Source organism: Oncorhynchus tshawytscha, linkage group LG01, assembly GCF_018296145.1.
Source record: "Oncorhynchus tshawytscha isolate Ot180627B linkage group LG01, Otsh_v2.0, whole genome shotgun sequence".
In the NCBI taxonomy this organism is placed as follows: Eukaryota; Metazoa; Chordata; class Actinopteri; order Salmoniformes; family Salmonidae; genus Oncorhynchus; species Oncorhynchus tshawytscha.
The window spans coordinates 54,724,469-54,796,557 of NC_056429.1; the positions used below are offsets into that span (position 1 = coordinate 54,724,469).

A 72,089-nucleotide genomic window follows, 5' to 3' on the forward strand; every position below is an offset into this window, starting at 1 on the left:
TATCTTAAACCATCCCTTTATATACAGTGTACCTTAAATTAGAATTTTGTCTACATTAAAAAATATATATTAAAACATTTGAATTTAAGCATTTCGCTACAAGATACACTTGCCTTAACATTTGCTAACCATGTGTATGTGACAAATAACATTGGATTATTTAACTAAGCAAGTCAGTGAATAACAAATTCTTATTTACAATGATAGCCTACCCCGGCCAAACCCAGACGATGCTGGACCAGTTGTGCGCTGCCGTATGGGACTCCCAATCACGGCCGGATGTGATACAGCCTAGTTTCAAACCAGGGAATGTAGTGACACCTCTTGCACTGAAATGCAGTACATTAGACCGCTGCGCCACTCGGGAGCCCGACAGACTAGAATACATTGAGCGAACAAATTCAGAAAATAGTAATACCGTCTACTGCATCTTCGTCTCCATTTCAGCACCAATTGGTACATTTAAAAATTCTCTGATCTTGTAGATTATTTAGGCAATTTTTGGTGTAAGGAAAATTTTATGAATCAAAGTGGTAGATTGGTGTGTAGGTCTGTGAGTGTGCAGATCTACTCATGTTAACAAGAATCACTTTATTGTGTTGACCTTCCAGAATGTCTGAGGGTCTGTGTGTGTGTAGTGTGAGTTGTGTGTAGACCACATGCCCTTTTGCCCTTCCAGTCTCCAAAGTGCCCTTTTGGGTGGTGGTATAACTTCCCGGTTTTGCCATTGTTGTTCAGAACCCACTGCCAGTGAGTCGTTGTGATGTCCTCAAGTTCACCTGTTGATCTTCCATGTATGGATCTCCCGCGCCCGGTTGTGCTTGTTTCCCAGTCCTCCCTGTACAGAGATCGTGGGCTCCCGATATCCAAACATGCATGGTTTGAGAGATGAGTGTGTGTAGCTAGTTAGTTACCTAGTTTAAATATAAAAATTGCTTAACATTTTTTTTAACCCTTTTTCGTGGTATCCAATTGGTAGTTGCAGTCTTGTCTCATCGCTGTAACTCCCGTGCGGACTCGGGAGAAGCAAAGCTCGAGAGCAGTGAGTCTTCTGAAACACAACCCAACCAAGCCGCACTGCTTCTTGACACAATGCCCACTTAACCCAGAAACACCAATGTGTCAGGGGAAACACCGTACACCTCGTGACCATGTCAGCATGCACTGCACCTGGCCCACCACAGGGGTCACTAGTTCGCGATGGGATAAGGACATCCCTGCCGGCCAAACCCTCCCTCATCGAAGCTGGGCCAATTGTGCGCCACATGCTGATCTGCAACAACGTCATTTCCCAATGTCCAACTGCCCTCTATCTCCAACCTGCCTTTAGCTACCATGTTTCTGTTTGTTATTTTGAGCACCTACCTCCTGAAAGGTCTTTGCACGGCCCTGTGTTTGTGTGTGCGAGTGTGTATTGCGCATGTGCATGTGTGCACTTGGATGTGTATGCACTTGGATGCACGAGAATGTCCATATTATGTTTGTCACTTCCGGTATTTCTACCCAAGTTTCCTTGTGACCAAAATCCCCACTGATTAAGTTGTAGAGAGTATGTGTGTGTTGACAGAAGCACCCTGCTTTGAACACCCAATGGGAAAAAAGGATTCCCCTCTAAAGAATGCTCACTGAGTCACATGGCCTCTCTCTCCCACTGTTTAACAGCTTTTCCCTTTGTTCTGCCCAGTCTGGGGTCAAAAGGTTAGGGTCCAAAGGTCACACAGACCCATTTCTGCTGGAGCAGTCAGACAAAGAGCCTCACTCACACACCAACACCCAAACACACAAAGTTGCGTGTGTACATACAGGCCCTCCTGACCTCCACACTTCATTAAGAGTTGGGGGAGTAAACCAAAGAGACTGTGTTCTCTTCATTAATACGTTGTTTTCTTTCCTGGGTGCTTGAGGGGCCCCTTGAGGGTTTCCATTGGGGCCCCTAGCCCCCCGGCCGGGCCCCCTGGCTGACTTGGCCCTCCACTCCCCCAGCCCCCCTGGCTCTGTGCATCTGTTTGAGCCAGTGACCCAGGACCGGTCCAGATGGGCTGCAGGCCCATGCCAGCTCTAAGGGCCTCTTTGACTCACACTCCGTCCAAATAGTTCCATGATTGTAAAATTGCGTTTGTTCTCAAAACACTCGCTCTCTCCTTTTTTTTGCTCCTTTTTCCTTTGGCTTGCATTTTCCCCTCTGGAAGTGAAGAATCAGAAACACAGCTCCATGTGTTTTTGTGTGTTTTTGCATGTTTTGGTATTCTGATACATGGGCCAGCACTCTGGGCTGATCCCTGAGAAATGTGCCCTCAATCTTTTCATTAGATAACAGATACAGTGGATTTATAGTCAGATGAGATGGGCTTCGACTAGGCCAATCATCACCATCACAGGCTGTACAGTATGTACCCTTACTGGACAAACCTGTCATGTTTACGAAACTATTCTCTACATTGTGCATTTCAGACACGAAACGCCACATATTCATTTAACCACTTATTAGAAAAGATTACAGTACATTCACAACATTATCGTGGCGTTAGGCTCTGTTCCTTCTTGGTAGCTCACCACCAGAGTGTGCATCGATTTTATACACCTGTCAGGAATGGGTGTGGCTGAAATAGCCGAATCCAGTCATTTGAAGGGGTGTCCACATACTTTTGTAGGTACAGTGCATTCGGAAAGTATTCAGACTATTTTCCTTTCTCCAAATGTTGTTACGTTACAGCCTCATTCTAAAATGAATGAAATAAAATAAAAAAATCAATCTACGCACAATACCCCATATTTCTGAAAGTTTTGATAATGTATAAAAAAAAAATTAACAGAAATACCTGATTTACCTAAGTATTCAGACCCTTTGTTATGAGATCGTTGAGCTCAGGTGCATCCTGTTTCCATTGATCATCTTTGAGATGTTTCTTCAACTTGATTGGAGTCCACCTGTGGTAAATTAATTTGATTAGACATGATTTGGAAAGGCACGCACCTGTGTATAGAAGGTGACAAACAGTTGACAATGCATGACAATGCATGTCAGAGCAAAAACCAAGCAATGAGGTTGAAGGAATTGTCCGTAGAGCTCAGAGACAGGATTGTGTCGAGGCAGGATTGTGTCAAGGCACAGATCTGGGGAAGGGTACCAAAAAATGTCTGCAGCATTGAAGGTCCCCAAGAACACAGTGGCCTCCATCATTCTTAAATGGAAGTAGTTTGGAACCACGAAGACTCCTCCTAGAGCTGGCTGCCCGGTCAAACTGAGTAATCGGAAAGAAGGGCCTTGGTCAGGGAAGTGACCAAGAACCCGTTCATCTGTGGAGATGGGAAAACCTTCCCGAAGGCCAATCATCTCTGCAGCATTCCACCAAACAGGCCTTTATGGTAGAGTGCTCAGACAGAAACCTCAGTAAAAGGCACATGACAGCTCGCTTAGAGTTTGCCAAAAGGCACCTAAAGGACTCTCAGACCATGTTAAACAAGATTCTCTGGTCTGAGGAAACCAAGATTGAACTCTTTGACCTGAATGCCAAGTGTCACGTCTAGAGGAAACCTGGCACCATCCCTACGGTGAAGCATGGTGGTGGCAGCATCATGCTGTGAGAGGGTTTGTCAGCGGCAGGGACTGGGAGACTAGTCAGTAACGAGGGAAAGATGAATGGAGCAAAGTACAGAACCCTGAAGAAAACCTGTTCCAGAGCGCTTAGGACCACCTACTGGGGGCGAACGTTCACCTTCCAACAGGACAATGACCCTAAGCACACAGCCAAGGCAACGCAGCACTGGCTTCTGGACAAGTATCTAAATACCCGTGAGTGGCTCAGCCAGAGCCCGGACTAGCACACGATTGAACATCTCTGGAGAGACCTGAAAATAGCTGTGCAGCGACACTCCCCATCCAACCTAACAGAGCTTGAGAGGATCTGCAGAGAAGATTGGGAGAAACTCCCAAAATACAGGTGTACCTAGCTTGTAGCGTCATACCCAAGAAGACTCAAGGCTGTAATCACTTTCAAAGGTGCTTCAGCAAAGTACTGAATAAACGGTCTGAATACTTATGTAAATGTGATATTTATTTTTTTATTATATAGTTATTGCAACAAAAAAACATGTTTAATCAATTTTAGAATAAGGCTGTAAAGTAACAAAATGTGGAAAAAGTCAAGAGGTCTGAATACTTTCCGAATGCACTGTAGCTACTGAACCATGGGGCTGACAGTCATGACAAAATTAGCAAATACTGCAGGAACTCATCTAGGCTTCCACAACTCAGAACATTTAATCAAATGTAACGCTGAGACCAATTGAGAAGCAGTAGCACTGCCCGTGCTGGAGTGAGATGTACAAAGCTCAGTGCTGGCAAAGGAACCGGAGCCATGATAAGTTCAGGTATTTCTATATGTTGCCAGCATCAATGTTGAACAGAAGTTCGCCTGTGGTCGGCATGCAGATAGCATAACATGAAAGGGAAGATGAAAAGCAGTGTTAGTTGTAGTGATTAAAACCAATATTCCATTGCAAGTCTTAAATTCTTGGAGTGTATGAGAATCCGATTAACATGTGAGTGTCCATTAAACAAAGAGAACTGAGAGAAGAAAGGGATGGGACCCCTAAAAGCCATCATGTAGACCGCCTCTGGAGTAGCATCTGTGTAAACCCAACAACATTGCAATAATGTGAAACTCAAACCTGTGCTACTGAAAGAGGAGAAACATTTTTTGATATGTTAGTTGCTGCTATGTAAGCCATGAAGTGTAGTGGTGAGGTGGATTCCTGAAATCCTGCTATCGGACCATTAATAGAGGGAGGCTGCATTTGTTTGACTGACATTGAGAATAGAAAGCATAGAAAGCATACAGTACCAGTCAAAAGTTTGGACACACCTACTCATTCAAGGGATTTTATTTTATTTTACTATTTTCTATATTGTAGAATATTAGTAAAAACAAAACATCAAAACGATTAAATAATACATATGGAATCACACAGTAACTTCAAATGTGTTAAACAAATTTAAAAAATATATTTTAGATTTTAGATTCTTCTTAGATTCTTCAAAAAAGTAGCCACCATTTGCCTTGATAACAGCTTTGCACACTCTTGGCATTCTCTTGGCACTCTCTCAACCAGCGTCACCTGGAATGCGTTTCCAACAGTCAAATCAAATCAACGTTTATTTGTCACGTGCGCCATATACAACAGGTGTAGACCTTGCAGTGAAATGCTTACTTCCAGTCTTGAAGGAGTTCCCACATATGCTGAGCACTTGTTGGCTGATTTTCCTTCACTCTGCAGCCCAACTCATCCCAAACCATCTCAATTGGGTTGAGGTCGGGTGATTGTAGAGGCCAGGCCATCTGATGCAGCACTCCATCAGTTCTGCCCACAAATTTTCTATGGGATTGAGTTCAGGGCTTTGTGATGGCCACTCCAACACCTTGACTTTGCTGTCCTTAAGCCATTTTGCCACAACTTTGGAAGTATGCTTGGGGTCATTGTCCATTTGGAAGACCCATTTGCGACCAAGCTTTAACTTCCTGACTGATGTCTTGAGAAATTGTTTCAATATATCCACATAATTTTCCTTCCTCATGAAGCCATCTATTTTGTGAAGTGCATGGTGGGGCTGGTGTTCTTTGGTTTGCAAGCCTTCCCCTTTTTCCTCCAAACATAACGATGGTCATTATGGCCAAACAGTTATATCTTTGTTTCATCAGACCAGAGGACATTTCTCCAAAAGTACTATCTTTGCCCCCATGTGCAGTTGCAAACCGTAGTCTGGCTTTTTTATGGTGGTTTTGGAGCAGTGACTTCTTCCTTGCTGAGCGGCCTTTCAGGTTGTGTCGATATAGGACTCGTTTTACTGTGGATATAAATACTTTTGTACCTGTTTCCTCCAGCATCTTCACAAGGTCCTTTGCTGTTGTTCTGGGATTGATTTGCACTTTTCACACCAAAGACAATTCATCTCTTGGAGACAGAACGACAGAGCGTCTCCTTCCTGAGCGGTATGACAGCTGCGTGGTCCTGTTGTGTTTAGACTTGCGTACTATTGTTTGTACAAATGAATGTGGTACCTTCAGGTGTTTTTGAAATTTCTCCCAAGGATGAGCCAGACTTGTGGAGGTCAACAATGTAAACTTCTAACCCACTGGAATTGTGATACAGTGAATTATAAGTGAATAAATAATCTGAACTAATCTGTCTGTGAACAATTGTTGGAAAGATTACTTGTGTCATGCACAAGTAGATGTCCTAATCAATTTACCAAAACTATAGTTTGTTTACAAGAAATGTGTGGAGTGGTTGAAAAACAAGTTTTAATGACTCCAACCTAAGTGTATGTAAAGTTCTGATTTCAACTGTAATTGGGCTGCAATCTGAGGTGCAGTTACAATACAATACAATTCTGTACAAACTGTCCCTAACTACCCCACTGTGTCTTTCACAGCCTGTTTGAGTTCAGTGTGTACTGGCGGCTATCTATTGTTCCACAGGAAGGTTCTTCACAAACAACAGATGACTTAATAAACATGAGAGCAGTGAACCAAGCCTTGAAGAGTGAGCGGCCTCTAATTTATGTCGCAATGCTCAATCCCTCTGTCTTCTTCAAATGATTAAACACATCGCATTATTACATTGCTATCTGAAAGCCAATTACTATTCCCTTTGTTACTTTCACTAGTCTCCATAATCTGTTTCCTTCAACTAGGACTCCCTTCTTCCCAATACTCAAACAACATTCTGCTTTTCCCCCTATTGCAAGGTTTAAAACAAAAAAACAAACATGATAACTTTCTCCATATTGGAAGGCAATGTTTTGACTTTAGTATACCTTCAAAAAGTTAATCGATATTATTATTACCAATCTCTATTGGATATTCACTTTCTGATTCAATATTTATTAAATGTCAATTATTTTCAGATTCATATGTAATGCTTTGGAGAGATCAACATGTATTAACTGGGTTGGAACAGTCCAAAAATGTCACCATTTATGTACGTCTACGTGCGGGTGTACAGGTTGTATATTATTTTTATATTCTTACTTCATCAGATCATCATAATAACCCAATTAACAAATATGATGTTACTTTATCTCTAGTAACCCATGATGCATTTGTGCAACATCACAAATTCTTCTTCTACACCAGTGTTCTATTCACACATGGGTTTAAATATTCACTACTGTTCTATTTAACAGCCTATTGGGAAATAGTTCTCTCTTCTTTCATATCTCCGTACATTACGTTATACATCAAACTCCACTGCTGAGTTGTTTATCCTCATGTAATCTAAAGTCATGTTAACCTCAGATACATGTTATCCTCCTTACTAATGAGACATGTTATCTTCTGAGACATGTTACGTATGAGATGTTATCCTCTACTTGTAGATCCAACGGCGGTGTTGGACAGACCCCTAGATAACGTTATAGATTGAAAAACTCAGCTCACAGTACTGGTTGGGGCATTCATTCACCTCTTTCACACGTGAGCTAGTCCCCTGACAGTTCTCATTCACTCAATGTTTAATAGCTTAATTTCAATCCTTTTATTATCCAAATTTCAATCAGCTTATTATCCTAATATCAATCTTTCAGCTTATTATCTAGTACCCTGACAGTTCTCATTCACTCAATGTTTAATAGCTTAATTTCAATCCTCTTGTTATCCAAATTTCAATCATCTTATTATCCCAATATCAATCTTTCAGCTTATTATCCCATATCTCACAATCACACAACTTTCACATCCACATTCACTTAGTACTATTCCTCATTACCACGTGCATCGTCAACGGTTTTCTCTTGTCATTACTTGCTATGCACCATATGTATCATCAACGGATCTCTTGCTGCTACTTGCTATACATATAAATGACACCCCATATTAAAATATACTTTGTGTTATTTTTTAGAGGCTGCAGACCACATAGACATTTCTTCTAAATGCCTACAGACAGCTATCAGTGGGACTTTCCATGGTACCGTTACGCCCTCGCTCTAGTTCTCATAAAACTAGTGAATAGCCTTCTCTCTATAAGATGATGGGTACATTTTAATGCATTAGTCGCCTTGATTATCTTTTTTAATACAGATTCATTTAAATTGACTTACTGAAATCAGGTACCGTCCCTCAATTGTTTGTGGATTACGTGTCTCCTCCTGGGCAGCTCACAGTAAGGGTCTGTTCTGGGTGGGTCTTGTTGTCTTTTGGTCAGACAGGAATTTCCCTCACGCTTCATAAAATGCGCCATTGGTTTTCCTCGCAGACCCCCACCGTAAAGGCAAAACCGCAGGCAGAATCAATCATTGACACCAAATTGTCGTGGAAATTCTTACAAAGGGACACTCGAAATCAATCTTAAATGAATCATTGTTTATTTGTCTTGGTGTTTGACAGACCCCTAGATAATGGTTGGAACCTCTGGAGACGTTCCAATCAACTCAATGCACCATAGAACACATGTCAATCAGGAGTTCTGCCTGGGCAGTCCCAGCAGTTGTCTTATATCTGGTTATACACAGACAAGTCATATTTGCATTATTTAGCATAATTATTCATTACCGTTTTGTTTCATTCATGTGACCGACCAATACTGGTTCATCACATGTGACAGACCAATACCTCACAAGGCTTTTTCTCTCTAAGCTGAGACCTTGAAACTGAGATATATTTTGTTCGTTCTCAAAACAAGGTCTGGGCATATTGGCAAATTGCAGCTAATGATAGTGAGGATTTGTTCAGTCAGCCACTTGCATGAATACAGCAATTGGTTTATAGAACAGAACATAAAAAGATCACAGAGATTAGTTATAAGAAAAGCACAAACATTAAATTTCCACTATAATGTCTTCACAATTATTCTACAATGTAGAAAATAGTACCAATTAAGAAAACCTCTTGAATGAGTAGGCATGTCCAAGCTTTTTACTGGTACAGTATTTGGTTATTCAAACAATAAAACATCATACAGAGAGAAGATGATACATTAAACTGATGCAGAGTAGCACATCCCAGCCATGACATACCATGACGGAACATAAAACTAAATACAATATAGTACCGAACCCAAAAAACAGCAACCAACGGTGGGTACACATAACCACCAGTACTGTGTAAATAGCAAAAACGTCACTACCGATACTGTTAAGAAGTACAGTTGAAGTCGGACGTTTACACTTAGGTTGGAGTCATTAAATCTCATTTATCAACCACTCCACAAAATTCTTGTAAACAAACTATAGTTTTTGTAAGTCGGTTAGGACATCTACTTTGTGCATGACACAAGTAATTTTTCCAACAATTGTTTACAGACTTACAGACACTTATAATTCACTGTATCATAATTCCAGTGGGTCAGAAGTTTACATACACTAAGTTGACTGTGTCTTTAAACAGCTCGGAAAATTCCATAAAATGATGTCATGGCCTTAGAAGCTCCTGATAGGCTAATTGACATCATTTGAGTCAATTGGAGGTGTACCTATGGATGTATTTCAAGGCCTAACTTCAAACTCAGTGCCTCTTTGCTTGACATCATGTGGAAATCAAAAGAAATCAGCCAAGAAATCAGAAAAAACATTGTAGACCTCCACAAGTCTGGTTCACCCTTGGGAGCAATGTCAAAACGCCTGAAGGTACCACGTTCATATGTACAAATAATAGTACGCAAATATAAACACCAGGGGACCACACAGCTGTCATACCGCTCAGGAAGCAGACACGCTCTGTCTCCTAGAGATGAACGTACTTTGGTGTGAAAAGTGCCAATCAATCCCAGAACAACAGCAAATGACCTTGTGGAGATTCTGGAGGAAACAGGTACAAAAGTATCTATATCCACAGTAAAACAAGTCCTATATCGACATAACCTGAAAGGCCGCTCAGCAAAACCGCCATAAAAAAGCCAGACTACGGTTTGCAACTGCACATGGGGACAAAGATCGTACTTAAATGTCCTCTGGTCTGATGAAACAAAAATAGAACTGTTTGGCCATAATGACCATCATTATGTTTGGAGGAAAATGGGGGAGGCTTGCAAACCGAAGAACAACATCCCAACCGTGAAGCAGCATCACGGCAGCATCATGTTGCGGGGGTGCTTTGCTGCAGGAGGGACTGGTGTACTTCACAAAATAGATGGCATCATGAAGAGGGAAAATTATGTGGATATATTGAAGCAACATCTCAAGAGATCAGTCAGGAAGTTAAAGCTTGGTTGTAAATGGGTCTTCCAAATAGACAATGAACCCAAGCATACTTCCAAAGTTGTGTCAAGGACACCAAAGTCAAGGTATTGGAGTTGCCATTGCAAAGCTGTCACACCCTGGCCATAGAGAGGGTTTTATTCTCTATTTTGGTTAGGCCAGGGTGTGACTAGGGTGGGCATTCTAGTTTCTTTATTTCTATGTTTTCTATTTCTTTGTGTTTGGCCGAGTGTGGTTCTCAATCAGAGGCAGCTGTCTATCGTTGTCTCTGATTGAGAATCATACTTAGGCAGATTTTCCCACCTGTGTTTTGTGGGTAGTTGTTTTCTGTTTGCACCAGACAGAACTGTTTCGTTTTGTTCCACTTTGTTATTCTGACCCACTGGGAATGTGATGAAAGAAATAAAAGCTGAAATAAATCATTCTCTCTACTATTATTCTGACATTTCACATTCTTAAAATGAAGTGGTGATCCTAACTGACCTAAGACAGACATTTTTGCTAGGATTAAATGTCAGGAATGTGGAAAAACAGAGTTTAAAAGTATTTGGCTAAGGTGTACGTAAACTTCCGACTTCAACTGTAGCTGATGCATCTGCGGCATGCACAATAAGAGAGACAATGATCATCTACAACCTAGGCCAACAATAGAGTGTACCTCAACTGTGGGCTTATGGCAAATTTTAAATGCCAGTAAGCCATCAGAGAAGAATAGTTGACCTGATAACTAGAGAAATATTCTCCGTAGATTACTAGATTAGGTTTGCAGACTACAGTTGTCTGGAATAGCTCTCTCGAAAAGAATGTGTCATTAAAGTGATACAGCTCTTGGTCCGTGGGGAGATGTAGAAAACTAATGTCATATTGCTTTTCATTTTGTGATGTTATTAAAAACTGTATTTACCAAATACTGTAACTTGGAATGGGTACCCCCTTTATATGTCAAGTTTGCATCCAATACATGGTGCATAGGATATGAAAAATGATGAAGATATTTGTGTTAAGATAGGAATGTGATTTTAGAAGTCATACGAGATAATTATATCCTTTGCACAGTAACTAGCCACACCCCGAGTGAGGTCAGAAAAGCGGGTCAGTGTGATGGAACCACTCTTTTCGACCAGAGTGCTTAAAAGGACTGGCTAAGAATTAACATATCAGACCAGAATGACATGAGACCGTGGTCCACACGTTTGAAATGGTTGAAACTCTCAACCTCAACACAAAGTGAAGAAAATTACCTTACCAGAGCAGGATATCGCCAGTCTGCAGCTAAATTGGTTTGGAACTTTGACTATCTACCCGAGGAAGAGAAGAAAACTCTCCTCTCATACAATCACTGGTACGGCTAAGTAGCTGTTCTTAGGAAACAGCCCATTGGAGACTGGACAACTAAGAAGAAGGACATTGTGATCTCTGGTGGACATTCAAAGCATGTACAAGTAGCCCACAGGAAAGGCTCACCAAACCAACATCCTTCTGAAGGAGGGCTCGTTCCGATAGAGAAAAGGTGAACGGCATTCAACACGTAAATACATTCTTTACTTCTCATTCCAAATGGGCGGCGGTTCGTGTGCAATGTGATTAATTTGAGGACAGTCCAAAAATGTATCCACTATAAATGTCCCTTTCTTTTCTCCACCCCTTCTCTATATGTGTAACAAGCCATCCTATCTTGTCAGTCTATTAGGGACCTTTGTCTCATGTAAGTTTGTATGTGTATTCTGAGTTATTATTTAGTTAGCTAGTAAATAAATAATTCAACCAACTTGTGTAGTACTGAATAGTGCTTAAGGCTGGGGTTTTTGCGGATCGAAGAAGGTTGCGACCATTCAGATTATGAGACTGGTAGGAGGTAATGATTAATAAGGGACTGTTGTCGATATATAGATATATAAGATATAAGTTATATATCTAGTTTAATTTGGGAGATGGCAACTCGTTAAACAACTTCTTCCGTGGTGCCCCAAATCCTAATGAGTTAATTGTTACATGATTCATTGAATTGAGTAACAATTAAACATTATGTATTTAATCCACTAACTGTCACCAGATTAATGAAAGTAAAGTCACAACAAAAGTGTTTGTAGATTATGATTGGTGCGATGTCACTGAAGCCAATACTCAAGTTCCCTCTCTCAACCTGCTGCACTTAATATAGTAATAGTAGTTTATTTAATTTTTACATTTAGGCCATACTTGGCAGCTAAAAGCTGAATAGCAGTACAGAAGTACACCAAAACAAAAATAATATTATATTATATTGCTTTAAACGTAAAACAAACAAGCATCAAGTCTATATCTTCAGAGGGAGCCTGCGTTTGGTGAAGGCATCTACCAGTATTCTGCTAGCAGTCTAATTCAATGGTAGCCAAGTTGTATGGTAGGGACAAGGTTGGTGACGACAATGGTGGTGCTGATGGAGTTGGCTCACTGGAGTTGTCCTCAGACGTTGTTTTCATCATTCCTCAGCTCTCTGTAGCTACTGGACGATTCCTCCACCAGCGACGTGTAGTACCCACTTGGGTGACGCTTCTTCTGCTGCCTATTCTGGAGCTTAAAGCTCACCACACAGTTATACGTCCAATGTATAAAGTAATCCAATAAGGGAGCCCTCTTCTGTCTCCACACTGCAGGCCTCACACTTTAGATGGTGAAACAAGAAGCTGTGTCAAGAATGTGTCTTTTGAAAGCAAACAGGCAGCTTGCTAGCTAACACGCTAACTAACTAACTAAGCAAACCAAACAAATCAACCTCCAATCATTTCTACAACTCCCATTTTGGATCAAAATGTTGAATTAACATTGAAAACAACAGATTCCAAATAACAAAACAAATAAACTAAAATCAACTAAATATGTACAATATTTACAGGACCTCTCAACATATGCTGTATTTGCAGCGTCATGGCAACCAAAATAAAAATAATTTACTGTAACTCAAATAAACACACACAGATGTCTCACTTGCCACAAGGTTTTTATTTTTTTTCATATAAAAATAGCCATCTCATCATTATCATCAAAAAAGTAACAATGACCAATGTACACAAAGTGTTAATGCTTTTGTAGAATTCACTTTTGAGTCATTCTTTTCACAAGGAGTGCTTTCACTGAAAGCAATGTCTCTTTGATACTGTCTGTTGAATTATCTAAAGGTTAATGTCACATTTCCTTAGGAAATTAGAATAGAGCGAGATTACGTCCTGCTTTGTTCACTCTAAACCCAGGGTCATATTCATTAGGGCAAATCGTAGCAAAGTTTCTGCAATGTAAAACAAAGATGAGTTTTTATTGGACAAGTTTGGGTATGTCCTCCCTGTTTTAGTCCATTTTCTTCTGTTTGGTACCTAATGAATACGACCCAGGAGTGGCACACACTCAATAAATACACCATAAAATACACCATAAAAATGTACCCTCTCAAGGAGGTCTCTACACTACATTAAATTTGGTCAACATGCAAAATCAACAATGACACAATATTCCAAATGAGTCCTTGATTTGTCGATATCAAAACAGTTTCTTCATTTCCATCAACATTGGATTGAAAAATAATATTTTATCTGATAACTCAGATGTAACAATCATCTGTGTTATAAGTGCAGATTCTTCATTCACTAAGATTTGGAATCAATCACACTTTCTGAGATGCTTATTGAAAGCATAGAGAAACCCTGTTTGAAAAGAGAAAGTGCTGTGGGTCTAATACAAGACTGGGGGAGGGAAAGGAAACAGAGAAAGAGAGACAGGTGAGGGGATAAGGGAGGAGGGAGAAAGTCTGAGTAACACTCAGCATTAGAGAATCTGAAAATAAGGGCTGAGGCTGAAACAACAGTCCTTTGCCAATACCTTTGTTTCAATCTGGACAAAAGCCTGAACATTGTATGAAGACGTACTATTTAAACATTTTTCTTGGGGTAAACCCCTTATTTTTGGAATATGTTTGTCTCGGTGAGTACCTTTCCTGTGTTCAATGGTTGGCTGAAGGTTTGTATAGACGTAGGCTTGAAACCGTCACAGACAATGATAAAACATGCTACAGTACCATAAGCAGATCATTTTGAGCAGACTCCATGGGAAGGTACAAAAGTATGTGGACAGCCTTCAAATGAGTGTAGTCGGCTATTTCAGCCACACCCATTGCCGACAGGTGTATAAAATCGAGCACACAGCCATGCAATCTCCATAGACAAACATTCACAGTAGAATGGCCCGTACTGAAGAGTTCAGTGACTTTCAACGTGGCACCGTCATAGGATGCCATCTTTTCATCAAGTAAGTTTATCAAATTTCTGTCCTGCTAGAGCTGCCCTGGTCAACTGTAAGTGCTGTTATTGTGAATTAGAAACGTCTAGGAGCACCAACAGCTCAGCCACGAAGTGGTAGGCCACACAAGCTCACAGAATGGGAACGCCGAGTGCTGAAGACTGTACGCATAGAGCATAAAAATGTTGTCCTCGGTTGCAACACTCACTACCGAGTTCCAAACTGCCTCTGGAAGCAACATCAGCACAAGAACTGCTCATTGGGAGCTTCATGAAATAGGTTTCCATGGCAGAGGAGCAGCACGCATGCCTAAGATCACCATGCCCAATGTCAAGCGTCAGCTGGAGTGGTGTAAATCTCGCCGCCATTGGACTCTGGAGCAGTGGAAACACATTCTGGAGTGATGAATCACGCTACACCATCTGGCAGTCCGATGGACGAATCTGAGTTAGGTATATGCCAGGAGAACGCTACCTGCCCGAATGCATAGTGCCAACTGTAAAGTTTGGTGGATAAGGAATAATGGTCTGGGGTTGTTTTTCATGGTTCGGGCTTGGCCCCATAAGCCAGATGTACACCGATTTAGCTGTCCCAGACAAGTTGTTGAGATCGGAGACAAAATCCTCATCCCTACAAAGGGGTGACGCTCGTTTAATATGAATGGGTCAGAGATGCAATTTGAGGGCTACTGATCTCGTCTTTGAGCAGTCCCAGACGTCCCCATATTTTCAAACATGTTTGATTTTATCAGCACAAAATCTGAAATGCTCTTGTTGTGTGAGATGTGCAATGAAATGTTTTGAGAACGGTGATGAGCAATAACCAACGAGAGCTCGCCAAAGAAGAAGCCAGTGAGATGATGCCGTTGTTTCGTATCACTCAGTATGTGTAGACTCTCGAGAAGGTGTGATGAATACTACTAGTATGCATTTGTACTTGCCTTTAATCAAAAGACTCAAATGGTTACTGCTGTGAAGTTCTAGAGCAATGTTATTACATTCAAAATGTTGGCTAGATATTTAAACTCTGTATGGCAAGCGTGAAAAGACTTGATGCTGCTTTGAGCCACAGCTCGTTGTAGCCACATTAAATCTAATCACATCCTCACATCATTGTTTTCGCGAGACAATGTGGCATTGATAATCCTCAAGACCAAGTGAAGAATCTTATAGTGTGTGACCCACATCTGTGCCACATCATTTTGTGTGCACACCACTACGTTGGCAAGACAAAAAGAAAACTACAGGAAAGATGGTTGTTTAATGTGAGAGGTTTAGCGATGTTAGGACTTTGAAAGACGTGTAGTGTACACCCGGCTTTAGTTCCAGTGATTGGAAATCGTAACGCTGCAGCATACAATGAATGACATTGTAGACGATTCTGTGCTTCCAACTTTGTGGCAAAAGTTTGGGGAAGGCCCTTTCCTGTTTCAGCATGACAATGCCTCTGTGCACAAAGCGTGGTCCATACAGAAATGGTTTGTCGAGATTGGTGTGGAAGAACTTGATTGGCCTGCACAGAGCCCTGACCTCAACCCCATCGAACATCTTTGGGATGCTTCTAGCCAGGACTAATAGCCCAACATCTGTGCCCGACCTCACTAATACTCTTGTGGCCGAATGGAAGCAAGTCTACGCAGCAATGTTCCAACATCTAGTGGAAAGCCTTCCCAGAAGAGTGGAGGCTGCTATAGCAGCAAAGGGGGGACCAACTCCATATTAATACCAATGATTTTGATGAGCAGTTGTCCACATACTTTTGACAATGTAGTGTAGTTTAGGGGGCACAGGAGGGAAATCTCAGGCGTTCACTGTCACCCTTCTTAGCTAGGAGGGTAACCGCACTATACCCTGAGCTATAGCCTTGCACAACCCAGCATTTTCCTTCGGAGAATCATATGAAGAGCAATATTGTAAAATTGTTCTCCAAGTTATATTATTGCACTTCAGTGTGAGCTGGTTTGGGCTTCTCTATGCCCATGGAGGGTGTTGTCTAGGATCCATCTTCAACTCCCTCTGTCCGACCCATCCAATGGGGTGACTCACTAAGCCGTGAGTGCATGCCCCAGGAGCAGGTTAGCCAATCAAAGCAAGGTTTGGCAGTTAAGTCTCCTCCCCCTCCATTGATTCAGCTGCCCACTCTGACGTAGGTGACCCGTCCCTTGGCAGAGCTCAGACTGGCAGTGCCCGTCTTGAAGAATACAAGTTGGTGACCTGGGGACAGAGAAGAAGAAAAAAAATGGCAATAAATGTGAATAAAACGTGGAAAAGTCGGAGAGACCGTAAGAGGAAGACATTGTGTTAAATGAGCTGAATGCACCCTAGCAAATGCGTACCTTCTACAATGTATTACCTGTTCATTGCATGAATGCCATGACAATCGTACAACGGCAGAAATGGCAAAAAAAATTGAAAAAGACTGAAAAGAAAGAACTGCGGTGTGTAGAGGAGGTAGAGACAGAGAGATACTGTATGATGGGTGAGAGGAGGACGAAGAGTGAAGAGAAGGAATATGAAAGTGCTATGGGTCTAGACGTGCCTGGTTCAATAAATAGTGATTTCCATGCTGATGTGCTCCTCTCAGACTAAGCTCTAATGAAGTGTGTGTGTGTGTGTGTGTGTGCCACCTACTAGAAAGGAGGGGTTAGTGATGAGAGACGACGGTACTGAAGGCCCTGCCTCTGTTTGATCAGAGAGACGTCTGACAACGCTGGGTACTTTACCTCCCACAAACACACACACACACACAGTACTTTATGAACAAAACACACAGACACAGATACACACAGGCAGCCACACGAATGCAACCCACACATTGTCTTCAACCATACAATGATAACCCGCCTGGATTTGAACCTTCCCAAGTTCTCTCATGTCAACCCGCTCCTCCGAACACTCCATTGGCTTCCAGTCGAAGCTCGCATCCAACTCTGTTCTGCCACCTCAGGTCTCTTGGCCCTCCCACAACTACAGGAGGGCAGCTCCCACTTATCCCAGTCCAAGCTCTTCTCTGTCCTGGCACCCCAATGGTGGAACCAGCTTCCACCTGAAGCAAGTACTGAGTCCCTGCCCATCTTCCGAAATCCTCCTTCCCCTTCACCTCAATCACCCTCCCCCTGAACAAATATCAATAATAATTATCCCTTGTAGCTCTGACTCTACTGATAGCTATGTTATTAAGGAAAAATGTACTTTCTATGCCTGTGATATGTGGTTGTCCCACCTAGCTATCTTAAGATGAATGCACTAACTGTAAGTCGCTCTGGATAAGAGTGTCTGCTAAATGACTGAAATGTAAATTTAACTCTTACCTGTCCAGGTGGTCTGATTGGTCACTACAAATGCTTGGCACTGGGCATGGCGCTCACACACACTAATAGCCTCTGTGATGCTGAAGACTGATAGCAGACATCCATCGTGCTGATAGGATGGCCAGCAGCGGTAGTTCTCCTCAGGAATAGAGGCATCCACCACATGCTTATAGTCTGGAGAAGACAAGGAGAGAAGTAATTTAGTTAGCAAGGAAGGGTGTGTGTGTGTGTGCGTGCATATTTGTCACTGGCTGGGAGAGATGCACTGAGGGTCCTGTACACATGTAATGAGGTAGCTCATTGTGTGAGGGAAAGGGAAGGGGGATACCTAGTCAGTTGTACAACTGAATGCCTTCAATTGAAATGTGTCTTCTGCATTTAACCCAACCCCTCTGAATCAGAGAATACTGTACCTATCACTCCTAAATCTTAAATGGGACCCCCCCGCCCCCCCCCAAACTTCTCCCTCCAACTATTTTTATACTTTGAAATAAAAGGTGATTCATAAACAAATGAGATTGCATTTGAGTGTAAGCAGTTGCAATTTAAATGTACATTTACTATGCCAATAATTATTATATCAAATTACAGAGTGAATGACAAAATGCTCAGTGTTTTAACCAGATTCAGTGTTCCACTAAGGATCCACTAACATAATGAGTGTGTTCGATGGACATTTAATAAAAGCAAAACAGAAATCGAAAAATACAAAATAAATCAAATTAAATAAGTTTGCTTGGCTCATATCAAAATACTGCTTCTAGCCAATAGCATGTCTGTTGTACAAAATAGAATAGTCTGTTTTGTGTCCTGGGTTTTATGCTCAGTAGAGCAAGCCTTATTTCTCAGAGTGTTCTCAAGTGGAACAATAACTCCATAGATATGCTGTACAACCACAGTACGTTACTGATTAAGCCTGACCAGACATGGTTAGCTGGATCTGATGTGGAAAATAGAATCTTGAGTGCATGGCTACCCAACGTCGTTGCAACTAACCATATACAAGTATCAATAAGTAGTTTGAATGGTCAGACTTTTGAATTTCAACAATGAATTTCAATATTCCAAACATGCTCAATGGGTGACATGTCAGGTGAGTATACAAGCCATGGAAGAACTGGGACATTTTCAGCTTCCATTGTGCACAGATCCTTGCCTGCCCATACCATAACCCCAACACCCCCATGGGGCAAACCGCTCGCCCACACAACAACATACACACGGTCTGCGGTTGTGAGGCTGGTTGAAGATTCAGCCAAATTCTCTAAAATGATGTTGGAGGCGGTTTATGGTAGAGAAATTAACATAAAATGATCTGGAAGTAACTCTGGTGGGCATTCCTGCAGTCAGCATGCCAATTGCACACTCCTTCAAAACTTGAGACATCTGTGGCATTGTGTTGTGTGATAAAATTTACATTTTAGAGTAGCCTAAAACAAGGTGCACCTGTGTAATGACCATGCTGTTTAATCAACTTCTTGATATGCCACACCTGTCAGGTGGATGGTTTATCTTGGCAAAGGAGAAATGCTCACGAACAGGGATGTAAATACATTTGTAGACAACATTTGAGAGAAATAAGCTTTTCTGGGATTTTTTATTTCAGCTCCTTAAACATGGGACCAACAATATACATGTTGCATTTATATTTTTGTTCAGTGTAGTTAAGTCTAATAAAACACAGATTTGTTCATATGCCTTAATAAACTGTAAGTATTAATACAATTGTTAAATATCGAGCCTAGCTGGTTTATCCACAGAAAAAGACAGCAACATGATTGGCTGAGATAATGAGTGGGCTGGATATGCTGAGAGATGAGTTCGGATTGATCTGCCATGTAGCGCCCTTCTGTCTATTTGAGCGTAGTAAAACGGCATAACTGTTGCACTCCACTGTCTGGAGGACCGAGTTTTAAAATCAGTGGAATTAGACTTAGATAGCTAAGGAGATGGAGAAAACACTTGTCTCTGGATTACTTCTTCAAACTAAGGGCAACCATAGCATCCGTGACAGAGAGCGAGAAGCGTACATCCAGATAAGATAGTCTAGCTTACTACATTTTCAGATATTAAACATTTCTAATTTTGTCAGAATGTAGTTTTCAATTCAAGTGAAAATGTACTGTTAGCTAGGTAGCTAACATTAGATGACTGGCTCATTAGCTAACATTACGTGTATGATCTGTGTAGTAATATTATTTGTATATCAGAGCCATTTGCATTGCTAGTTGTAGCCTAATGTTAGCTAGCTAGCTAACATTGAACCTGCTAGGTTATCTACCTGCTGATTCATGCAGGGTAGTAAAGTCATGAGTTGGGATTATGGTTCATTGTTTAGCTAGCTAGCTACATGTCTTAACAAAAGACTCTATTATGTAAGTACCCATTTCAATAGAATGTTCATGATGTCACTGTGACAGCTGTTGATAGACGTAGCTGGTAAATTCACTCTGGCTATCTACTTCGATTTCAGAGCACTTTCGTCTGAGTGTGCCAGAGCACAGAATATCTGACACATTTATGAATGCGCAACACCCATTGAATATGGCCGGTGTCAGTAAACGTTGGCAAAAAAGTGTAAATTGTTACCAACAGCACCGTTGCAGTCACCAATGCTCTGGATAGCACAAAAACAGCCCAACCAGCTCTGCTACGGCGATTAAAATGGTCAGAGTGAGCTGGTCTCTCATTTGTGTCTGGAAGTAGCTCGCAAGCTAGCCAACTTTAGCCAGTTAGATTGGGTGCTTGACTGCTGTTGTTATGACAGAACACTCGGATCAACCCTTAAAGAGATGGGTGGGCTAAAGCTTAAGAGGGTGTGAATGATGCTGAATGGATGTAGACAAAGAAGAACTCTCCAGTAGGTGTACCAACACATTCAAAGGCCATTTCCTCAAAAGTGAGGTTTCAGGTTTATCAACTTTCAAAGCAGAATTACTTTCCCATTGTTCCTCACCTGTAGTGTATGATATATCATTTTCTAGCTCTGAGTCTATACTTTTATCAAATGTAAAAAACAACATTTCAAATCTTGCTTCATAAGATGAGTTGGTCAGTCACATGAATCGAGTCGGTCAGTCACATATGCTGAGCACTTGTTGGATGCTTTTACTTCACTCTGTGGTCCAACTCATCCCAAACCATCTCAATTGGGTTGAGGTTGGGGGATTGTTGAGGCCAGGTCATCTGATGCAGCACTCCATCACTCTCCTGTTTGGTCAAATAGCCCTAACACAGCCTGGAGGTGTGTTTTGGGTCCTTATCCTGTTGGGGAAAAAATGATAGTCCCACTAAACACAAACCAGATGGGATGGAGTATTGCTGCAGAATGCTGTGGTAGCCATGCTGGTTAAGTGTGCCTTGAATTCTAAATAAATCACAGACAGTGTCACCAGCAAAGCACCCCCACACCATCACTCCTCCATGCTTCACGGTGGGAACCACACATGTGGAGATCATCCGTTCACCTACTCTGCGTCTCACAAAGACATGGAGGTTGGAAATAAAAATGTCAAATTTGGACTCATCAGACCAAAGGACAGACTCCAGTCTAATGTCTTTTGCTGGTGTTTCTTGGCCGAAGCAAGTCTCTTCCTATTATTGGTGTCCTTTAGTAGTGGTTTCTTTGTAGCAATTCGACCATGTAGGCCTGATTCATGCAGTCTCCTCTGAACAGTTGACGTTGAGACGTGTCTCTTACTTGAACTCTGTGAAGGATTTATTTGGGCTGCAATTTCTGAGGCTGGTAACTCTAATGAACTTATCCTCTGCAGCAGAGGTAACTCTGGGTCTGACTTTACTGTTGCGGTCCTCATGAGAGACAGTTTCATCATAGCGCTTGATGGTTTTGGCGACTGCACTTGAAGAAACTTTCAAAGTTCTTGGAATTTTCCGGATTGACTGACCATGTCTTAAAGTAATGATGAACTCTCGTTTCTCTTTGCTTATTTGAGCAGTTCTTGCCATAATATGGACTTGGTCTTTTACCAAATAGAGCTATTTTCTGTATACCACCCCTACCTTGTTATAACACAACTGATTGGCTCAAATGCATTAAGAAGGAAAGAAATTCCACAAATTAACTTTGAACAATGCACACCTGTTCATTGAAATGCATTTCAGGTGACTACCTCATGAAGCTGGTTGAGAGAATGCCAAGTGTGTGCAAAGCTGTCATCAAGGCAAACGGTGGCTACTTTGAAGAATCTCAAATCTAAAATATATTTAGATTTGTTTAACACTTCTTTAGTTACTACATGATTCCATACGTGTTATTTCATAGATTTGATGTCTTCACTATTATTCTACAATGTACAACATAGTAAAAATAAAAACCCTCCAAACTTTTGACTGGTACTGTATCTGCATGATAATGAGCATATGTGTCCCCATTCAGGAAACTTGGCATATGTTGTAAGTCACGACTTCACAGGAGAGCCGTTTGAACGTAAAAATACATTTTGGGGCAGAAATGCCATCACGAACATGTGAACGTTCATGTGCCTTAATAACAAACTTGTATGCCATCTGTAAATACCAATAAAATTGTGAAATTATGAGCCTTGTTGGTTAAGCCACAGAAAAAGTCATCAACCTTCCAACTAGCCATGATTGGCTTTTATAATGAGTGGGCTGGACATGCAGAAGAGGAGTTTGGATTGGTCTGCCATATTGAAGGCGTCTGTCTAATTGAGCTCGTCAGTCTGTGTTGGTAATAAGTGTTGCTGTGGTTCATTGTTTACCTAGCTAGCTAGCATATTGTCTTAAGTTAAAGTGTACTGTTAGCTAGCTAGCTAACGTTAGCTGGCTGGCTCCCTAGCGAACGTTATTATTAATTTCCCAGAGCTGTTCGCTTTTCTAGTTAGAGCCTAATGTTAGGCAGTGTTGGCACTTTGTTAATGGTTGTTTAGCTAGCTAACGTTAGCTGGCTGGCTCATTAGCTAACATTACGTGACGCGTGTACATCACCCATGGAATATGGCCGGTGTCAGTAAACGTCAGCAAAAAAAGCACAATGAAATTGTTGCCAGCAGAGCTGGTTAGGCTGTTTTCATGTTATCCAGAGGTATACAAATAATCGGCCAGAGCGTCGTGTGCGCTCCGAGAGCGAATCAAGATGGGTGGGGCTAAAGCTTAAGAGGGTGTGAACGATGCTGAATGGGTGTAGTCAAAGAAGAGCTCTTCACTAGATACTAAAATGTTCAAAGGTGATTTTCTCAAAAGTGAGTTTACAAGTTGATCAACTTTCAAAGCAGAATTACTTTCCCATTGTTCCTCAAATGCAATGTATGGATATACCATTTTGTAGTCTCTACATTTATCCAATGTAAAAAACACCATTTCACATTTTGCTACATAAGACCGAATCCAGGTGGTGAGTCACATGTGTGTACTGGTTAGTATGTGACCCATGAATCAGCAAAGAAAGAGATGTTTCAGTAGCCAGTAGGTTGTGTTTTTAACACAGACACATATACCATTTACATGAAGCAGTGTAAGCGTCTGTACATATCCTGCACAATCAGGATCCAGTTGTCCTATGGTCTGTGGGTTTAACTAAGCTTCACAGGACTGTGACAATGGGCCAGATCAGAAGAGGGCAGCTTCAAAGCAAGTCCCCACCCCCTTTTAAAAGCCTCCCAGCCCGTGAATCATTGAGTCCGTTTTTCTCTTTCTCTGTTAATTAATCTCTTTCGTCGTCTTGGAATCTAGTACTTTTAAAATTTCCAGACTACTCTTTTTGGTGTTGGAATAAGGAATAGACCACACAACACTGCTCTCTCTCTTTCTGTCACTGTCTCTCTCCCCCTCAATCTCTATCCTTCCATCCTCTCTATACTAATATATATATATATATATCAGTGTCATGCCTGGCTGGGCCAGGAGTAGTCCTGGTGATTTACAGGGAAGGTTTACACACCTGTTTGAAGAGGAAGAAAGATGGCAGGAGGGGAGCAGGACAGAAAGTCTCTGTGTGCGACCTCTTCAAGATTTACTGTGTGGAAGTACACACACACACGCATGCACGCACTCACAGCAACTATTAGACGCTTTATGGCTGTAATTAAATGCTTTATGGAGCGCTCGCTTTCTCTAAATGCAGAACTTAAAAGCTTTTAGAAATGGCATGATTGGGAGAGAAAACAAGGAGCGCAGGGGAGGAGGAGGAGGGCTGAAGGGAAGCATGCACAGGAGTGTAATCACGGGGGAAAAAAGCACATGACGCAAGGCCACATTCCACAAGGAAGCCCTGCATGGGCGAACACTGGCCACGGAGATTGACCCTACCAGTGTTCCTGTGTGATCGTGCTGTTCTGTGTCAGTGAGAGAGGAGCTCAGGTTGGAGACTGGAGAGTGAGAGGCCTACTGGAGCACCAGTGTCTTTGTAAAGGTTAAGCAGACACTGTGTTCGGCCCTTTGGGCTGTGAGCACTCGTCAGTCAATAACTGTCTGGGTTTACTTTACACTGCCAATGGAGCGAGGCGAGGAGACACTGAGGGAGGCCAGGAAGGGAGAGAGAAAGAACATGTGAAAGTAAAAGATGACGAGCAAGGGGCACCAAGTGAATGTAAGACAGTGAAAACAGAATCCTCCAGAATGGAATGGAAAAAGGTGAAAGGATACAGAAGGAAAGCTGTCGAGCAAAGATGAGAAGGAGACAGACAGTAGGAGAGAGAGCAAGCTCACACTCACCCCTCTCCTCCCAATGCACCATGCAATTAGTATACCTGTCAGTCTCTCCCATCCCCTATTGAGTTCCCTCCCGTTATATACATTTTCATATTTTTAATCTCATTACTATTATTTTGTCCGGAGTATATCTGATCATGGCTCTCTCTCTCTCCCCACCTCAATCCCCTGGGCACACACACACACACACACACACACACACACACACACACACACACACACCTGTTTATGTATCCTTGTGGGGACCAAACATTTGATTCCCATTCAAAATCCAATTTTCCCTAACCCCTAACCCTAACCCTTAATCTAATCTAACCTGAACCTGTTTGTGTGTGCGTGTGTGCATATTTACCTGTTATGTGTGTCTGTGTGCTGTTCTGCAGGTAAAATCCATTTCTGTACAGGTGCAATACTTCCTCCAACTGAAGCAGCGTCTCATCTATCCCCCATATCAGCTCTCCTGAAACCAACACAGGAAGTAACATTCAGATAGTGCAACACAGTTTCAACTCTACACGTCAAACAAAATTCCACAGAACAAAGGTTATGACTTATTATTATAGCGACATTAAAGCATACCATTCAACCAAATCTGTGAGGAACAAAAAATGGCGTACAATAGCACAGACAAAAGAGGCCCAGCTCAGTCTTTGAACATGGATCAAGGGACATGGGGCAGTGTCTGTGTTTGCTTCCCTTAAAGTAGACACTGATCGGAGGTCGTTAAGCTCTCTGTCTGACTAGGAGAGATAGGATCACCTGACCCATCCCCCAGTTCGTACACACACGCACAGATGCACATACACTAACACACAGCCCGCCCACGCGGCTTGCATCTTCACGGCCTGTTGTGTCCCAGTAAAACAGATCTCAAACACCCGGCTGACATACCAGCACTCTGATGAGAAGCCCGATAGGAGGGAGAGGAGTGAGGAAAAGGAAAGAGAGAGCAAAGGGGAAGAATATATGAGAGAGAGAGAGAGAGAGAGAGAGAGAGAGAGAGAGAGAGAGAGAGAGAGAGAGAGAGAGAGAGAGAGAGAGAGAGAGAGAGAGAGAGAGAGAGAGAGAGAGAGAGAGAGAGAGAGTCCATCTCAGGCATATAACATGGATAACATGGATAGCACAGAGAGAGGGCACCCACACCCACCTGGTTGAATCAATGTTGTTTCAACATAATTTCAACAAAATGTTATGACATTGAATCAATGTGGAAAACTGATTGGATTTGCAAAAAGTCATCACCTGATACAGAAATCTCAGGATTTCTTGTCTCGTTTTCACCCAACTTTTAACCTAAATCCAGTGACATGGTTGAAAGTTTTGTTGATTCACTTCGAATTCAAGTTAGTCGACAACTTAATGAAATGTACACTTACGTTCAAAAGTTTGGGGTCACTTAGAAATGTCCTTGTTTTTTAAAGAAAAGCACATTTTTGTCCATTAAAATAACATTGAAATGATCATAAATACAGTGTAGACATTGTTAATGACTATTGTAGATGGAAACGGATGATTCTTTATGGAATATCTACAGAGGCGTACAGAGGCCCATTATCAGCAACCATCTCTCCGGTGTTCCAATGGCACGTTGTGTTAGCTAATCCAGGTTTATCTTTTTAAATGGCTAATTGATCATTAGAAAACCCTTTTGCAATTATGTTAGCACAGCTGAAAACAGTTGTGCTAATTAAAGAAGAAATAAAACTGGCCTTCTTTAGACTAGTTGAGTATCTGGAGCATCAGATACTACTCCCTTCCCATGAAGAGAGTAGTACACAGCGTTGTACAAGATCTTCAGTTTCTTGGCAATTTCTCGGATGGAATAGCCTTCATTTCTCAGAACCAAAATAGATTAATGAGTTTCAGAAGAAAATGATTTGTTTCTGGCCATTTTGATCCTGTAATCGAACCCACAAATGCTGATGCTCCAGATACTCAACTAGTCTAATGAAGGCCGGCCAGTTTTATTGCTTCTTTAAATCATCACGTTTTCAGCTGTGCTAACAGAATTGCTAAATTATTTTCGAATGAAAAATAATAAACTTGGATTAGCTAACACAACGTGTCATTGGAACACAGGAGTGTTGGTTGCTGATAATGGGCCTATGTACGCCTATGTAGATATTCAATTAAAAATCAGCCATTTCCAGCTACAATAGTCATTTACATAACATTAACAATAACATTAACAATGTCTACACTGTATTTATGATCATTTTGATGTCATTTTCATTGACAAAAAAATTTATTTTCTTTTAAAAAATAAGGACATTCCTAAGTGACCCCAAACTTTTGAACATTAGTTGATATTTAAAAAAATGTGACTTTGAACTGACTGTCCCCAGTGGGCACTCACCTGTGGCGTTGACTATCTTGTCCAGTAGGGGTCTTAGAGTTGGTGGGGCACTGTGAGGCAGCAAGTATGTAAAGAAGAACCTGGAAATTAAAATCAACACTGGAGTTTCAAACACAATAGCTGTATTATTTGGCTTCTGTTCATCTTATTAGTCATAAAGATATTGGTTTGTTTGTGTATAGTTTGTCCTCCGACAAATTAAAGGTAAGTTTCGGTGTTCTTCAAGGTTTAATTCTAGGACCACTAATGTTTTCACTATATATGCTACCTCTTATGATGTCATTTGGAAACACAATGTCAACTTTGACTGCTATGAGGGTGATATACAGCTGTACATTTCGATGAAACATGGTGAAGCCTCAATATTGCCTACCCTGGGAAGTGGAGGGTGGATAATTTTCTACTTTTAAACTCGGACAAAACAGAGATGCTAGTTTTAGGTTCCAAGAAATAAAGAGATCTGTTGTCGGATCTGACAAATGAATCTCCAAAGTTGTGTAGTCGTCTCAAATAAATCTGTGAAGGACCTTGGTCTTACTCTGGACCTTGATCGATCTTTTGATTAACATAACAAAAATATTTTAATTTTTCCGTCTTTGTTAACATTGCAAAAATCAGAAACCTTTTGTCAAAAAATTATGCAGAAAAGCTATTCCATTCTTTTGTCACTTTAAGATTAGACTACTGCAATGCCTTACTCTCTGGCTACCTGGATAAGGCACAAAATAAACTTCAGCTAGTGCAAAATATGTCTGCTAGAATTTTGACTATAACCCACATGTTTTATTTATTTTGTATTATTCCAGTGCTAGCCACTGGCTCCCTGTTAAAGTCCCCATGCAGTTGTTTTAATTAAATGTTTTAATCATCACTGTATGTCTAATAAATCACTGTGTGTTATTTCATTAAAATACTGTAACTCCAAATATACTTATAGCCCTTTCTTTCAGTCAAATGACCTAGTGGCATGGGTGGAATGATATTAATATCTTTCAGAATTTCTGAATTCATAAACATAAAAAAGTCAGTGTTTCTTTATATTTCAGTCTTCTGTGATATAGTGTAATATTGGGATGCAATCTCAAAATGTAATACATTTCCGCTCTATATCTGACATTTTTATTTTTTAAAGCCCATAACCATGTGTGTGAGGTGTATACTTTTGTTTCAAAGCAGATTTCTTTAAGACTACCAAGTAACACACTGTGTGACCCTGATTTAGCCCACTGCAGTAAAAAGGTTATCATTTATTTCCCGAGCCTCCTTTTGCCATTGAAATGCTTGGTCTAATCGTGTGCGTGTTAATACAAATGTTAATATATTTACAGACACAGCCGTGATTGGCGGATAGGATCATCCAGACTCTAGAGCAGGGGTCGGCAACAGGCCAAAACCGACCGCAAGTTGTTTTTTGGGGCCCTCTAAAGTTTTTGTAAATAAAATACTAAAATCACCTGGAATTCAGCTAAAAATGTATTTAATTTAAATCTGTTTACCAAGTATTCCCACGAATAAAAAACTAAATACAGTGCCCTCAGTAATTAATTGGACAGTAAGCATTTGTTCTTCTTTTGGCTCTATACTTCAAAACTTTGAATTTGAAATCAAACAATGACTATGAGGTTAAAGTGCAGACTGTCAGCTTACATTTGAGTGAAATCACAGTACTTTTTGTACATAGTCCACCCCCCATTTTAGCGGAACAAATTCACTTGTGTATTAAAGTAATATAAATTTGGTCCCAATTTGGTATTCGGTCCCATATTCACAGCATGCAATAACTACGTGCTTGTAACTCCAGTGATAGTCAAGACCAATTCAGGACTAAGACCGGAGCAAATCGGGTCTGAGTCAAGACCAAGACCGGGGGGGGGGGCGACTCCAAGACCGGGGGGGGGACAAGGGTTCCGAGACCGAATCAAGACCAAGACCAGATGAGAGTACAATTCAAGACTATGATTGTAATTTTGCCAAATCACCACTGTAATAAAAGTTCAAAATGTCCAGTATGTCGGTGTTCAAATTTCAGAACATATGGATTCTTTAGACATTCAGCATAGTGAAAACAATGCATGCTGAGGAAATTACAAATGATTACTAACCCGAACGAAGTGGGGACCAAAGGGCCTTCTACATCTTCAGAGAAGTGCTAAGAATTTCTAAAATAATTATTATAATAATATTATTATTTTCAATGATGTTCTGATGTAATCTCTTCAGTTTTTGTTGGAAAGGAAGGGGTTAACACTGAATAGAAAAAAAGATCCAATCAGGATTTTTCTTTGCTGGGCTCTGGGGAGATAAATCTAGCTTGCTAAATCAGCCATTGGCTAGGCCATCAGAAGCTAGATAAAGGCGTCTGTCATTCAACTGTATTAGATGATGCTGCCACCCCTGTGCTTCACGGTTGGGATGGTGTTCCTCCCCTTTTTCCTCCAAACATAACGATGGTCATTATGGCCAAACAGTTCTATTTTTGTTTTATCAGACCAGAGGACATTTCTCCAAAAGGTATGATCTTTGTCCCACTGTGCAGTTGCAAACCATAGTCTGGCATTTTTAATGGCGGTTTTGGAGCAGTCTTCTTGCTGAGTGGCCTTTCAGGTTATGTCGATATAGGACTTTCCTCCAGCATCTTCACAGTGTCCTTTGCTGTTGTTCTGGGATTGATTCGCACTTTTCGCACCAAAGTACATTCATCTCTAGGAGACAGAACGTGTCTCCTTCCTGAGCGATGTGACGGCTGCGTGGTCCTATGGTGTTTATACTTGCGTACTATTGTTTGTACAGGTGAACGTCAGGCGTTTGGAAATTGCTCCCAAGGATGAACCAGACTTGTGGAGGTCTACAATATTTTTTCTGAGGTCTTGGCTGATTTCTTTTGATTTTCCCATGATGTCAAGCAAAGAGGCACTGAGTTTGAAGGTAGGCCTTGAAATACATCCACAGGTACACATCCAAATGACTCAAATGATGTCAATTAACCAATCAGAAGCTTCTAAAGCCATGACATCATTTTCAGGAAATGTCCAAGAAAAAAAAGGCACAGAAAAGGCACAGTCAATTTAGTGTATGTAAACTTCTGACACACTGGAATTGCTATACAGTGAATTATAGTGAATTATAAGTGAAATAATCGTTCTGTAAACAATTGTTGGAAAAATGATCTGTGTCATGCACAAAGTAGATGTCCTAACCCACTTGCCAAAACTATAGTTTGTAAACAAGAAATTTGTGGAGTGGTTGAAAAACGAGTTTTAATGACTCCAACCTAAGTGTATGTAAACTTCCGACTTCAACTGTATTAATGCTAATTTGCTTTATTAGTTGTATTAGTAGTTGTAACAGTAGTTTTTATTAGTAGTTGTTCAAAACGGTTTTATGCCGTTAAAATGAATGTAATTTTTGAAATTACTATTTAGCTGTTATTATAATTATTACAGTAGTTGGCATAATATTATTGTTACTAGGTATAGCTTTAGTTTTTTTTATTTGGACACTTGAAAACGAGATGGTGCATCTCAAGAGATTTCCTCCTGCAAATGTTTTCATAAATAAAATAAATAATCAAGGTATGAAATAATTGACATTTTCAAATACAATCTCTTTTGGGCTTAGTTGTGGTCAATTGGCAGTGTACCATCCGCTCTTAAAAAATCGTCCCGCGGCTGAATCTAGTTGCTAACCCCTGCTCTAGATCCTACCCCTCTTACCCCTTCAAAGTAGGAGGATACATATACAAATAAAAGATGACTGGTCATTGGTCAGAATAATCAGATCAGATTGTGATGTCATGTTGTGGGCCAAAAATGCCATCCCACCTGAACATACTTTTTTTTCACTAAAAAGGGCATTACTGCCCCGTTACGACTAGGGATGAATTCAAGCCCTTGCTACATACCTACATGGCCCATCCAAAATTTTGTAGGCCCACACACTAAAGATTTCTGGCTACACCCCAGCACAGGCCTCCTTTCGAAGCAAGCAGCTGGATCGAGGGCTAACTTGTTCCTAGAAGGCGCATCATGTCATGCCAGCCTTTTTTCGCTATCCTCTACTTGAGTGGGTTGAGTCACTGATGTGATATTCCTGTCCGGTTTTGCGCCCCCTCGGGCTCATGTGGTCGGGGAGATCTTCATGGGCTATACTCAGCCTTGTCTCAGGGTAGTAAGTTAGGTCTGTTGATACCCCTTTGCTGGTGTCGGGGCTATGCTTTGGCAAAGTGGTGGGGTTATATGTTTCTCCCCTTCCGGGGGTAAGTTTGGACGGGGCAACAGTGTCCCCTGATCTCCCGTCTCAGTCCCCAGTATCTGAGCTGCAATAGTCTATGTGTCCTATCTGAGTTTGTGTCCTATCTGAGTTTGAGTTTTCTTTACAGGGACAATGGACATTAATCAACGTTTCAGTAAAAGTGTTGGTTTTAGCCAGCTAATTTTCAACAGCAGTCCCTGGGCAGGTTATTGGTATATTGTGTGATCTCAAATTCTCATGTCCTGTCTGGTGTCCTGTGTGATGTTAGGCATGCTCCCTCTAATTCTCCTCTCTCTTTCTCTCTATGTCTCCCCTCCTGAAGCCTCTAGTTTTGTCTTATCTTGATTATTGTCCAGTCGTCTGGTGGAATGCAGCAAGGAAAGACCTAGTTAAGCTGCAGCTGGCCCAGAACAGAGCACCACATCTTGCTCATCATTGTAATCAGAGGGCTGAAATAAATACTATGCATGCCAGTCTCTCTTGGCTAAGAGTTCAGGAGAGACTGACTGCATCACTATAAGAAACATTCATGTGTTGAAAATCCCAAATTGCATAGTCAATTTACACACAGCTCTGACACACACTTACCCCACCAGAAAGGCCACCAGGGGTCTTTTCACAGTCCCCAAATCCAGAACAAATTCAAGAAAGCGTACAGTATTATATAGAGCCATTATTTCACGGAACTCCGTTCCATCTCATGTTGCTCAAATGAACTGCAAACCTGGTTTAAAAAAACAGCTAAACAACACCTCACGGCACAACGCCTCTCGCCTATTTGACCTATTTTGTGTGGACCCCAGAAATAGTAGCTGCTGCTTTTGCAACAGCTAATGGGGTTACTAATAAAATACCAAATACCTCCCGGAAGGACCTGAGACCTAAGACCATGCCTCCAGACTCCTGGCCTGACGACTCCTGGCTGTCCCTGTACCAGTCCATCTGGTCGTGTTGCCGATCCAGTTATGCGGCTATGGAACCCTGACCTGTTTCACCGGACGTGCTACTTTGTGGCGCTCTCTCTCTCTCTCTCTCTCTCTCTCTCTCTCTCTCTCTCTCTCTCTCTCAATGCTTGGCTATGAAAAGCCAACTGACCTTTACTCCTGAGGCGTTGGACTGTCGCACCCTCTATAACCACTGTGGTTATTATTTGACCCCGCTGGTCATCTAAACGTCTTGAAGAACGATCTGGCCTTAATGGCCATGTACTCTTATGACCTCCACCTGGCACAGCCAGAAGAGGACTGGCAACCCCTCGGAGCCTGGTTCCTCTCTAGGTTTCTTTCTAGGTTCTTGCATTACTAAGGTGTTTTCCTAGCCACTGCTTCCTCATATGCATTGTTTACTCCTTTAGGGTTTTAGAATGGGTATATCTGTATAACTATTTTTTGGGGAACTGCTGATGTAAAAAGGGCTTTATAAATAACATCTGATTGATGTTGATTGATTTCAACAGAACCACTCTAATCATACTATGATGTAACTAATTCAGTGGATGCTGATGTCCCTTTAAATCAGAGGAAGAGCTCATTGTCATGGCTGAAACGCAATTAACCCAACCCACCCTCCAATTTCTCCCTCCCCACCAGCCTCCACTGAAATAGTTAGATGATCATTTAACATGGCAGAGGTCTTGCTCCTCCTCACCTGTAGGCGTTGTAGAGGTTGCGCTTCTCGTTGATGCCCAAGCAGCGCCCTCTGCTGCAGGGGAGGGTGAAGTTGCGGGCGGGAAACTCCATGACGCAGTTGGAGGGGGAGCAGGGGGCCTCCTCTGTGCTGGCGTCATCCAGGTCTGTGACTTTGAGCTCCCCCGCCACCAGGACAAATTGGCGAGGCCTGAAGTCCAGCAGGGTGACAGAGCCCAGAGGGGAGTGGGCCAGGTAGTGGAGCAGACGCACTAGACTCAGACAGATCTGCAGCAGCGAGAGAGAGAAAGAGTTTGTGAGTGTAATGTTTACTGTTCATTTTATGATTCACTTTTGATTGTTTATTTATTTTCACTTGCTGCGGTCATATAAACATATGTTTCCCATGCCAATAAAGCTCCTTTGGATTTAGTTGAATTGAGAGAGAGGTTGAGGGAATGGTGGCTCCATATCTAAATCTGTTCAGGGTACATGAATCTACTTCTGTGCCAAATGTGGAGCCCTTATCTTAAAACAGTCCAGTTAGAGTATCCGCCCTGAAATTGTAAGGTTGGAAGGTTTTAGTGTAATTCTGTAGCAGATAAGAGAAATGACAGTGGGGATGAGTCAGTCTGCCATTATTTCCCTGATTCCATCTCTCTATTCCATTGCATTGTTCTCTTTTCCACTGCATTATTCTCTTTGGGGTTGACTGAGAGCAACGCCCCCCCCATTTCCTCTGTGAACACTCATAAATCCCTGAGAGAACCACATGAGTCTGTGTGTTTGTGTGTGCCCCTCTCCCATTGTGTGTGTCCAGGGGTCGAGGGTAAGGGCTGAAAGGGGCAAGGAAACACGTGAAAGGGGCAAGAGAACGCGTGAAAGGGGAATAGACACCTATATTATACAGACTATAAACCAAACATCTACGTTCCCAAGAGCAGAGAGGGGAGTGAGACAGAGGGAAAAGAGGAGGAGAGGAGTAGGAGCTGAACAGCTCATTTCTTTTCAAGCGAAACAAAAGCTGTTTTTAATGTACTGTGGATTAAGTGTGAGTGGGAGAGGTGAGACACAGAGCACTCAGGCGTGAGTTAGGGGCTGGAGTCTCTTTCTAACCCTAGTGAAGTAAGAGTAGTGCTGGAGGAATGCAACACTATGTCACACTATGCTTAAATGGGCAATTTGCAGTTACTACATACATTTTTGGACTTATAAATGAATTGTATGTATATAAAAAAAACACTGTACAGGCTCAAAACATGGTAAAAACTTTCATGTTGATATCATGGATGGTCGGTCCTTGCATCTATAGTTCTGTCTATGAATTTGGGAGTGGTTACATTTCTCCAGCACCATCCCTCAGCTTCTCACTTAGTGATAAATTCATGAACTTCTTTGAGGAAAAGATTATGATTATTAGAAAGCAAATTACGGACTCCTCTTTAAATCTGCGTATTCCTTCGAAGCTCAGTTGTCCTGAGTCTGCACAACTCTCCCAGGACCTAGGATCAAGAGAGACGCTCAAGTGTTTTAGTAATATATCTCTTGACACAATGATGAAAATAATCATGGCCTCTAAACCTTCAAGCTGCATACTGGACCCTATTCCAACTAAATTACTGAAAGAGCTGCTTCCTGTGCTTGGCCCTCCTATGTTGAACATAATAAACGGCTCTCTATCCACCGGATGTGTACCAAACTCACTAAAAGTGGCAGTAATAAAGCCTCTCTTGAAAAAGCCAAACCTTGATCCAGAAAATATAAAAAACTATCGGCCTATATCGAATCTTCCATTCCTCTCAAAAATTTTAGAAAAGGCTGTTGCGCAGCAACTTACTGCCTTTCTGAAGACAAACAATGTATACGAAATGCTTCAGTCTGGTTTTAGACCCCATCATAGCACTGAGATGGGACTTGTGAAGGTGGTAAATGACATTTTAATGGCATCGGACCGAGGCTCTGCATCTGTCCTCGTGCTCCTAGACCTTAGTGCTGCTTTTGATACCATCGATCACCACATTCTTTTGGAGAGATTGGAAACCCAAATTGGTCTACACGGACAAGTTCTGGCCTGGTTTAGATCTTATCTGTCGGAAAGATATCAGTTTGTCTCTGTGAATGGTTTGTCCTCTGACAAATCAACTGTAAATTTCGGTGTTCCTCAAGGTTCCATTTTAGGACCACTATTGTTTTCACTATATATTTTACCTCTTGGGGATGTTATTCGAAAACATAATGTTAACTTTCACTGCTATGCGGATGACACACAGCTGTACATTTCAATGAAACATGGTGAAGCCCCAAAATTGCCCTTGCTAGAAGCATGTGTTTCAGACATAAGGAAGTGGATGGCTGCAAACTTTCTACTTTTAAACTCGGACAAAACAGAGATGCTTGTTCTAGGTCCCAAGAAACAAAGAGATCTTCTGTTGAATCTGACAATTAATCTTAATGGTTGTACAGTCGTCTCAAATAAAACTGTGAAGGACCTCGGCATTACTCTGGACCCTGATCTCTCTTTTGAAGAACATATCAAGACCATTTCAAGGACAGCTTTTTTCCATCTACGTAACATTGCAAAAATCAGAAACTTTCTGTCCAAAAATGATGCAGAAAAATTAATCCATGCTTTTGTCACTTCTAGGTTAGACTACTGCAATGCTCTACTTTCCGGCTACCCAGATAAAGCACTAAATAAACTTCAGTTGGTGGTAAATACGGCTGCTAGAATCCTGACTAGAACCAAAAAATTTGATCATATTACTCCAGTGCTAGCCTCTCTACACTGGCTTCCTGTCAAAGCAAGGGCTGATTTCAAGGTTTTACTGCTAACCTACAAAGCATTACATGGGCTTGCTCCTACCTATCTCTCTGATTTGGTCCTGCCGTGCATACCTACACGTACGCTACGGTCACAAGACGCAGGCCTCCTAATTGTCCCTAGAATTTCTAAGCAAACAGCTGGAGGCAGGGCTTTCTCCTATAGAGCTCCATTTTTATGGAACGGTCTGCCTACCCATGTCAGAGACGCAAACTCGGTCTCAACCTTTAAGTCTTTACTGAAGACTCATCTCTTCAGTGGGTCATATGATTGAGTGTAGTCTGGTCCAGGAGTGGGAAGGTGAACGGAAAGGCTCTGGAGCAACGAACCGCCCTTGCTGTCTCTGCCTGGCCGGTTCCCCTCTTTCCACTGGGATTCTCTGCCTCTAACCCTATTACAGGGGCTGAGTCACTGGCTTACTGGGGCTCTCTCATGCCGTCCCTGGAAGGGGTGCGTCACCTGAGTGGGTTGATTCACTGATGTGGTCATCCTGTCTGGGTTGGCGCCCCCCTTGGGTTGTGCCATGGCGGAGATCTTTGTGGGCTATACTCGGCCCTGTCTCAGGATGGTAAGTTGGTGGTTGAAGATATCCCTCTGGTGGTGTGGGGGCTGTGCTTTGGCAAAGTGGGTGGGGTTATATCCTTCCTGTTTGGCCCTGTCCGGGGTGTCCTCGGATGGGTCCACAGTGTCTCCTGACCCCTCCTGTCTCAGCCTCCAGTATTTATGCTGCAGTAGTTTATGTGTCGGGGGCTAGGGTCAGTTTGTTATATCTGGAGTACTTCTCCTGTCCTATTCGGTGTCCTGTGTGAATCTAAGTGTGCGTTCTCTAATTCTCTCCTTCTCTCTCTCGGAGGACCTGAGCCCTAGGACCATGCCCCAGGATTACCTGACATGATGACTCCTTGCTGTCCCCAGTCCACCTGGCCGTGCTGCTGCTCCAGTTTCAACTGTTCTGCCTTCTTATTATTCGAACATGCTGATCATTTATGAACATTTGAACATCTTGGCCATGTTCTGTTATAATCTCCACCCGGCACAGCCAGAAGAGGACTGGCCACCCCACATATGCTCTCTCTAATTCTCTCTTTTTTTCTCTCTCTCGGAGGACCTGAGCCCTAGGACCATGCCCCAGGACTACCTGACATGATGACTCCTTGCTGTCCCCAGTCCATCTGACCGTGCTGCTGTTCCAGTTTCAACTGTTCTGCCTTATTATTATACGACCATGCTGGTCATTTATGAACATTTGAACATCTTGGCCATGTTCTGTTATAATCTCCACCCGGCACAGCCAGAAGAGGACTGGCCACCCCTCATAGCCTGGTTCCTCTCTAGGTTTCTTCCTAGGTTTTGGCCTTTCTAGGGAGTTTTTCCTAGCCACCGTGCTTCTACACCTGCATTGCTTGCTGTTTGGGGTTTTAGGCTGGGTTTCTGTACAGCACTTTGAGATATCAGCTGATGTACGAAGGGCTATATAAATAAATTTGATTTGATTTGAAATTTGATTCTTACCGAAACAGTGGTGAGGAATTAGCGTTGTTTCAACTGCTGATTGCCCCTTTAAATACTGCCATAGGTTTTTTAGAGTACCCTATTCTGTCATTCTATTTGACCATACTGTGTATTGTAAATACTGCAATACAGGTTTGATAGAATGTATGTATAATTTATCATTTCCATAAATGTAAATGAGCCTGACGTGAAGGTTGAGAGACAGACTGCTGGGTGGGTGTGGTTAGTGAGGATGGAGGGGTTAAAGGGGATATGGGTGTGTCTGTCTCACTGACAGGGGCTGCAGGCCAGGGCCATCAAAGCCTTTGTCAACGCTCACAGGAAATGGTTACAGACCTAAATGGAGCATTTGAAATTCAGTGGGTTTACAGCGCGCCTCCCCAGAGTCTATTAATGCCTCATACGAATTGCAAATGCTCAGAGAAAAAGCATATTTTTCTTTCATTTCGCACTCCACATTTCAAGGGAAGGATCTTGGGTGACCTGACGCTTATGTTGTGGGGAAACAAAGGAGCAACCAAAAAAAACAGCACACACTGATGCTGCATGAACACACACCGCACACACAAGATCCAGAGATAGTAAGTGGTGACACTCCATTGAAATAGTATTACTATATTTAGGTAATAAACATGTAAAAAATAATAATCTCATTGAATTTGTCTAACCTCATGTTCTGTTATTGCATTACGGTAAAATCGAGTTACATAGACAAAACCAAGACATCTTGTTTGAAATGCAATGGTTTCTCTCAAAGCTAGACAAAGTCATTTTTCACTGTTCTTCAGATCCACTGAGTGAACCACAAAGACATTTGCAGAGCCATTCATAGAAAAGCAACTGATTTCTACGTGCAACTTAAAGTTATTTAAACGCTGTTTCTATCAGACTTACAAAAAAGGAACAAGCACTAGGAAGGAGTCTTTAAAAGCATGGTCACTGTTTAAAAGTGGGAATTACTTGCACTGAGCCAGCGTTTCCCAAACTCGGTTCTCGTTTTGTTTTTTTCCCTAACACTACACAGCTGATTCAAATTATCAAAGCTTGATGATTAGTTGATTATTTGAATCAGCTGTGTCCTGAGGACCGAGTTTGGGAAACCCTGCACTAAGCACTGGGTATTGTTCTCTGTGGAAGTACTCACAGGCTTGGAAACCCGTGTGGCTATCATTAAAGGCCCAGGAAATCAAAGTGGAAAGTTATCTCAGTCGATTTATTTACCAGAAGGCTGATGTTCAGTGGTGGTCGGTGCCATTTAAGATGAGGGAGGACGATTTTTGTATTTTCATGAGCATGTACTTATTTATATTAGCTACAGCATACTGGATAACTGTCATTCATATTCCATTCAGCCAGCTCAATGTAACATCGATTGGTTTAGGCTACTACATGATACTCAAATTTTCCCTGTACCCATCATAAGGTTGCTACAAGCTAGGAGGTTGAGGGAAAAGTTTGAGTAATCAAGGTAATCAGACAGTGACACATTCAATACCACCTTGCACACTATTTGCTGCATCTAGCTGATCTAGGGTGTGTAATCATTAGTCGGAAAGTTGCAAACAAAGGTTTCTATTGGACAAATTCAGTTATGTTTTCACTGTTTTTTTTCCGTTTTCTTCCATTTAAGAAATGTTTTTCAAAAGACTTCGGCCGAATGAATACACCCCTGATCACCCGCAAACACAGTTCACTTTCATAGAAACCTTTCCAAACCAAACCTTCATACCACATCCAAACAGCATCATCACTTTGATCTTTATATAATCCCTTCTCGCATCTACGCGGTCTCATCTCTCCTTTTCCCTTTGCTTGTGGACTTCAGTGCACAACACAAAAGCTGTCTGTGACCAGGCAAACAAACCTTTCCAAACCTTCATAGCATAACCGCTAACTGCTACACACAGCCTACATCGTTGTCAGCATATTAGGTAACATCGGTCAACATACTAGAACTAACGTGTTTGTAAACCCACTACAATCATGTAGTACAGTGTACAGCAAGCAGTTTAGCAGTTCACCGGCAGGCCCTGGTGGCAAATTAATAAAATCAAATGCTTACCATGACTTGGAAGAGTTCAAGTGTTGGGTAGCCATAGCCAGCTAGCTAACATCGCATCCCTCTCTGTTTGAGCTGGGTGTTTGAGTAGGCTAAACTTGCTAGCTGCATTAATTAGCCAAGTAAGTAAACTTGAAAGTGAAAAAACACAAAATAGTTCTCGCTCTCGCTTCTCCTTCATTTTTGGAGAAATTCGTTTATTCAAAACTGTTCTACTATTGTCTTTCTTTCTCTTTGAGTCAACTACCCACCACATGTTATGCACTCCACATTTCAAGGGAAGGCTCTTGGGTGACAAGGGAGGCAGACCTGACGCTTATGTTGTGGGGAAACAACTACAAGTTATCTCCCTCACTGATCAGCTCAAATTCATATTGTTCACACTCGTTCTAACATGGACGAGGGCAGAGAAAGGTGGAGGGCGCCTGCCGTGCGTGCTGCTGTAAGAAACATGTGTCCACAATCCACCTCCCAGTCAGTCGCCCGCTGCTCCTCCCCTCTACACAGGAGCATCCCCCATCTATCCTGGACAAGCAGTATCAGTCAACATGACTATTGACACCAAAAGTGTGCTGAGTTAGGAGAACAGAGATGAACTGCTTTGGCAATGCAAGCTAGCTGTAGCTTTGGCAAAGCAAGCTAGCTGTAGCTTGTGCTTTCAGTACTCGATTCATTATTTGATCCTTTGATTGGGTGGACAACATGTCAGTTCATGTTGCAAGAGCTCTGATAGGTTGGAGGACGTCCTCCGGCTGTTGTCATAATTACTGTGTAAGTCTATGGAAGTGGGTGAGAACCATGAGCCTCCTAGGTTTTGTAGTCAATGTACCCAGAGGACGGAAACTAGCTGTCCTCAAGCTATACCATGGTGCTACCCCAGAGAGTGCTATGGAGGCTACTGTAGACCTTCATTGCGAAACAGATTGTTTTAGTCAATTATTTGGTGACGTGGATATATTTAGTATAGTTCTACCTAAAAAGGATAACTTTTTTCATGTTTCACAATTTTTATTTTCATGAAATTTACAGAGCAGGATGGTCCTCCCCTTCCTCCTCTGATGAGCCTCCACTGGCTGATGTATTTGGTGTGGTGAACTACACTATGTAGCTCCGTGAGGAAGCTCGGACTTTGGATAAAGGCCGCCTCTCCATGACAAATACAGTTTTGATTAGGGATGAAACCAATTATGCTTTAGGAGGTCATAGACTAGTGTGATGACATGTAGATAGGCTTAGTGTGTAGTGTTATAAATGACAGTGACGGCGCATTCAAGGACGTGTTGAGCTGTGCTTGTGTCAATGGTTACACTGGGAACTCTTTAACTAACTTCCCCATGCCCAATTCCAAACCCACCCCTAGCCCTACCCCCTAGGCACTTGTACAAATCTGAAAGGATTGCATAGATGTAAATGATATGGAAGCTCAAGGCACTTAAGGAAGCCCAAGGCCTATCAGAAGGCATTGTGAAGCTATTACTATATACATATATATACCCATTTCTTTTCTGGTCCATGCCTAGAGATATAGGTTGATTTGAAATTTAGCAATAATCTTTCCCACCCGGTATTCATCATCGCAAAACGTTTGTGTTGAAGGATCTCTCAGTAGAAGAGCTAACTGTCTCAGTGAATCTCCTCCAGTGAGAAAGGAAGAGAAGAGAGGAGGGGATAGAGAGAAGAGAGGAAGAGAGCACTTGCTGGTGATTTCATGCACCGAAGCTCTTTCATCCTCTGTGTGGCAAGCGGGTGGACACTCCCCCGGCTACATGAAGCAATAGGAAATAATTAGTGCGCGGCTCTGTGGCGATAGTGATCGGCAGACCCGGCCCGGGGGCCCAGGCAGCACACAGGTCCATGTTACCCAGCTAGGGAGGCAGGAAACTGAGTAGGAGAAGGGCCCTGGCTCTGGAAATACCATCCGCTATACCAGTAGTGTCCCTATAAACCAGGTTAACCAAGCCCATGTTTCAGCTAATTCGCTCTACATTCTGAGTCAGCCTGCAATGGGTTTGAGTCACAGGCCTTAGTATCTACTTACGCATGTGACCTACCCTCAGTCCCTCAGTAACACCTACCAGAATTCAGCCTATTCTGTTGACCCATACATGTTGCACTCTGTTCAGTGAGAGAGACGATATCACAAGACGTTGACAAGATAATGATAATGTCAATATAGCATTTGATTAAAACCCTGTTTTAAGTGAGTGCTTAAGTGAAATGTGTGTGTTGGAACACTCACCCTGAAGCGTTCCTCCCACGAGGTCTGCAGTAGTTGGATCATCTCAAGAGGACTTCCCAGCTCTGTGATGGCTGTCACCGTGTCCTGGATGTCATTGCTGTCTTGGTAGCAGTAGCCGTACAACTGGAGAGGACACCGAGAAACACTGGTTCTTCATCTATACACACACGATATATACACTGAGCGTACAAAACATTAGGAACACCTTTTCAATATTGAGTTGCACGGGTCATGGACTCTACAAGGTGTCAAAAGCGTTCCACAGGGATGCTGGCCCACGTTGACTCCAATGCTTTCCACAGTTGTGTCAAGTTGGCTGGATGTCCTTTGGGTGGTGGACCATTCTTGATACACACGGGGAATCAAATCAAATTTATTTATAAAGCCCTTCGTACATCAGCTGATATCTCAAAGTGCTGTACAGAAACCCAGCCTAAAACCCCAAAACAGCAAGCAATGCAGGTGTAGAAGCACGAGAGAAGAGAGAAAACTGTTGAGCGTGAAGAACCCAGCATCGTTGCAGTTCTTGACACACTCAAATCGGTGCGCGTGGCACCTACTACCATACCCCGTTCAAAAGCACTTCAATCTTTTTTCTTGCCCATTCACCCTCTGAATGGCACACATACACAATCCATGTCTCAAGGCTTAAAAATCCTTTAACCTGTTACCTCCCCTTCATCTACACTGATTGAAGTGGATTTAACAAGTGACATCGATACGGGATCATAGCTTTCGCCGGGATTCACCAGATCAGTCTATGTCATCATGAAAAGAGAAGGTGTTCCTAATGTTTTGTACACTCCGTGTAAACCTGAGCCGTCAGTGACAAACAATCTCATTCGGAAGATTGAATTACTGTATGTCGGTTGCATGCATTCTGATGTTTTTAAAATGAAAACGCAATGAGACATGCGAGAGCTTTGGCACTCATTAATGTTTCTTTTGGTCGATTGAAGTAGTTTACTCTCCTCTTTCTTGCTATGGTAAGCGCCTCCTAGAGATGCCGGCCCTTTGCTTGCATAAACATTTGTGTAAGATCATTTGTGCCAGAAGAACTGGTTAAAATAAGTGGGCATGAAATTCAATCTAAAAGCAATCTAACAACCAATACGGCTGTCAACCATATCATCGGGGAAAACACTGGCTATGCAAAACAGAGAAGGTGGCATTGCATGTTGTTTATTGGTTAATAAAAGGCTTTTACAAGTGAATGATGTGAGAATGTAGCATTGTCTGAGAGTAAAGTAGTGGAGGCTTCATACTCTCTGAGGGGGACTACTGCGTGTTAGCAGTTTGGGTGTGCCTGTGAAGAGCGATGCAGAGACATTTTATAGCGGTGCTGTGTGATGGGAAATGTGAGGTGCCCAGTGGGAGGAGAGGAGGGGCCTGTGGGCAAGGCTGGCAGAGTGGCCCCTCACCCCACCACTGGGTGCAGCATGACAAACACATGAAGAAGACTGCACTTAAATCATCCCCCTTTTCCTTGTGCAGTGAGAAAAACATGTATGAATTGAGTTCAGTTGAGGATAAGTTTTCGAGTGTTGTAGAGTCTCTTTATTTCACTCTGTAAAAAAAAATAATTCTGTTGAGTATGTGAATCTAAAGTGCATTTTTGCAGCAAAAGAAGAATGGTGTTTATTTTTTATACTGGCATCAATGCAGGACTAACACCTTTTTTTGGAGTGAGTGTGAGTGTGACTGTGACTGTGACTGTGTGTGTGTGTGTGTGTGTGTGTGTGTGTGTGTGTGTGTGTGTGTGTGTGTGTGTGTGTGTGTGTGTGTGTGTGTGTGTGTGTGTGTGTGTGTGTGTGTGTGTGTGTGTGTGTGTGTGTGTGTGTGTGTGTGTGTGTGTATGTGTGTGTGTGTGTGTATGTGTGTGTGTGTGTGTGTGTGTGTGTGTGTGTGTGTGTGTGTGTGTGTGTGTGTGTGTGTGTGTGTGTGTGTGTGTGTGTGTGTGTGAGTGAGTGAGTGAGTGTGTGTGTGTGTGTGTGTGAGTGTGTGTGAGTGTGCGTGCGTGTGAGATTGCCCTTGGCAATGCCAGAGAAGCTTTCCCAGGGGTTGGAGTGTACGGAAAGTTTTGTTATCTGAGATTGAATTCACAGTAATGACTATTATCAGCACACGCCATCTCCAGGATGTGTGTACTGTATGCACCACGTCTGCAGCCAGTGCTGGAGTTGTTGGTATTGTGTGCAGCGGAGGCATTCTTGTGCGAACACGACGGCATCAGGGCAGTGTTTTCCCTCCATGTCAGACTAGACTCATTGGCAGCTAAGGCTGCCCAGAGTGAGATAGCAGCTGTACGCATGCTGGGGCAGTGTTTGTGTTTGCTTTGAATCTGGTGCCATTTTGTCTGACTGAGGTTCAGAGGTCACTCACCTCGGTCGTTTGATAATGTCTTTTTACTGAGAAAGGCATGACCTCATTGAAGCGTTTCAGAGAAATATCAAATCTGTGCAAATGTATTTATATATTTCTGCAATGGGATTCTGAACGGTTCGGTTGTGTGTGCTGTTCTGAGTTCAGAATCTATTCTGCTATTGTGAGTTCAGGTCTTGATGTGTCTCTGTTTCCTCTGTACATAGAGGTTTATCTAAGTTGCATCTTTGGATGGGTGTATATAGAGCATGAGAGAGCGTGGCCTTAGTGAAAAGGCTGAGAAAATCTGAGGTGAGGTAAGTGTGAAAAGGCAGGCACGTTAGGAGCCAAGCCTATTAGGCCAACCTCCTGGCAGTTCACCACTTTCCCGGCCAGAGGCAGGAGTGAGTCAGCATGCCATAGCACAGCATGGCCTCACCGGGAACAGAGAGGGGGGCCAAGGGCCAGGGCCACAAACACACACCAGCCCAGGGACCAGTCACACTCACACAGGCCAAACCCTCACTGGCCAGTTGGCTGTACACACAAGAAGTGAGTTGAAGGAAGGTTGGAAGGTCTCTCTGTTCTTACTAAACTAAATGTAGGGTAGCGGGAACGTGCATTTCAACTGAGACCGGTTAATAATGCTGAGAGTTGAAGATGGACAAAGATAATTAATCCATGCAGGTTCCGCTTGAGGTGAGGCCGGGTAACCAGGGTAGCGGTCAGAGTGAGACGGGTCTAGCAGCCAAGAGGGGGGTGCTGCTGCTGGAACGGTTGCCCTGCTCGAGTAGCAGATGAAATAGTCGAGAACATATGCTATGCGCGTCATAATATACCAACGCACCGGTGCTCCACAAAAGCATTTCTGTGTGGGACATTATTAATGTGTAAATAAACGCCGGGGTCGGCAGGGCAGTTAACCCAGTCACCACACGCTCTTAACGAAGGCCTCCTGGCCCCCGATCAAACCGGCCCCGGGGCGGACATGTTTGTCCAGAGATGAAATCCCCAGCATCTGCCAGAGCACACTGCTGCTCTTCTGTTGGACAGGGTCACTGCAGGACTGAGTGTCAGTCAAACAAGAACACCTCTATCATACCAAACGGATTCTCTCTGGATCTCTGCTACGGACTGGGTGGGGACTTACTGTAAAGCCCAGTACAAAAAAATCGAGCTTTTCATTTCACTTACAAATCAGGTAATAAGTAACATACTTTGAACTATTATTCATGAAATTGTATGAAATGCATGTTTGAAGTGTATCCATGTGCAGCGTAGGGGTTTAACTTAGTGCTCGCGTGCGTGTGTACGTGCGTGTGCACGTGCGTGTTTATCCTTGTGGGGACCAGAAGTACTCACGAAGATAGTAAAACAAGGGGACATTTTGCCATTCCCCAAAAGGAAAAAGGCTATTTTCGGCATAGGGGTTAGGTTTACAGTTACAATTAAGGTTAGGGTTAAAATTAGGGTTAGTTTAGGGATTTAGGGTTAAGGTTAGGGTTCATGTTAGGGTTAGGTTAAGGGGTTAGGGTTAGGTTGAAGGAAAATAGGATTTTGAATTGGAATCAATTGTTTAGTCCCCACAAGGAGTGTTAGAATTAGAATAAGAGTTTGGTAGCAGCAGTTTATGTGTGTGTGTGTGTGTGTGTGTGTGTGTGTGTGTGTGTGTGTGTGTGTGTGTGTGTGTGTGTGTGTGTGTGTGTGTGTGTGTGTGTGTGTGTGTGTGTGTGTGTGTGTGTGTGTGTGTGTGTGTGTGTGTGTGTGTGTATCGAATGACATTAATGGTTGGATTTGGTATGCCTTGTTTTAATCAGAGACTTGGACCATGTGCAACTGGCAGAAAACCCTCTGTCATTTTCCTTTTCCATGTGAATTGATCCTAGTACATTAGATGGACTTGATACTCATAATGCATTAAATAGAGGAGGGTGAAATTGTTAAAACCGTAAGTTTGGGTGCATAAAGGGGTTTAAACGTTTTGAGTTTCGATGATTACACACTCCGTTTATTACTTATTACATCTTTTCCCCTTATATAATTTGCATGACTTCATAGGGTTGAAAACAAAGTCTGGAAGCGAGCGTTCTGGAAGACAATATGTATGACTGCTAACTTAGTACTTTTTGGATGACTGTAAATCTACCGAATTCTTTTTTTTTTTTTTTGCTGAATTTGGTGCCTTACATCCTCAACGAAATAGGGAAGGAAGCATATGGAAAAAGAAACAAGTTTGTTGAGTAAGAACTCTCATCGACTTGTTTTCTCCAACCGCTCAGTAAAAATAAACAACATTTAAAAAACGGTGTCGTAGGAGAGGGCTGCACACAAGGTGTTTTGCAGAAAATAATTTACTCCCAATACTCTGGAGTGATATTCACCTTCTTATTTCCTCCTTAAACATATCACAGGGTTTGTCAAATCAATACCTGACCTTCAGACTACCAGTTAACAGGAGCTGAGCATGTTCTCAGAGTGAAAAAAAAGTGGAGAAGTTACAGAGCTTCAACTAATGCAAATGATGTGGGAGACTCGCTGGCCATATCAAATAATGTTTCACACCAATGTTACTTCATCCGATCAAATTATTGTTCACATTTCTCTTTTAAAACTGGGGGGACTTTTTTTATGTTCTATGAGCACATGCACAACAGCCCATATTCAACTTCAAAACTGTACTTTCCCTGACTTTCTTTATCTGTTACTTAAGAAGTGATGACGTGCATGTATTGTATATTCTCGGAAGGTTTCAGAGCAAGAAGACAAGCAGAAATGTCCTATGTTTATGTGGTGACGGTCTGGGGGTCATGAGGGCACCCTGCTCTCCATGTAGAGTGTGGGGGCTGCAGGGCTGCTGAGCCCCAACATACCCTAGGGGTTGATCAGAAACAGGGCTGAGGGCTTAGCGAGGCAGGGCAGGCCCAGGACAACAGTTCTCTGGCGTTCTCTTTTCCCCCCAGCTTCCTTCCCATGGAAGTCGGAGGTTAAAGTGTTAACCCCGGGCTTAATTGCAACTCTGTCTCCAGTCCACTCATCCTCAAACTGACCCCAAGGCCCACAGACACCCAGCTTTCACATTAACACAACCTGGTTACTGATTCCCCAACTAACGGAGGAGATCTACTGAGCAGGCCCTGGGGGAGAGAGGGAGAGGCTGACAGGCTTGTGTAAACATAATCCAGCTACACAGCCAGAAACCCTGCAGCAGCCCAGAGGTCCCACCACTCTCAGATCATTTGTATCCACCACGTATACTTTCGCTGACAGGTAGCCCTTACATTCATGTCATTAAGTAGACACTCATATCCAGAGGGAATGCATACATTTTCATCGTTTTTATTTGTATTTTCTTCCATACTGGTCCACCATGGGGACTCGAACCCACAACTGTGGTGTTGCAAGCGCCATGCTCTACCAACTGAGCCACACGGGCCCTCCTCCCCTCCTTCCCTCCGTCCCGCACACCCCTCAGTCCGGGCAGGCAAGCAGCCCCCTCTTGTTATCTCCCTCACTGATCAGCTCAAATTCATATTGTTCACACTCGTTCTAACATGGATGAGGGCATAGAAAGGTGGAGGGCGCCTGCCGTGCGTGCTGGTGTGAGAAACATGTGTCCACAATCCACCTCCCAGTCAGTCGCCCGCTACTCCTCCCCTCTTCACAGGAGCGTCCCCCATCTATCCTGGACAAGCAGTATCAGTCAACATGACTATTGACACCAAAAGTGTGCTGAGTTAGGAGAACAGAGATGAACTGCTTTGGTTTCTACCTCTGATCCCACTCTCTCCAGTGAGAGAGCATTGAGCCTCTGTCTCCTCCTCTCATACTGAGGACTGGCCAGAGGCAGACACTAACCAGACAGTGTGCTGTAGACTGTTTTGCTCAGACAGAGCCAGACTTCATTACTCTAACAGGATATATTGGATCAGCAAAGCTGGACATTAAATACTCTTTGGGATACTAAACATACAAAAACGTTTACTTGCAATCAACCAGTTGTTTAGTTTGCACCATTTTTTTTTGTAAATGATGCATTGATGTCAATGGGAGATTTACGTGAAAAATATTGTTATACATACAGATCTCAAGTTATGATTCTAGTAAGTCAAATGAATATCAACCTAAGCCAGCTAAAATAAACATTTGTTTTAGTAATGGAGATATTGCTCTAATTCAGTCTTAAAGTTAATACATGATTTATTCCGGTGATTTATTCTTTCTACGGCTAGTGGAGCATGCCAGTTAACTTTACCCTAGAAGTCATTCAGGCATTTTTCCTGGTGCACAAAAAAAGTGCATGTATTAGCCTTAAGGCCAGTGTGCTCATGTTCATAGAGGAATGAAAGGGAAATCATATTTTCCCTATGATTAGAGAGAGAAATTCCATACCATTTCCAGTTTATGTTGACATTTTCTAAAGCAATTCCTGTAATCCCTCAATGTAGCTTCCATGCCAGAAAATGAATTTTGTTATTTGTGTTTATCCTGAAATAAATCATCTTGGTATTATTCGCTTATGACAACGATGATAGAGTGGGATAGCCAAAGTGCACTTCCCAGTCACACAAATGCTAGCATGTACGTGTGTGTACGCCTGTGTGTGTGTGTGTGTGTGTGTGTGTGTGTGTGTGTGTGTGTGTGTGTGTGTGTGTGTGTGTGTGTGTGTGTGTGTGTGTGTTACACTGTGATAGCCAGAAAAGTCTGAGTGGACACACAAACCAAGACTCCAGTACTACAAGTTTTTTTTTTATGTACACAAATAAACACTCCTGTATTACAGTCAATGTTAATGTAAGTCAGTACCTATCACAACACGGACTAGTAAGTGTGCGATGAGAGATGGGCAGCTACTATATTGGGCTCTACCCCCCCCCACTGACTCCGCAACGGAACTTCTATAACGAAAATAACTTCCTATTGATGAATAAACCAAGTAAAACATTAAAAACAGTCCAGATGTATCGACATGCTGTGGTGACATGTCGTCCCCCTGTTCGGTGCGGTTGTCAAAAAAAAGAATGTCTGGTTATAGCTTGGCCATCCAGTTTTGAGGAGAGTTTTGATATGAGTTAATACTGTGAAATATCTCAATTATTGAATGTAAGTCAATTGAAAGACACCCAGTTAGTTATAAGTCAAAGATTGAAATAAGTTACAAAAAAAAAGTGGCAAAGGCCTAACTCCCCATAGCCTTACTAATGTCTAAAAATGTCAAGAAAAAAAATAATGTTTTACGTACATTGGTTTTATATGTTAATTTTGTATTTTAATTCAAGGTTAACGTGGGTTTAACATTGTTTGACAATAATATGTGCTTTACAATAATACACATTTTATAAGGGTGTGATATTGTTTTATTGTTTGCTATATAAATCTCGATAAGAATGTACACTCCCTCTAAAGCTTCATACAGGGTAAATAACTTGATTACGGGCCCGATATTCACCTATATCCTAGGCTAGGGTATCATTCTTGAAATGTTTCTACATTCACCATGCAAACAAAAAGATCAAGTCTGATAGAAGTGACTCAAAATAGGTACGACACATTTCGTTTAAATAGATAACTTCCAGTTCGACTGTTCTAACAAAATACTTATGTATAGCAATTCTGATCAAAAGATCACAAACTTATAATATTGTCCAGAAAATTATTTTAGGGAGCATAATTGATTACATGTATTGTATTTTAATAAATGTTCTGTATAGACTATTTGGCTACTGTCTTGGTTCTGTTGTACCATCCTATAAAACAGTAGGTCTATCTTGAAAACGTGCCACTTTTTACTTGGTTAAAGTGCAACTATTGTTTTACCTTAAATTAGCCAACCTACTTTTTTATTAAGTTATAATAACTAGCCTACACATGAATTCAAAAACAAAACGGCACGTTTTCCACTGGTTTGATGACTACTTATCTATCTATCCAGCAACAGTTGCGATCAAAGAATGAAATGCCCTCGACAATGTCGTTTGGATTGCTGTTGTTTGGATATTGTAATTGGGCCTCATGCGGTACACATTACAGTAAAGCACTATATGCTGTAGCCTATAAATGCCAATGTAACCAGTACCTCAAGGCCATATATTTTCTCAAACAGTAGCCTAACATGTGAAACATTAGAATAACATTCTTCAAATATTGGCCCTATATCGGACAATGTGAGATGCTTGAGTATAGGCGTGCAACTGTTCTTGTGCATACATCTAGGGATACGTGTGCAGGCATTACTATTTGTAGACCTACATTGTAGGCCTATGTGGATTATACATGCTTTATTAGTGTGGATATTGATAAGGCTATTTGGCCTAGGCTACTTATCTCCGTCTGAATTGTAAAATCGTCCTTTACGCATGCATGCACTTATATTGGTGATGTTATAGACAAGCTGCTTAAAGACGCGCTGTTAATATAACGTAATAAAAAGGCCTTCTTACTTTTTTTTACACAAATGTATTATGATTTATTTACCCGCGTATCGGTAGGCTACGCCACATATCTGGTGTAAATGCAAATAAAATACAAGGTAATATGCGGCAAAGCCTCGGGCGTCTCACCACTCACCGGCTTGTGTACCATGCAGATCCAGTAAACCGCTGAACGGCTTAAAATCGACAGGGTAACAATGAAGCGATGGCGCTCATTCAACTCTAAACTATTAATCAGCCACTAAACGGACAACACATCCTCCAAATAGCACTATTAATAATAGGCCAACCATGCACTTATTTGATGTTGCCTATTTTGTTTTCACTGCACTCTGGACTGATTTCTCAAGTAAACTCGTGGAAGTGGAATACACACCAATTTCCAAAGTGTTCAACCCATGTGTCACTTTTGACACGCCGAGAGGCTTATAATGTAACGTTTCACACCTATGGTTATTCAGTCATTAGGGGAAGAATGATTCATGGTTTGGCTGTTGGTATAAGGCAAAATGGCAATTAACTAACTTCGATACTGCGTAAAGAGCACAAATGGGGTTAAATTTGAAGTCAAACTTCAATGATTTATAGGGCCACTGCTACAAGTTATAACGAAATGAATGGATTTCAGATCAAATCCTTTAGGCAATAGGCAACAAAAACAAACATATACTACATCTTAAATAGGTCTGTGTGTGATACTAGGCCTATAGCTAAATAAATAATTGTGCAACAGAAATGGCTAAAAGACACCGATCAGTAAGGTATGAATTTGTTAGCTAGCCTAGATATAGATTACCTTCAGAATGTTGGGGTGCTGTAGCCTTTCCATCAGCGTCATTTCTTTCACAATTTTGAAGGACGCCAGTCTGTAGCAGTCTCCAGGTGAACCATATTTCTTTACGCAATTTTCCATATCGTGTCCGCCGAAATCCACCGATTTCAGAGCCACCGATAAGCTGTTGTTGAGAGACGCCTTGTAGACAGCCTTTGTGTAGCCTGAGCCGAGGTACTGAACATTGGTCACGTTGTCTATGCTGTTGCAGCCAAGCATCGGAGTACCGTTAACGCTGCTCAAAGTCATAGTGAAATCTTTCCGTGATGCTGTGTGCATGTATATGGAAGGTGAAAGTCGATTTTGAAAATGCGTCTGTCGGTTTTCGGTTCGCTCAATTACTTTGATAGGGTCCCAATTGTCCCCTGGCTCTGAATCCATGAGCCTCCGTCTCTCCAGCTGGCGGACTGGGTCTCCGGTGCCAGACCCATGTGCTTGGCGCTGACGGTACCGCACAACCTCATCGAATCTTTCTCGTATCTGCAGCAGAAGGTCCTGATGATGCCTGCTTCCTACGGCAGGTTTACTATTGGACTCGGCCACAGCTTCAGTGACTGACTCGACGACTTGAAGCTGCGAATCGCCTGTAACCTGCTGCTGTTTTTCGTGGTAGTACCGATGTACTCTATGGTCGTGGTTCTGATGGTGCTCAAACCCTGGTATATACAGCAAATTCATCAGTGTACCAAGGAAGAAGGCAAGACAGAAGCCTGCCGCAACCACTATCCTTCTGCGCTTCATTGTGATCAGTTTTATTAATACCATTAAAATATGTCTGTTTTCGCCTCCAGCCCCCGCCTAGCAGTGTACCACCTCTGTAGCCTCTTGCCCGGAGTCCACGGTTCTATCGTGCGCGTCAGAACTTAATGGTATACTGATGCCTCGAACGATGCCGAATGCGCTATGATCACGTCTTCATCTTGATTATGATTTATGCAGCCAAGCAGGTTGAAGATCCTCCCCATATAAGGTTGATCATGGTGATACACTTGCCTTCACAGACTGCAAAGCCCACCACTTATGTAGCCTATGCGCGCATCAGGCAGGGGTCCTCTCTCGTAGCCCCCTGAGCGACTGAACAACCGTGACGCCACTGTGATTGACAGCATACGTATATCATGCAGCTGTGAGCACTGTAGTTCTCCAGGCAGTGCGTTTTCATTAGGGTACGTCTTACATAGACAATTTTACAACCACACTACCCATGGTGCAATGTGAAAAATCCATACACTGGACACTGAGTTGCAACAAACCAGCAGCTGTGGGGCGGTGTTTGAGGGTTCTTCGAAATGCCTTTTCGAGTAATGGCACGCGCAAAAGCTGACCACTGAAGCGAGTGATGAAAGCGCATTAGTTGATTGATGGACAGTAATAATAATATCTAGTATTGCTCTGGATGAATCTTATTTTTAATTACAAATTTGAATGGCTAGGCTTATATGTGTTTTAAATATAGACTTAATTTAATGGTTTGCGAAATCCTTTCGAATAGGGGCCTTACGCCTCAGCAAAAGAAAAAGGGATGCCTAGTCAGTTGTACAACTGAAAGCATTAAACTGAAATGTGTCTTCCGCATTTGACCTAAACCCTCAATCAGAGGGTTGTCTTAATCGACATTCACGTCATCGGCGCCCGGGGAACAGTGGGTTAACTGCCTTGCTCGGGGGAAAACGCCAGGTTTTTACATTGTAAACTCCGGGATTCGATCCAGCAACCTTTCGGTTACTGGACCAACGCTCCTACCTGCCAGAATGACTACCTGGTCACTCCTTAATATAAGGCAATTGGTTATGTCATCCATATTATAAATTGGTACCTATCTCGTAGATGTTATTCTGATGGTCTATTGTTACACAACATGACAAGTAGGCAAGTTGTAATGTTTTCAATTAATAATGAGCATTGCCTTTAGAAGAGACAACAAACATTTTGAGCACAATGCTTTTCAGCAAGTATTGCATTTAGCTAACACTTTTGGATTGCTTTAAATCTACAACCTCGGTTTTAAATTGATAGAGAAGTTCAGACTCCTTGCAGGATGAAGTTATGCGAGCCCCTCTGTTACTTGGAAAGAAAAATGTGTATAATTATGTCTCTGGGGTCTGAAAAGTAAAACTAAATTAAAAGCAGACATTACAACAAAAAAAGCTGTATAAATAATCAAATAATAGGCTCCAATAAGGCTTTGTTCAACTCGGCTGAGATAAGCATTCCTCGAATGGAATCTCATGTTAGCCAGCACCCCCGCCTTCCTAAATAAATCCCGTGGTGTTTGTCTACTGTAAATACACTGTAGCAGTGCCAGCGACGTTAAAAAAAAATGAGCCACGACCCCTTTTTAGTGGGCCCAAACAGAGAGTTCACGCAGAGGTCTCGCTCTCTATTGTGGTAAACAATGACGAACTTTAAAATAATGTTATTAAAATTGCCCTCGATTTTTTTATTGGATTACTTTAATGACAAATTAGTTATTTCTGGTGTTGCAGAGGCGAGACCGAGCGGCCTCTATGGCTTCGTTAGGCCAAAAAAATCGTCAGGATGACGCGGCGAGACCAGTCTAAACCCTGCTGGGTCTCCGGATAGTGTAGACCTGAATGCTAGTGACACGTCTATCCATCAAACCCACATTACCATGCTGTTAGCAACTAATTAACACATACAATCAACCTGGAAACTGAACAAACAAAGCGGAGACAGCGGGGCGCAGCCGCATGAGGAGGGGGTAGGGGGGCTTATAGCTTTAGTTAATATATATTAGTCTCGGTTTTAAAAAGGTCAGAGTAGTGTAAAAATTATTATATTACATACTATTATATTATACTATATTAGCCTACATTATATATTAGGAACAATTGGGCCTTTTTGACAGATTGGTAAGGATATACCTCATTATAGTAACTATACCTATATTACTGTATCCCACACCAAATTGTTTAGTGTATGGAGCTGTTCTTATCACTTTAAGACTGTTTTTATGTCCAAAAGTGGCATGGCTGTAGAGAAGAGTTGCTTAGGAGGATGATAATTATACATTCTGACAATAATAGTGATTTATAATAATAATAATAATTCAATAATTAACAATTTGTGTATTTGACGTTTCTTTTTCTTTACTTTTACACACAGTGATTGCATTCAATCATTGTTATCTGGTAATATAAATGGCTCATTAGAGAATGATTGGTTACACTGATCTAGGCCTATTTAGCAAAGTCATCCTTACATTGTGATGTAAATTATATATATTTTTAATTGAACCTTTATTTAACTAGGCAAGTCATTCTTATTTACAATGACAGCCTACCCCGACCAGACCTGGACGACGATGCTGGGCCAATTGTGCGCCGCCATGGGACTCCCAATCACGGGCGGATGTGATACATCCTGGATTCGAACCAGAGACTGTAGTGACACCTCTTGCACTAAGATGCAGTGCCTTAGTAAATACATATTAGTTCATATTTAGGCCTATTTTTGCAGCCCAACTGTCAACAAGTTTTGACTTGTGCAAGATAGCCTAATCACCATAACGCACTGACACAAAACGTTTACAATTCTTTCTTTGACTGGATTTTTGAGTAGCCGGAGTGATGTGTAAGGAAATTGTATTTTCCTCATGAGTGGTGCAGTTGTTGCTGTAGTATTTCCGATTCCTTACTACAAGGGTGGAGAGGTCATTTATTTGTATGGCCTGGTTAGGGGCGGAGGCCTACAGCTCTGCGGGTGGGGAGGCCCAGTGCCCCTCAGGGGAGCTATCATGCATTAATCCCACTTAAATAACTTCATTTTCTTGAGCATTTCTGGGGACAATAGCCAAACATAGTATTCTTATAACCACTATGCTGCAGGGGCCTAACCTTTTTAAGGTTTCCATTTAACCGGCCGTTTACATGAGAATCCTCACAGAGGGAGTGGTGGTTGGCTGGCTCGGGGGGTGACGGATTAGCCTGCTGCAGTGCAGGAATGTTTAGCCTTTGCTGTCCCTTTGTGATTGGCGCAACCTATGGCTGCATGTGACTGAGCTAATCCTTTTTACGTTCTATTTTCTGAGGGTGATAATTATAGCCTATGCGTCGGTTACTGTAAGCCACACATTCATTCAAATGGTTATGGGGGGCATAGGTTGACCATTCATTGTGCGCTTAAGTAGACCTAATATGTCACCCGCAGTAAATGGCATGTGTCAATCAATCAAGTTTGAGCCGAAAATAATGATCAGCAACCTACAAATGTGAGAGGTATAAATATATTAGCTGTAAACGTGTAGATTTTGTTGCAAGGACCCAAAGGTCAAAAAGAAATGAGCTAGTTTCTTGGATAAGCCTTTTTAGCCAGAGCCATTTCTGAATCAGAACTTCAATGTACAGCGGAGTCAAGTCAACTGGAGCTGTTTTTAGTCAATATAATTAATTTCTGAACAGTGTCTTGATGTTGTATCTATTACATTTGCCGTGTGTCTTATTCATGGTTTTGATTTTAGAAATGCACTGTACATGTATTTAATTTCCCACTTTGGTGCCAAGCTTTTTTATGGTCCGTTTAAGTTGAAACTGACCCCATTTCCATCTGGACCTTTAGTCAGGAGTTTTGAATGGTTTTCTTCTTCCTGTCCTCTTGCTGGCTGCTGTAGAAAAGTGGAGTAAACCCATATCAGTGTCTGAGACAAGAGAGCTTTCTTTACTCCGTAAGAGTTATGTTTTTAGAGATTAACTTCTGGTCCTGTTTAGTGGAGAAACGAGGAAGTTGGCGAGAAAGAGAGAAAGGAGGAGAGAGAGAAAGACCGGGAGGAAGGCCTGTGCCGCCCACCAACACTCAGTCACACTCTGAGTTTATGAGCCTCAGACTATGTGTGAATGTGACCTTGAAACAAGCATGCGCTTTGGTAGGAGCCATTAGGAAACGTGTCAGTGGATCAAGCCCGGGCCACGGCGTGCGTACGTGTGCACGCATGTGTGTGTGTGTCTGTGTGTGTGTGTTTATGCATGCCCCTCCTTACCAACAACCCTGGGTATCAGTAAGATGTTAAATGCAATGCAGGTGATGGCAGACACTTATCTCAGTAAGACAGTGCAAATGTATGTGTTTAATAAACACAGCTACTCCACAGGAGATACCCCACTACCTGCCATGGGGGTCAGATACACTTCATGGCATTTATCCCATTTAGCTTTGACTGAAAGCTGCATGCAGCGCTCCAGTTTTTGCTCCAATCTTCCTATTTAATTGCTAATTAGTATATCTAATGAGTTGTAATGTGGATCATGGCTTGGAGCACAATGCGACACTTGTCTATATTTGGCCAATACAATGCTATGCAGCTAGCACAAAACGTTCTGAGAACAATTTGTTTCTTAGACCTGGATGAGAGAGTGGTTGTCCTATGGTTATTTTGCATATGGTTATTTTCCCACAACATTCTGGGAATGGTGCAGAATATTTGCTTGCTTTTGGAACATTCAAAACACATTTAAGGAACTTGACAAACAACAAAAAAGTTATTTTCTTAGTATTTCCTTACTTTAACAAAACATTTACTGAAAGTTCAAATATGGTTACATTTAATTGCATCCAAATGGTTTGACTTTGTGTTCTCAAATAGTTCCACGAACGTTAAGAAACAATGTTTTCTGTGGGAATTTCAGTACTTCCACAAAAGTTCCCATGTGGTTCTATTTAATGTCATATTTTTACTACATTCTGGGAACGTTCTCAAAAATGGTGTGAGTGATGCTGCGTTCACTTGCTAGTCAGAATTAGGAAACTCTGAAATCTCTGACTTGGAAAGTCATTGTAAAAACAAGAACTCTGAGTTTTCAACTTAAAAGTACCAGACTCAACCAAATAACTTACGCTCATTTGAACTCATAGGTTCCGAGTTTCGATGGCATGCGAACGCAACATTAAGCAATGTTCTCAGAATTTCTGAGAATGTTTGGTTCTCTTTTATGTCAGTTCTTGACAATATTCTGGGAATTTAAAAAAATATACTCTACACACTTTAGCTCTAAATTCTGTTCTCAGAACATGAACAAAAACGTTCCGTAAAATCACAAGACAACTTTAGTAATGTTCTAAGAATGTTATTTAAAAACATATAGGTTGTCATCAATTAAACATCACAATAAGGTGCACAGCATTCTATTTGCCTTCTGGGGGGCACGGAGAGCCCGCAGCTCAGTTAAAACCATTGACAGATCTGTGACATTTTTAAGGGATTGTTAAATAAATATGAACTACTTGGTTGTAATATCATCACCTCTTGAAGAGTATAGTCAGAACCACAAATTTCAGGTTATTCCATGCAAAACAATTGCGTACATTTAGCTCTATCAGCAGAGTTATAGGCCTACAGCAAGAAGGCCTAACTGCATGCTTTTAATGATCAGTAAACAATTTATTATGTCACTTCAGAAATGTGAGGGTAGCCTCACGATATCGCTCAATATTGACTACCATTAAATATTTATTTGAGTGATATAAAATAAAAGTGAACTACAGTATACCTGATAAGTATGAGTGTTTAGGTTCATTTCCCAAACTATTGTGGGGTCTGCCTGTCAAGCAGCAGAAGGGCGGATTTCAAATCAAAATCAAATGTATTTATATAGCCCGTCTTACATCAGCTGATATCTCAAAGTGCTGTACAGAAACCTAGCCTAAAACCCCAAACAGCAAGCAATGGAGGTGTAGAAGCATGGTGGCTAGGAAAAACTCCCTTAGAAAGGCCAAAACCTAGGAAGAAACCTAGAGAGGAACCAGGCTATGAGAGGTGGCCGGTTCTCTTCTGGCTGTGCCGGGTGGAGATTATAACAGAACATGGCCAAGATGTTCAAATGTTCATAAATTACCAGCATGGTCAAATAATAATAATCACAGTAGTTGTCGAGGGTGCAGCAAGTCAGCACCTCAGGAGTAAATGTCAGTTGGCTTTTCATAGCCGATCATTAAGAGTATCTCTACCGCTCCTGCTGTCTCTGGAGAGTTGAAAACAGCAGGTCTGGGACAGGTACCACGTCCGGTGAACAGGTCAGGGTTCCATAGCCGCAGGCAGAACAGTTGAAACTGGAGCAGCAGCACGACCAGGTGGACTGGGGACAGCAAAGGAGTCATCATGCCAGGTAGTCCTGAGGATTTGCCAATGTAACGTTGCTGTTGGCTGATAATGTTTAACTTGCAAGTTACCAGTAAATACTTTGTATAGTTAAACATAATGGTTGGTAAGTAGACCTAATATACTTTTTTTCTCCAACCAACGTAGGTCTACATAGTGTTGGACCAAGTCAAATTGGCTAGCTAGCTAAAAACATATCACGTCAATATGGCTAGTTAGCAAGCTACATTTCAGGGGATAAACTAGATGGCTATATCCAAATATTATATGATTTGCTTGCCATCTACAGTGGTGATGACATTAGTCTGACTGACAACTTTACCAAGACGTGGTCAAGCTCTTGCCAAAAGCCCAGTCCCTGATGAAGCAAGCTAAAAGACACATGTTGCGATTTCTTTAGCTAGCTAGCAAGTTAGCTACATGCCAAATCTATTTGGCTACCCTCATGTATCTGTAAATACATGATCAATTGATGTTTACTGGTTGCTGTATAACTCTGATGATAGAGCTAAATGTGGAATAATCGGGATAGGGTAACTGACTATGCTCTTTAACGTGATGGTATTAAAACCAAATAGTTATAACATTTATTTAAAAATCCCTTGAAAACGGCACGTATTGTAGTTGTCAATGGTTTTAGCAGAGCTGGAGGTCTCTTAATTCCCCAGCAGCTAAATGTTTTGTTGATAACGACCTATACTATTAAAGAAAATACACATTCCGTTCTCAGCTTCTAGAAAACTCTCTCTGTCCTTAATCTTGTTAAGTGTGTTCTGGCGTGTTTGCCGCGCCCACTAATTGGCCACACTTGATCTTAATGAGTGCTTGTTTCCTTGGAAATGGGGTCTGCTGGAATAGACAAAAATGAAAAGCTTTGTATGAGTAAAAAAAACATTGCATGCTAGCTCCATCCTGGTGGCACAGTGGACTTATTCCATGGATAGAGAACAGAAGATCATAGGTTATCTCCCTGATGCCCTGTCACAATAGAAAAAAAATGCGTTTGCATGATGAATGTCGAAGCAAATTATTTTCCGTGTGTCCTATCTCTGCTTGGAATTTTTTTAAATGAACCCAAAATAAGCTAGCAGTATTATTAAAAGTCTTATTAAAACATTCAGTGACTGTTAAGGAAGTTATCCAAAAACCTCCAAACAACCTTTCATTTTCGTAGTTAGGAATTAAGAAAAGTTTCAATAATAACCATAAAACTTTCACAATATTTAGAGAATGTTATCAGAATGTTATTTTATTACCTTTAAATAACCTATAATTTCCATTCTCAGAGCATTAATAAAACTTCCCAGGAATACTTTCAAGGAACCAGATTAGAACATTCTCAGAACCTCCCTGCAACCTAATAATAAACGTTCCCAGAACAGGCAACATTTTCTGTTCCATTCTCAGAATGTTTAAATTAAAGGGTGACTGCACTTCCTGATTTTGCCTTTTTTAAAACATTTTTTAATCAATGCTCATTAACAAATACTAGCAGCCATGACTGGAGTCAAACAAGAGTTGTCTTGGGTGTTTGATGTGGGTGTTTCTTGGGTGTGTTGTTGCCATTCTATCACAACAAAAAAGGCCAGTAGTGAGTACAGAGAGGTAAGCTAAGCTAGCTTTGCTATGGAGAGAACAAAGTTTTGAAGTTGAGGACTTATCCCCTCCTGACTGACTCTACACCTCAAGATGGTCAACTAATTCAATTCTAAGTGTGTACCCAAAAGTACCCAATTGTCATACTTGAGTAAAAGTAAAGATGCTTTAATAGAAAATGACTCAAGTAAAAGTCACCCAGTAAAATCCTACTTGAGTAAATGTCTAAAAGTATTTGGTTTTAAATATACTTAAGTATCAAAATGAAATGTAATTGCTAAAATATACTTAAGTATCAAAAGTAAAAGGATAACTAATTTCAAATTCCTTATACTAAGCAAACCAGATGGCACCATTTTCTTGTTTTTCTTTTTAATTTATGGATAGCGAGGGGCAAGCTCCAACACTCAGACAATTCCCAAACGAAGCATGTGTTTAGTTATTTCTACCAGACCAGAGGCAGTAGGGATAACCAGGGATGTTCTCTCGATAAATGTGTGATTTAGACCATTTTCCTGTACTGCTAACGATTCAAGATGTAACAAGTACTTTTGGGTGTCAGGGAAAGGAGGTGCACAATTGGCCCAGCGTCGTCCGGGTTAGGGGAGGGTTTGGCCGGCCGGGATTTCCTGGTCCCATCGCGCTCTAGCGACTCCTTGTGGCGGGCTGTGCACCTGCAATCTTACCCCAGTCGCCAGCTTGATGGCGTCTCCTCCAACACATTGGTGCAGCTGGCTTCCAGGTTAAGCGAGCAGTGTGTCAAGAAGCAGTGCGGCTTGGTAGGGTCGTGTTTCCAAGGACGCATGGCTCTCGACCTTCGCCTTTCCCAAGTCCGTAGGGGAGTTGGACAAGACTGTTACTACCAATTGGGGAGAAGGGGTAAAAAATCAATTGTAAAGTACAAAAAAAATAAGTAGTACTTTCAAGTATTTTTACACCACTGCTTCTCAGCGCATTTTTGTGTTCCAGTTCAACATTTACCTGCTCTGCCATAGTCTACCATTGAAAACCATTGAAAAGACGACAACACAGAGGTTGTGCTATTTGTATTTGAGCAATATGATTGGCCATTCTAGTGAATGACCTGCAGAGAGCTGGGACCAAAGCAACAAAGCCTACAATCAGTAACACACTACGCCGCCAGGGACTCAAATCCTGCAGTGCCAGACGTGTCCCCCTGCTTAAGCCAGTACATGTCCAGGCCCGTCTGAAGTTTGCTAGAGAGCATTTGGATGATCCAGAAGAAGATTGGGAGAATGCCATATGGTCAGATGAAACCAAAATATAACTTTTTGGTAAAAACTCAACTCGTCGTGTTTGGAGGACAAAGAATGCTGAGTTGCATCCAAAGAACACCATACCTACTGTGAAGCACGGGGGTGGAAACATCATGCTTTGGGGCTGTTTTTCTGCAAGGGGACCAGGACGACTGATCCGTGTAAAGGAAAGAATGTATGGGGCCATGTATCGTGAGATTTTGAATGAAAATCTCCTTCCATCAGCAAGGGCATTGAAGATGAAAAGTGGCTGGGTCTTTCAGCATGACAATGATCCCAAACACACCGCCCGGGCAACGAAGGAGTGGCTTCGTAAGAAGCATTTCAAGGTCCTGGAGTGGCCTAGCCAGTCTCCAGATCTCAACCCTATACAAAATCATTGGAGGGAGTTGAAAGTCTGTGTTGCCCAGCAACAGCCCCAAACATCACTGCTCTAGAGGAGATCTGCATGGAGGAATGGGTCAAAATACCAGCAACACTTACAGACTTACAGAAAACGTTTGACCTCTGTCATTGCCAACAAAGGGTATATAACAAAGTATTGAGATACACTTTTGTTATTGACCAAATACTTATTTTCCACCATAATTTGCAAATAAATTCATTAAAAATCCTACAATGTGATTTTCTGGATTTGTTTTCTCATTTTGTCTGACATAGTTGAAGTGTACCTATGATGAAAATTACAGGCCTCTCTCATCTTTTTAAGTGGGAGAACTTGCACAATTGGTGGCTGACTAAATACTTTTTTGCCCCACTGTATATCCAATAGAGGGACTGTAACTACAAAATAGATTTAGGCCGGTGACGCTGACGCCGTGTATGTTGCTGAATGCTTGTTGATACATTTGCTATTTGTTGCCAGGGCCATAGCTATACTTGTAGTAGACAAGGCCCGTCCCGCCATTCATTTATTTTTGCCCTAGAAAATCCACAATAAACATTTATGAGAATTGACATGTTGTTTTGGGTGAGTAGACGAAGCCCCCCGAATTCTAGCCAGCTATCCAGCTACCTAACTTGTAAATCCAGGTTAGTTATCATATCTTTGTCTGAGTTGAAATTAGTTAGGTAGGTAGCAGACATTAGCAAGCTACCTAGCTAACATGCCAGTTAGAGTTGAAACATTATTGAAAGCAAGCTGGCTACATCCTATGATTAGCTAGCAAGCTGTATCTAAGTGCCGGCACTGTATTAACCCTAAATGCCAATGGGCTACAGTTAGTTAGCTACCTTGCTAACAACAACTAACGTGAGATATGCTCATCTTCCTCTGACATGATACATCACGTTACACATTAGCTTGATGTACAGTGGGGAAAACAAGTATTTGATACACTGCCGATTTTGCAGGTTTCCCAACTTACAAAGCATGTAGAGGTCTGTAATTTTTTATCATAGGTACACTTCAACTGTGAGAGACGGAATCTAAAACAAAAATCCATTTTTATGTATGACTTTTAAGTATTTTCATTTGCATTTTATTGCATGACATAAGTATTTGATCACCTACCAACCAGTAAGTATTCCGGCTCTCACAGACCAGTTAGTTGTTCTTTAAGAAGCCCTCCTGCTCTCCACTCATTACCTGTATTAACTGCACCTGTTTGAACTCGTTACCTGTATAAAAGACACCTGTCCACACACTCAATGAAACAGACTCCAACCTCTCCACAATGGCCAAGACCAGAGAGCTGTGTAAGGACATCAGGGATAAAATTGTAGATCTGCACAAGGCTGGGATGGGCTACAGGACAATAGGCAAGCAGCTTGGTGAGAAGGCAACAACTGTTGGCGCAATTATTAGAAAATGAAAGAAGTTCAAGATGACGGTCAATCACCCTCGGTCTGGGGCTCCATGCAAGATCTCACCTCGTGGGGCATCAATGATCATGGGGAAGGTGAGGGATCAGCCCAGAACTACACGGCAGGACCTGGTCAATGACCTGAAAAGAGCTGGGACCACAGTCTCAAAGAAAACCATTAGTAACACACTACGGCGTCATGGATTAAAATCCTGCAGCACAGGCAAGGTCCCCCTGCTCAAGCCAGCGCATGTCCAGGCCCATCTGAAGTTTTCCAATGACCATCTGAATGATCCAGAGGAGGAATGGGAGAAGGTCAGGTGGTCTGATGAGACAAAAAAAGAGCTTTTTGGTCTAAACTCCATGGGTCGTGGCTGGGTCTTCCAGCATGACAACGGCCCAAAACACACAGCCAGGGCAACTAAGGAGTGGCTCCGTAAGAAGCATCTCAAGGTCCTGGAGTGGCCTAGCCAGTCTCCAGACCTAAACTAAATCTTTGGAGGGAGCTGAAAGTCCATATTGCCCAGCAACAGCCCCGAAACCTGAAGGATCTGGAGAAGGTCTGTATGGAGGAGTGGGCCAAAATCCCTGCTGCAGTGTGTGCAAACCTGGTCAAGAACTACAGGAAACATATGATCTCTGTAATTGCAAACAAAGGTTTCTGTACCAAATATTAAGTTCTGCTTTTCTGATGTATCAAATACTTATGTCATGCAATAAAATGCAAATCAATTACTTAAAAATCATACAATGTGATTGTCTGGATTTTTGTTTTAGATTCCGTCTCTCACAGTTGAAGTGTACCTATGATAAAAATGACAGACCTCTACATGCTTTGTAAGCAGGAAAACCTGCAAAATCGGCAGTGTATCAAATACTTGTTCTCCCCACTGTATATAGTTAGGTACATTATCAAATAATGTTGTATAACCTAAATTCGCTACTAACTAGATATATACTTAGCTAATTTCATCACCAACACCAGTTATTTGACATTGCCCGGCAGCAGAAGTGACCGTGTTGTTTTACCAGTCAGTAAACGTATGGCTTTGTTTCAGTAAACGTATGGCTTTGTTTCAGTAAACGTATGGCTTTGTTCACACAACCAATGTGAAACCAAAATCATACGTTCCCACACCTTCCAAAGAACCAAATGTGGTATGTGGTTAATTAGCTTGAGAGAGGTGAAATACAGGTCAAAAGAGAGAACAACATTCCTGGACTGCGTCCCACTGTGAGAACTCAAGGGGCCAACAGCGCGAGAGCACTGACATTTGGGTGTGTGTATGTTTGCCATGCAACTGAGCAGCGGCATGCAAGCAATGCCTTGGAGTGGAGACGCTAGTATGCTGCACTCCTCCCGTGTTTCACACCCCTCTGACATCAGCCTGCTAGCACAACACCACATTCCACCTAGAGATTCCTCCTCAGACCAAAATATCTGCTTCCTGGAGAGAGTCACATGGCAGACAAGCAGGTCACATGTCTTGAGTCGGAATTGACACATTGATTCTCTGTACCAAAAGTAAGAAGTTTAGAATAATAAAAAAGTACAATACATATAATTATAAATTCTATCTACCTTTATACCCGAATGCAATCTACCTGAATTACCTGTTAGAATAGTCTTATTTATATTAGCCTATTGTCCAGTCACATCAGATCAGATCAGTGAAAGGCCTGAGCTAGCATTAGCTTCAGTAGTGTCAATGCATGGCTTACGTCCTGTTGTCGAGCAAACTTTCTGTGGAAGATACTGCGCTGTGTACAGTATCTTCTTTATTTTAGGGCATAAATGAACCAATATGAGAGCCTTCAGACATTTTTAAACCAGTTTCCCCTCTAATGTATTAGTAGGCTTTATGGGTAAAATGTTTCAAGTTATTCACCCAACCCTGTTTTATTTATTCTTCTAAAAGGAAGGCATCAAATACAGCGAATTTGTAAATGTGTATTTAATATAATATTATATATTAATATTCTGCCACCAACCAGCAGTCGTTCCCCAGCCAATCGTGCACACACGGGCGCGGCAGACAAAGAGTAACGCAAGAAGGAGTTTGCTTCTGCATCAACCTTCGCTGTAAAATATAACACGTTGCAGCAGTGCTTCGCATTTCATGAGCTTTAAATGACTTTCTCCTCTCCTCTCACCTCACCTCGCCTCCTGTCCTCTTTTCTCCTCTCCACAGGTCTAAATTCTTCCGTCAGTTCCAGACTGTGGGGGCGGGGCCACAGCTGCTTCCAATCATGGCCGTCTAATAAAGAAGGCTTGCAGGTCGGTCCAGGTCACTGTATCCGCACACCATATCATTTCAGACTGCTAGTGGGGCAGAAAATTGTATGAATTGCCCCCCCCACACACACCCCCATCCCCCCACGCACATTTTATTGTTCCTTTCTTCAGAAGTCTCTGTCCTGTCATTTGTCTCCTCAGACTATCTATCCTCCACATTTCTTGCTCAATACACAGTGGCAGTGGGTCATTTGATTCCATCAATGCTCTGCTTGTTTCTAAGTTACTGTTTAACCCACTTTTGATGACTGTGAAAAACAGCTTGATAAAGCAACTCTGAAATGTGACTTTCATTAAGCAGTAAGTACACGGGAATTAACATCAACCAACAGACCCTCAAGGTCTTGACGTACACAGATAGCCCTTTAGTGCACTGACTGGGATGTGCTCCAGTCGGGACCACGGTTTGTAAACCAGTGTTGACAGAGCAATGTTTGCCATCTACTGATGGTCCTGCTGACTGGCATATAAAAAGGCACAACACGGGACAAATGGTTATTAGTGGGTGAGTAACGTGTGTTTGGAGGGTTAATTAATGGTTGTAAGAGTTGAAAGGCTTGACTCGGGGTGGTTATCTGGCCCTTAGCAGTAGATGAGGTTGATGTGTGAGGAGGCCATGGGTTAACCCTTTACATTAGTACCTGTTAACGGGTTGAAAATGGTAGACATGGCTATCTGTCTAAGTGTCTATACATGACGTCGGGGCGCCGGCTCGGTGCTGTATGGGCTTTGACTGACAACTGTTCTGAACTTGAGCGCCGCACGCGACAGGAAGTGCCCGTAGCTGGGCAACTTCTGCCAACGCTTTTGTTATCTGAGTGAGGAAAATAATGCAAGTTAAGATGACTCGATGCATTTTGAAAGATGAGATGTGGAGGATTGTAATAAATACAGGCTGACGTCATACACAAGCAAACCAAACACCTGTGAGTCCAAGTGTTGCACGGCACATCTCCAAATCATAAAACTCAGGTCATTATACAGTGCCAACGTTTATGATCAGTATGTTTGATGTGCTGGTGCGAGATCGCGTCGTGATACCCTGGGTTGTTTTGAACAGAATGAGTCTGTTTGTTTCATGCGAAGAAAATTTGCCGCGGCACACGCACCTGAATGCACTCATGACTCCTTTCTACGAGAACCAAAATTACAATCTGTTTCTCTGAATTGCCTTGTGAACGCCTAACACTGTAATATCATATTTCACAACTTAGCTAGTCATGCTGGCAATAGAACAAGCTTTCAAATCATGCCCACCTGACCCAGATTGCGATTTATTATGGACCATTGTTTTGTTTCCTGTTGTAAACAACAACGGTAATTATTTGATGGCAGTCATGCAGGGTTGTGTTCAAAACAACTACAACTGTGATTTGCTTTAGTTCCTCAATAGCGCAGCTAGGAGAGCTCAAAAAAAGACTCTTCTTTGAGTCATAAAAGTGCATCGAAATGCCTTAGGAACTGTGCACACTTTGGAGAGGTGTGTTGCCACTTGGAGACACCAGTTAGTCCTCTCACTCAGACCATTGTAATTTTCCAGGAATTAGTCTTATGTTACTGAATGTATCCAGATTTCATTATCAACAAATGAAGAGGAAAATTACAGTAAATGTAAAATGCACATACACTCAACAGTGTAATGTTGTAACGGGGTAGAGCCGTCAACCTATTATTTGGGCGGCAGGTAGCCTAATGGTTAGAGTGTTGGGCCAGTAACCTGATAGGTTGCTCGATCAAATCCCTGAGCTGACAAGGTAAAAATCTGCCATTCTGCCTCTGAACAAGGCAGTTAACCCACTGTTCCTAGGCCGTCATTGTAAAAAATATTTTTTTCTTAATTGACTTGCCTAATTAAATAAAGGTTCAATAAAAAAAAAATGAAATAGTAATTATTATAAATGTAGGCGTTGGTTCCCATATTCCACCTAGACCTGCTTTCCGTCTCCCTGGACACGCCCTCTATGAGTATTGCAACACATTATTATTGTCTGTTTGTGTATGTGAATGAAACGAATAAACCTGATATTTGTGATATTTCTTAGAAAAATCTGATATTGCTATCTATTGAAGTCTGTCTTGTAGGACAGCTGTACGGAGCTGATAATATATGGAAATTATGTCGGCCTATGGAGACTGCCTTTCTTGTGACACTGAAAACTAAAATGCTCCACTCCTTAATGTTAAACAACCTGTGTTACGTTTAGCTTAGTCCTGAGGACCCCCACGTCGCATATAAAGAAAGAATGAAAATGGTGGCATAGTAATCAAATGCAATGTATTTGTCGTCACATACACGTGGTTTGCAGATGTTAATGCGAGTGTAGCGAAATGCTTGTGCTTCTAGTTTCAACAGTGCAGTAATATCTAACAAGTAATCTAACAACAACTAAAGTGATGAATGAGAATATGTACATGTAATTATATGGATGAGCGATGTCCGAGCGGCATAGGCAAGGTGCCATAGATGGTATAAAATACAGTATATACATGTGATATGAGTAATGTAAGATATCTATACATTATTAAAGTGGCATTATTTAAATTGACATTGTTTAAAGTGGGCCAGTGATTGGGTCTCAATGTAGGCAGCAGCCTCTCTGAGTTAGTGATTGCGGTTTAGCAGTCTGATGGCCTTGAGATAGAAGCCGTTTCTCAATCTCTTGGCCCCAGCTTTGATGCACCTGTACTGACCTCGCCTTCTGGATGGTAGCGGGGTGAACAGGCAGGTTGTTGTCCGTGATGATCTTTTTGGCCTTCCTGTGACATCAGGTGCTGTAGGTGTCATGGAGGGCAGGTAGTTTGCCTCTGGTGATTCGTTGTGCAGACCTTGCTACCCTCTGGAGAACCTTGCGGTTGAGGGCGGTGCAGTTGCCGTACCAGGCGGTGATACAGCCCAACAGGATGCTCTCGATTGTGCATCTGTAAAAGTTTGTCAGGGTTTTGGTTGACAGGCCAAATTTCTTCAGCCTCCTGAGGTTGAAGAGGCGCTGTTGCGCCTTCTTCACCACACTGTCCGTGTGGGTGGAAACGTTCAGTTTGTCTGTGATGTGTATGCCGAGGAACTTAAAACTTTCCACCTTCTCCACTGCTGTCCCTTCAATGTGGATAGGGGGGTACTCCCTCTACTGTTTCCTGAAGTCCACGATCATCTCCTTTGTTTTGTTGACGTTGAGTTTTCCTGACACCACTCTCCGAGTGCCCTCACCTCCTCCCTGTAGGCTCTCTCATCGTTGTTGGTGATCAAGCCCACTACTACTGTTGTGTCGTAGTACGGCTACAGGACTAGATATGTACTGTATGTGTATTTCCCCCACATTATATAATGTTTGGATTTAGCCTTGTCAGGTTAACTTATGACGTACACACCTTTTTTTCTCATCATTTCCTCATTATCTCCAAACTGTTCCCTTTCAATTGCTACCATGGTTATGCTAATGATTTTCATATCTCTTGTCGAAGAACATTTCAATTTAGCCCTATCCATATAGACTAATTCTCACGAGTGTAAAGGGTTAAACTGATTCTCTAGCACCTGGCCCTGTATCATCAGTAGCTAGCCTTAGTCTATCCCCCTGACTGCCCCATTCAGCTCCCTGTAGACCCCACTCAGAGTGGCCCAGTGGAAAGTGATCTGGCTCGGGTGCTGAGAGACGGACGTGGTGCACTTTATACTGTCAGATGGTCCTGATCGCTGAGCCATGTCGGCAATACAAGAGCCCGTCTTCCTGGGACAGTGGCTGATGGGAGGGCAGAGAGGACCGGGGTGGGGGAAGAGGGTGAGCGAACCCGATCTGGCGGGATGCTTCCCAGTGTGGAGTGTGATTGCAGGTGCCTGGAGAGCAGATGCTTTACAATGGAGCTGTTGAGCAGGGGAACGGGAGGATGTTCCAGCCCAGGGCCTGGGGAGAGAGGGGGCCATTGTCACCCAATGCACAGGCACTCCAAGAGAGATGGGGGGAAGAGAGATTGGACAGAAAAGAAGGCAAGGAGGAGGGAAAAAGGGCAGGGGTATGATCACAGGATCGCAGGGAGTACTTGTGATGGACACAGTGAATAAGCATGGAGGAATGTAATAGAATGTTAGAGATACTGTAAAGTATGATTGGTTAGTGAGAGGGATAACAAGGAGAATGAATCTGTCTGTCTGTCTCTATGGGAGTCAGTAGAAGTAAGAGAGCGTGATCAGTGCAGGCAGAGGGCCCCTTCTAGCTCAGAGCCAGTACTGAGGTGCGCCGTGTGTGTCAGGTCAGCTGGAGAACACAGGTGCTGAAGGGGAAGTCTGACCTCTCACCCCCATAACTCCTCCTCCCTCCATCCCCATCTCTGCCACACTGCACCACTGTCACTACATTCAGGTCATGAAAGACACCGCAAAACCACGGCTGAGCTTATCCACTAAAACTCTGCATTTGGTTGACACCTCCAGTCACCAGGCCCTGTATGTCTGCATGAACAAGCGTCCAGTCTGACGCGGGCTCCACATCTGGCCACAACATGGCACCCAAATCAGCCTAAGCCACTGCAGTGTGAGCTGTCAAGGTGCCCAGCGCGACTCCAAGCCCCCCTCGCACACCCAGTAAAGGATGTCTCCATCTCGCCATTCCTCAGCGGAGGGGCTGAAATGCTTAAGAGTTTACAGGTCAGAGAGAGACGCCCCCTCTCTTCTCTTCTCTTCTCTTCTCTTCTCTTCTCTTCTCTTCTCTTCTCTTCTCTTCTCTTCTCTTCTCTTCTCTTCTCTTCTCTTCTCTTCTCTTCTCTTCTCTTCTCTCTTCTCTTCTCTTCTCTTCTCTTCTCTTCTCTTCTCTTCTCTTCTCTTCTCTTCTTCTTCTCTTCTTCTCTCCTCTCCTGCCCTACTAGAATTGCTGGGCTGGGGAGTGCAGGGGCAGTGAGACGAAATAGGCTTAGCTGCAGGCTCAGCTGTTGAGATGGCAACAGCGCCACCACTCACTGCAGGAGCAGAGATGTACTGCACTCTACCTTTACTGTATGCAGACAGGGTGACACATCAGAAAGGATGACCTCACCAGACTCAGACAAGGCGGAGGTTTTTCTCCAGACTCTCAACTTTTTTGTCAATCGGATTTGAAGAACCTGTACTGCTTCCAGTGGGTGTTTCTCTTTAGGCGAAGCAGTCAAAGATGGATGTGGCACAGCTGGGGCAGAAGGGTGAGGGGCCGGAGTGACTGTCGCTTCCGGGCTGGGTCCTGGGGGGTTGAAATGACATGCCCTGTTCGAGGGCTACCAGAGAAAAGAGGGCCATGATGGATAACCAATATCCCACAGGGAGTCACCCCGTGAAGTCACTGCAGCAGGCGCTCACCGACAAACACCCACACTCTCTTATAGTGCATGTTCTTTATACACAAGCGCGCACACACCCAATTTAAGATATCATAGTCTATTGCGAATTCACCCACTGTCGTCTCACTATAGACAAATTCAGCCATTTAAAATATGTACAAATCAAATTCAATGAATTCCTAACATGTAGGCCTATAGGACACAAAAGGACATGCGTAGACTCATTCTAGTGGTGGATTGAAGCCAGATTCTAGTATGGAGGAATCCAGGCCAATCATGAGCTGCTGGTCCACATTAAAGCCCTGCTATCTCCCAGACTAGCCTAACGCAAAGGGACAGACTCTACATTGACAGGAGGTGAGGTCAAACTGAGCGCTTCCCAGAGGTAATAGAAAAAGATTCTTGCCCATCCTGAAAAAGCACTGGCTGGATTAAAGCTTTGATTGGGGTTTTCAGCTCTGGTTAAATCCACAGCTTTGGATGTAATGATGCATGAAGTATCTGTAAGAGGGCCACAACAGGCCTTTCGACTACACAGGATTTTCGAGTGGCAGGTTGAAATGCTGTGTGTGCACGGCAGCGGGAAGTATGGGTGCTGAAGACTGCTGCACCCCCTGATAAATGCCCCACCAAAAAAGAAAAATCCATATAAAAGATCCGAATTGTGCACGAGACCTTCCATCGACCAAAAAACATTCCCGAGACGACATCTTGCAGCCGTATGTGTTTGTGTGTGTTTGTGCGCGTGTGTTAGGTATTTAGGTCATGGGTACATGTGTGTGTTTACACTGTGGGTGGGTGGATTTTCTGAATGCGGATTCTTCAGAATGTTGTGTCTAGTGTGGCTAAGCCAATCTGTGCAGAGTGTGTACATGCTTTATGTAAGAGCAGCATGCTGGTCAAAGAGGGCATATCCATACGGGGCTTCATCTGACAGAGTTGTTGACAACATATGAGCGTTTGTAGTGAAGAATCGCAAGTGTTAGTCAACTGCGTGTGTCATTGAGAAAGTGTCTGCTGTAAATCCATTTATATTGATGAATGTCTACCGTCTGAAATCCACCATTACAATTTCCTTACAGATTTCTCTCTCATCATGTAAAAGGCTACACACACACACACACACACACACACACACACACACACACACACACACACACACACACACACACACACACACACACACAGAAATCTAAATAAACAGGTTGTCTGACAGTCTCCGTCCTGAGTTATGGCCCTGTTGTGTTTTAGAGTGGGCTCTATCATCTGTCACAATGAGCCTGGTACACAGGGGTCAGCCATGTGTTGGGTCAAAGGTCAATAAGGTACACTGATTAGGGCTCTCCTGCAATGTAGTATTACATACATCATGCTAAGGATCAATGAGCTGCAATGAGGTGGGTTAATGTCCCATAACGAGAGGGCCTTTGGCATTTGTTGTGGTTACAGTGCTTTTACAATATGTGTGTCTTTAATTAAAGCATTACCACCCAGGATATAATTGATTCACAACATGAAGGAGCTGCTGTGTTTCATGTCTGAACCACTGAGAAAGGTCTGCATTCCCTGAGGATTTATTGACATATCTATAGGACTGGATATTTTCAAAAGCTGCTGACTAAAGCACTCAGGGAGTTTTGGCAAGTGAAATAACAAGGCATGTCATTCCATTGTTATGTCTCATCAACCAGATCATCAAATACTGTATGAATCAAGAATTACAAACACAATGTGCTCTGTCTGTCTGTCTGTCTG

The 72,089-nt window shown here is 42.4% G+C and overlaps 1 protein-coding gene across 1 annotated transcript; it reads right to left on the reverse strand.

Moving 5' to 3' along the window:
* Positions 1–14,900: 14,900 nt before the first annotated feature.
* On the reverse strand, positions 14,901–51,995 carry LOC112253234 (protein kinase domain containing, cytoplasmic a). The gene is made up of 7 exons (XM_024425253.2): positions 50,913–51,995; positions 41,328–41,450; positions 32,719–32,984; positions 26,821–26,900; positions 24,817–24,924; positions 17,775–17,948; positions 14,901–16,677 (listed from the first exon to the last, which is right to left on the reverse strand). The coding sequence occupies exons 1-7, from the start codon at positions 51,711–51,713 to the stop codon at positions 16,592–16,594; spliced, it is 1,638 nt and encodes a 545-aa protein (XP_024281021.1). The 5' UTR covers positions 51,714–51,995; the 3' UTR covers positions 14,901–16,591.
* Between the last annotated feature and the right edge of the window lie 20,094 nt (positions 51,996–72,089).

Excerpts from the sequence above, each read along its gene's own strand:
- LOC112253234 (XM_024425253.2), bottom strand. The coding sequence starts at position 51,713 with ATGGTATTAATAAAACTGATCACAATGAAGCGCAGAAGGATAGTGGTT. Across the intron at positions 24,925-26,820 it reads CAAGATAGTCAACGCCACAG|GAGAGCTGATATGGGGGATA; the intron begins GTGAGTGCCCAC and ends TGTTGGTTTCAG. Across the intron at positions 17,949-24,816 it reads CACACAGACACACATAACAG|ACTATAAGCATGTGGTGGAT; the intron begins GTAAATATGCAC and ends TGTCTTCTCCAG.